Source organism: Pinus tabuliformis, chromosome 4_2 (genome assembly GCF_031772625.1).
Source record: "Pinus tabuliformis cultivar Carrire ecotype Pingquan chromosome 4_2, CPIR1, whole genome shotgun sequence".
NCBI classification, from domain to species: domain Eukaryota; kingdom Viridiplantae; phylum Streptophyta; class Pinopsida; order Pinales; family Pinaceae; genus Pinus; species Pinus tabuliformis.
The window spans coordinates 308,210,973-308,283,061 of NC_142304.1; positions in this window are offsets into that span (position 1 = coordinate 308,210,973).

Genomic DNA, 72,089 nt, shown 5'->3' on the forward strand with positions numbered 1-72,089 from the left:
CAGTAGTGATGTTATATGCTACCTTGTCTAGATCAAATTTCATTTTCGGTAAAGGATGAAGCCCGAGGCCTTCCATGCTTACTGATTCCTTTATCACATGATTAAAATTTTCCAAGAAAAAGAACGGCACTTGATAGGAAAAGATGGCCATAAAAATTTCTTGCTTTCTTTGAGAACTTTGGTCAGGCCTTTTCCCACAGTCTGGTGGGTGATTTCCCTTGCCAACAATTTATGAGAAATATAGAAGGGGAGGACATGTGGGTCTACTGTGCTACCAAAAACCCTAACATAGGTGAACCATTCTTCAACAAAATATTTTCCGACAGTTAGAAGGTTTGTAGTGTCTTCTTGGGAAAACCTGGGGGCTTTCCTATTGAAAATTAATTGATGCAGTGGCAAAATAATAGCATGACATATTTTATAGAAATGGGGTATGTAATGGGATTCCCACATTTGCTTATGACTGAGATGGATAAGGTAGGGGTCCTATAAGGTCCATTCCCAACCCATGATTGGAAATTTAGTGCAAAAATAGATGGCATCCATAACGTAGGCACTGAAATAGAATGGAGGAAGGTTCTATGGAGAGGGGGATCTCTTCTATCGATATTCAGTGATGATGGTGTCTAGGTTATTAGATAGGATGGTGGCCCAATTCATATTGTGGGAATTAACACAGGAATCAATCAGAGGAATCCATTCTATGGAAAACTTAGCATTATTGGGTAACCCATATAGTCTACATAACATAGTAGCTGCATAGTTGTAGGGGTTTGCCAAAGATTCTATAGCATACATATCTGATTTCTCGAATTTGAATTTGTTCTCCAACACTCTATAGCCTTGAATCACCTTAAAGGGCTCTTTTCTCTTCTTTGTGAAGTTGGCCACGTATGTGGTATCATATATATCCTGAGGGTCAGGTATATGGTACATTTGCTTCAGGTCCTCTGCTCTAAATGACCCCACGAGTTCCATTCATGACTTTATGAATTGCATATCTTCAATTGTGAGGTTTTCCACCACCCACTTGATCATATCTATGTATGGCAGGATTTTAGCTCTCGCTCCTATCCTATGAAGGAATGAACAAGAGACATCCTTGAATTGGAGTCCTGAAGGTTTTATTGAATCAGTTACTGCTTTTGTGACAGTAACCTTGGGATGCTCATCCTCGAGCCTGTTGTATATGACCTCCCAAGCTGTTGCTCCCTAGTCAGTGCTGTAGACTGTATCAAAGAATATAGGAGCCATTTCTGTAAACTCAGACTCTGCAATGCTTTGTTTCTTCTGTTTCTGCATCACCTTCCTCAATGATATGTCTTTTGTAGCTTGCCTGAAATAGACGAGATATATCAATACAAACGGTATCGGGAAATTAACACTTAAAGCTTTTCCGAAATGACTTTAGATCGTGGGAAAGGTTTAGATGACATATCCAACGTTAACTGCCCATAACTTGAAAATCATTACCTCTCCTTAGGTCGCTAAACATTTATTACCCTGTCAAACCGTTCATTATTACATTCAAACGCATTTATTTCACATGCTTACTGCTCTATTCGCACATCACAAAATTTAAAATGATGTAATGTAGTGTTGCCTGCTTATAAGGCGAAATGCAATTGTGATATCCCAATATCGCATTTCGTAAATCGTTAATGAAGTTCATAGTGGCAAGGCTTAATTACTTGCAATTTCTGCGAAATGCGATTGCGAGTTCACAAGTTGTTTAATTGGGATATCGCAACGGGAGGTTTGATCGCACATCACAATTTTTTAAAGGTGTTTCATGTTCATCACATGGAAAAAATGTGATTTGCAATTTGCGATGAGGATCCTATCTTTGGGTTGTTTTAAGAGTTTTTTAAGGCAATTTCTTAGAGTTAGGTTTTATTATTCTAAGACCAAAAATTAAAAAAGGGTCCCCATTTATATGTCTAACCTTAGCTATTGCTATATATAAATGGGGGGTTGTTTCATAGTACAACAATTGGCGATTCACTTGGGAGAACCAGTTATCTCTTAGTAGTTTTCTGAATAAACATATTAATAAAGAATACATAGTTAAATTAATTAATTTGATTAATCAAACAAATTAATTTATTATTTAAACAAATTAATGAATCAATTGAACCAATTATTTAAAATAGAATTAATAAACATAATAATTAATTCTATAAATAATAAAATTATTCGTTTAAGTTATCCCCTTGAATAAATTAATTAATTAATTAAAAATAATAATAATAAATAATAATTTAATTAATTAATTAAATAAAAAGATAAGAGTCGACCTATTTTCTTATTTATTTTGTTTAATAACTTATATATATAGCCTAATTATAGCTCTTGGATACATCATTAAGATCTTAAGAATATCTATTGACGCATCCTCCCCTGATGATGGACTCACTTGGTAGTCCGAAACGTTGGGTTCATAAAACTCTACAACAGGTCATTCCTCCTCTTCCTAAAACTATCCTCACCTGTATGGATTCATAGTTTTTTGGTGTTTACTCATTTATCACAGATAGAACCTCTATTGCTAGTAGGCGTTTATAGCCTCGACATGGTTATATTTTAACAAAAAATGATTCATTGTCCCATCTAAAGCAATTTTCGAAATTCAAAATGATATTCACTTGCTTTGAATCTCACTTGGATCTTGTCCTTTTTTACTTTTTAATACAATCTTTTCTTTTAGGTTTCTTAAAAGACAGTGTCTAGGCTTGGTGACCTAATAATGACAATGCCATTCACTGGTTGTAACTAAACTTAACAAGCTGGCTCTTGATGATACCCCTCATCCTTTGATCAATGAGATCATTGGCTATTACCCTGTTTTTATATGTAGTTTTGGTAATATCAGTTTAATTATTTCCCTATGATCATGGTAAACAAGCTCGTAATGAGACTTTTTATCTTCTAAGTTTCGTATATTTTAGAATTACACTCTGAAAAAGGGAAATTTTATCAGATGGGGTGAATCATTGGCTCTTGACTGATAACAAAACATTCATACTTTATAAAGATAAGAGTTTGTTCATAGAATAAATGTTTTTAGAAAGATCAAGTTTTTCAAAAGAAATCTTGTTTACTTTGGTACTCAAATGTCCTAATTATTTCTTTTAACTTTTACTTACTTATAGAAGCGGAAAATCAGAAATATTGTCAAAGATTTTATTTTGAAAATCCAAAAGTAAATACTACTTAACCTTTATTTTCCTAAGAATCTTAAAGGAGATATGATACAAAATTGGAAGAGGCTATCTTTTAAGAAAAGTATTTTTTCAAGATTTTCCCATTAACGGGCAAAGAATCTATCTTACCTGACAAGTCTTGTAAAAGAAATGTTGATTGACCATTTTTTTCAATGATTTGAAAAGGGCCAAGCCATAGTCTTTGGAATTTGGTATGTTTACCTTTTTTCTCATGTGCTTTGTCCCATTTTAAAACCAAATCACCTACTTCAAAAGCTTTTTGACTGGCAGAGGTTGTATCAAAAGAGGCTTTGACTAATTGTTGATGATGAAAGTGGGTTGCTTTGGCCTTTTCTCGTTCTTCTTCAAGCTTAAGATTCTGAAACTGTCTTGCCTGAACCGAAGAGGAAGGGTTTTCATCGACAAATTGCACTAGGGCAAGAGATGGGATTGCTATGTTTGTGGGAAGAACAACTTCTTTTCCATAAACTAAAGCAAAAGGAGAAGAAACAATGGAGGCCTTCTGTGTAATTCTGTTTGCCCAAAGAGAAAATGTCAATGCTTTGTGCCAATTCCTATGATTTTGGTCAATAGTCCTTTTGATAATAATGTTGAGGTTTTTGTTTGTTGATTCTGCTAATCCATTACCTTGTGGATAATAGTTGGCTTAATATTTTAACTTAAAACCTCGCTTTAGAGCAAATTCTACCATTGCATTTCCAGAAAAATAAGATGCATTGTCAAACATTAAAGCTGAGGGTAGGCCAAACCTGGTAATTATGTACTGATCAATGAAATCCATAATTCTTTCTATATTAGCTATCTTTAGTGGGATAGATTCTACCCATTTTGTGAAATAATTAGTAGTTGTAAGGATGTATCTATGCTGTTTGGAAGAGATGGGAACAATCTCACCAATTATGTCTAATCCCCATTATTTGAATGGTTGTTGGATGTTTATTGGCTGCAAAGGGAATGTTGGCTTCCTTTCTCTTCCAGTTGTAGTTTGACAAGTTTTACACTTTCTTTCATATTCATGTGCATCCTTAAATATTGTTGGCTAATAATATCCTACATGCAGGATTTTGTGAGCTGTGGTATTTCCTCCGAAATGTCCTCCAACTAGTCCATCATGTAATTCCTGCATGACCTTCTCAGCTTCAGGTTTTTCCAGGCATCTTAACAATACTGAATCATAATTTTTTCTGAACAATAAATCATTAACTAATTCATACTGATTTGATTTCAACCTTAAAGCACACTTTGTTTTATAATTAAGATGTATAGGAGCATACCCATTCTTCAAATAAAATTTCAAATCAACATATTGTGATTGCTCATCATTGAGGATTACCTGTGATATTTGTACTTTATTACCTTGATCTTCTCCTGCTGACAAGTGGGAAGCTCTAGTTAACATCTTGCAAAAACCTTGGCCCCTAAAAATTTTAGCTAGCTGGATTTCTACATCATATTCTTGAAGCGCGGTAACCCAATTGGCTCTTTTCTCCCCTACTCTTTGGATCAATAATTGCCTTACTGCGGGGTAGGGTACTACTAACTTTGTATGGGTTTTGAGAAGGAAAGGTCTGAAATGTTTCAAGGTCTTAAAAACAACAAATGCTTGTTTCTAAACAGCTGAATAATTTAACTTGGCACCTTAAAAATTGGAATTGAAAAAAGAGATGGGTGCCTCGATATTTTTATCATTCAGCTGTGTTAACACTACTGCTGTTATGAAACCAACTCAAGAAAAGATAGAAAAGATAGATCAACGCCTTAGAATTCAGCCTCTTCGAGGGGGAAACCTTCTTTACATTACATAAATGAACAATTCTTCGATGATTCAAATGACAAAACCTCCTTTCTATATATAGGAGTCTAAGGAGTCACAATATAACCCAGCCGACCTAACAATAATAATATAAAGCCACAAAAATAATAATAAAGGGATTCTATGGGGCACAGTAATAACAATATGGGGGCAATAGGGGCACAACAATATTAATAAGGGGTACAACTACAATAGTAATGGGGTAATCACTAGTATTATAGGGACCCAACATGCCCCTCTCCTTCAAAAAAGTGTTGTCCTCAACGCTTGAGTAGTTCTGGATGCTTAGGTATAAAATTCTCATCCTCCCATGAGGAATCTTCAGCAGATAAGTTCTTCCACTTGATAAGATACTCTGAAATTGATCGATTTCATAGCTGTCGAGTTCTTGTTTCTGTGACTGCTTCTAGTTCCAATATAATTTTTCCTTCCTCGTCAAGTTCTGGCAATATTGTTTGAACTGGGAGCTTATCGCCTATAACCTTCTTTAAACATGAAACATGGAAAACTGGGTGCAATCGAGAAGCTGCAGGAAGCTCCAATTTGTATGCCATAGTACCAATCTTTTGCAACACCTTGTACGGACCATAATACTTTGGTGATAATTTATTATCCTTCTTAGCTTGCTTGAGGGACATTTTCTTATATGGTTGTAGTCGTAGGAATACCCAATCACCTACATCAAAACTTCTTTCGCTGCAATGTTGATCTGCCTGTTGTTTCATTCTATTTTGTGCCAACAGGAGGTTATCCTTTAAGAGTTGGAGGACTTGTTGTTGATGTTTGATGTGATGTTCCACTGCTTGAACCTTATAATTTTCTCTTAATATGATGTGATGGATGGTGGCTGATACCCATAAAGTGCCATAAATGGGGTCATTTTTGTTGCTGTATGGAAGGAAGTGTTATACCACCATTCAGCCAGAGGCAACCATTTGACCCATTGTGTCTATTTATCAGATACAAAGCAACGAAGATATCCTTCCAAACATTTGTTTACTATCTCAGTTTGCCCATCAGATTGAGGATGATAAGATGAGCTATGAGCTAACTGAGTACCAAGACAAGAAAATAATTCTTTCCAAAAATTTCCAGTGAAAATGGTCTCTGTCACTTACAATAATCTTTGGGTTTCCATGTAGCTTTTGAATTGTTTCCATAAATGCAGTAGAAACTGTACTGGCTTTAAATGGATGTGATAATGCACAAAAGTGTGCATACTTGGTAAGTTTGTCAACTACCACCATGATGACACTCTTTCCCTCAGAATTGGGTAAACCTGTGATAAAATCCATTGAAACCTCCTCCCAACGTTGGCTTGGAATGGATAAAGGTTGTAATAGACCCAGTGTCTTAATTGTTTCAACTTTATTTTGTTGGCAAACCAAACATTCCACCACAAACTTTTGAATATCTGATTTAAGGCCATCCCAAAAAAAATCCTTCTTAACCCTGTGGTAAGTTTTTAAAAATCCCGAGTGCCCTCCTAAGGGAGAAGTGTGCAATTCCATAAGAATCTTTTGTTTTAGCTGGGAATTCTTACAGAGGTATAAGCGATCTTTGTACCATAACGAATCATTTTTCCAGCTAAATGTATCAGACGTACTGGAATCTTGTTGTAACTTTCGAATAAGTGCCCACACTTCTTCGTCATTCTTCCATTCCTCCCTTGCTTCATTTATCCAATCTGGTTGGATAATAGAAATGGTGCACAACAATGCTTCCACATCCTCATCCTTTCTTGAGAGTGCATCTGCCACCACATTTTGCTTCCCTTTTTTGTAGATGATTTCAAAGTCATAACCCAACATCTTTGTGACCCACTTTTGTTGCTCTTCAGAGGATAATCTTTGTTCTAAAAAGTATTTAAGGCTATCATGATCTGTTTTCACCTTGAAGTGTCTTCCCATTAGGTAGGGTCGCCATTTCTTAAGTGCATGGAGTATTGCCAACATTTCCTTCTCATAAATAGCTTTGTGTAAAAACTTTCCCTTGATTGGACGACTTTCAAAAGCAATGGGTCTTTCATCTTGCATTAAAACAGCACCAATTCCATTTCCTGAAGCATCACATTCCACAATAAAGGTTTTTGTGAAGTCCGGTGTAGCTAAGACAGGTGCTTGGCACATTGCCTCTTTAAGATGTTCGAAGGCCTTTGTTGCTTCTGGAGTCCATGAAAATGCATCTTTCTTCAATAATGTTGTTAGAGGTGCTGCTATTCTCCCATAATTCTTAACAAACTTGCGATAATACCCTGTCAACCCGAGAAATCCTCGCAGATGCTTTATGGATGTGGGGATTTTCCATTCCTTAATGGCTTTAATTTTGCTAGGGTCTACCTTAACTCCTTCATGAGATACAATATGACCCAGATATTCCACCTCTTGTACTCCAAAGAAACATTTGGATCTTTTTGCATATAATTGTTTCTCCTCCAATAGTTGTAGCACCTTGTCAACATGTTCAACATGATCCTTCCAAGACTTGCTGTAGATTAGTATATCATCAAAAAATACTAACACAAATTTTCTAAGGAATGGTTTGAAAATTGAATTCATCAAACCTTGAAATGTTGAAGGTGCATTGGTAAGGCCAAAAGGCATGACCAAAAATTTATAATGACCCTCATGAGTTCTAAATGTTGTTTTCGGAATGTCTTCAGTCTTCATTCTGATTTGATGATATCCTGAATGAAGATCCAACTTGGTGAAGTAAATTGATCCATGCAATTCATCCAGTAATTCATCAATGACAGGAATGGGAAACTTATCTTTAATAGTGAGCTTGTTGAGCTCCCTATAATCCGGACACATGCACCATGATCCATCCTTCTTGTGCACCAATACTACTGGAGCAGAGAAAGAACTTTGACTTGGTTGAATTATACCAGCCTCTAGCATTTTTGCAACCATACGTTCAATTTCACTCTTTTGGGCATAGGGATATTTGTACGGCCTGATGTTTGGAGGAACACTTCCTGGAATCAGATGAATAGCATGATCATGATCACGAATAGGTGGGAGACCTTTGGGAGTCTCAAATACCTTGGAATGATTGTCCAAGACTTTTTGGAGATCTGGAGAAATAGATGATTCCAATGTGGAAACATCTAGCGAACATAATTGTGCAATTACACCTTTTTGTTCCTTTTTTAGAAGCTTTGTCATACCATTAGAGCTTATTATCTTTCCTGGTTTCCCTGCAATACCCCTTAATTCAACTTCCTTTCCTTCCACAGAAAATTTCATGAAAAGTTCTTGAAAATTAAAAGCTATTGTACCCAAGGATTGTAGCCATTGGACTCCTAATACAACATCAGCACCTCCCATTGGAATGGAAAGCATTGGGCTAGTCAATACATATTCTCCCATGGATAGCTTGATATTATGGCACTTTCCAAAGCAATTTATTGTTCCTCCATTTGCAACCATCACTTGACACTCTGGTGCTGGATATAAGAAGCAATTCAATTCTTTTGCTACCTTACAATGAATAAAATTGTGGGTACTTCCTGAATCAATCAACACTATACCTTTTTCTTCTTGATTTTTCCTTCTATCTTGATGGTTTGAGGAGTGGTAATTCCCGCCAATGCATTACAAGATATGGTCGGATTCATTTTTTCTTCATCTAGGCTTTGTTCCTGGAGTATATCCTCTTCTTTTGACCTTTCTTGCTCCTTTTCTTCTTCCTCTTCACAATCTATGTAGAATAATTTCTTCTCAGCACACTTATGACCTTTAGTGTATTTGTTATCACAACTGTAACAAAGCCCTTTTGCTCTTTTTTCTTCCAATTGTTGTGGTGTCAACCTTATAGGTTGTGGAAGACTAGCGGCAACAACACTTCCGTCTTTATAGTTGTGAGTGGTATGCTTCCTAGTTGCCATAATTTTGCTTTCCATTTTTCTTGCTAACCTGAATGCCTTCTCTAATGAATCGAGTTCCCAAAGGCGAACATCATGTTGGATATTATCCTTTAAAGACCCTATGAACACATCAATCCTATGCTCCTCTGGAATATTTTTTACCCTTATGTTCAATTTTTGGAACTCCTCAATGTGCTCCATTATTGAACCCTTTTGTTTGAGACTTATCAATTGGCTAAAAAAAGTGTTGCTTTTTGTATCCTCATAATGTGCTATCAATTCTTCCGTAAAAATTGCCCAAGTGATAAATTGTTTACGAGAGCAAAGCCATTGATACCATACAAACTGATTTGGTTCCAAATATAAAGTTGCAATACGTACCTTTTGTGTGTTTTGCACATTATTGAGATCGAAAAATTGCTCCATCTGTAATATCCATGTTGCGGGATCCTTGCCATCAAACTTCCTCATATCGATTTTTGGAATATGGTGCATCTTCAATCCAACATTAGAGTCTATGGAATCATGATTAACATTTCCTTTGTTCACATCATGAGTTTCCTTTACTCCCCTTTCACCATTAGTAAGTATTTCTTGTAGAAAATTTGTCAAATCTGCCTTCAAATCTATCTTCAAATTGTCAATCTTGGCTTCCATGCCCTTTATCTTAGATTCCACGCCATTTATCTTAGCTTCTGTTAGCTTTTGTGAGAGTGAAATTTGTTGCACTTGGTCTTGTAATTTTGATATATCATGTAGCATTTCTTCCTCTTCTTCATGAGTCATGCTAGAGCTTTCAGATTTCTTACTAGGTGTTTGCATTTTCTTTCCTCGGGGCATCAGTTACCGATACTAATGCTCTACTATGCCCTTTGAATTCCTTCAAAATAATTTTTCAAACCAAGCTTAAGCAAAAATTTAAAAAATCTACACACCTTTTTTCACTTTGTAGGAGCTCGATATTGCCTCTGATGTATCTCTGTAATTTCGAATCATCCAGTTTTGAAATTGCGACCTGCAATAGCCCTCTGTGTCCTCTTTCCAATTCCACCAGTTTGACCCCAATTGGATTCTCTAATGAAGAGTTATGCCAAATCCCCCACAGTGACCTGATTATAGACTAATTTAGTAGAGCGAACTTGTACGACGTGCCACGTGTCCCTGTTTCGACCTTTGGCTCTAAAAAATATATACAAGAAGCTACATTCTGTCCTCTTTCTGTACCTTCTTACAAGATTTCAATCCGATGCTCAGAGAGAAAGTTATGATGATTTTCCCCAAGTCACCTGTTTGGAATGTAATTCAGGAGTTTGCAAAAAGACCAACTTCCTCAGATCATATCTCCGCAAATATAGCGCGAAAATCTCTGAATTTCGGACCCAAGGTTTAGTGCGATTTCGTCTCAAATGGGTTTTTTTTCACTTCTGAAACGTCACAGAAAAAAAGTTATAGCGAAAATGCCATGATGACCTGTTTGGAGCAGCGAAACCCTAGAATCCAAAGCTTTGATACCAAATGTTATGAAACCAGCTCAAGAAAAGATAGAAAAGATAGATCAACACCTTAGAATTCAGCCTCTTCGAGGGGGCAACCTCCTTTACATTACATAAATGAACAATTCTTCGATGATTCAAATGACAAAACCTCCTTTCTATATATAGGAGTCTAAGGAGTCACAATATAACCTAGCCGACCTAACAATAATAATATAAAGCCACAAAAATAACAATAGAGGGATTCTATGGGGCACAGTAATAACAATATGGGGACAATAGGGGCACAACAATATTAATAAGGGGTACAACTACAATAGTAATGGGGTAATCACTAGTATTATAGGGACCCAACAACTGCATATGATTTATCGGATGAAAAAGTATATAATACAAATGGTTTGACAAAGTCAGGAGTTGTCAAAGAAGGAGCATTAATAATGGATTTTTTAATTAACTCAAATCACTCTCTTCCATCTTTGCCCCATTTGAAAACTGCATTTTTTCTTATCATTGCTTGAAGGGGTAGGACGATCTGTGAAGAATATGGAACAAATCTTTTTACAAAATTAATTTGGCCTAGGAACGATTGCATGATATTTTTGTTATGTGGGAGAGGAATCTTTTCGATCTTTTGGACTCTATTAGGATCAATGTAAATCCCTTTCTTTGACACTATAAACCCAAGAAGTTTGCCTTCTGGTAAAGAAAAATAAGATTTTTTGGGATTTAAGGAAATGCCATATTTCTTGTATCTTTCAAAAATGTGCTTCAGGTCACTTAAATGATTGTCCCTATCCTTAGAATAGATTGTGATGACATCTAAAGTAAATAACAACTGATCTATTAATCATACCTTTAAAAGCAATATCCATAGCACGTTGAAATGTAGCACCTGCATTAATGAGTCTGAAAGGCATCTTTTGATAGGCATATGTTCCCCACTTGGTCCTGAATGTTGTCTTTAATCCGTCATTTGGATGCAAAAGAATTTGATTATATCTTAAAACCCATCTAGAAAATACATTAATTCGGAACGTGCAACTAATTGCAATATCTGCTGTAATATCAAATGGGATTGGAATTTGGTCTTGATTATGTTTAATTTGCAGATCATGCTCATGTTCATCTACGACCTGTTCCTTATATGACCCTTCTGATGTAAGAAAATTAACTATATCTGCATCGTTATTGAATACTCTCCAATTTTTTACATTATCAGGAATAGATGTCCTAAATATTAACTCTATTGAAAAAAAATTTGCACTGAAATCATCTGAGGGTATAAGCATGGATGCCACATTAGCGAGTAAGTCAGCACTTGCGTTTTGCAACCTAGGAATTGAAGAAATATTAAAAGCAATGAAATGGGAAGTAAGTTTATGGGCTAACGATTGATAATGTTTAAGGTGCCCAGAGACACAATGAATTGTATTCCTTACCTGCTTAACGATTATTTCAGAATCTCCATAGACTTGCAAATATTTGACATTAAGACCAATGGCTTTAGACAGTCCTTTGATCAATGATTCATATTCAACGATATTATTAGTGCACTAAAATTCGAGTCGCAAGCTAACATGGTTTTCTCTCCTTGCGGCTTTATCAAAATGCATCCTGCGCCTGTGCCATCTTCAGATTTGGAACTGTCAAAATAGAGAGTCCTGAACAAATAATTATTTGAAATTTTATTTACTACATTTACACATTTGGAAGCATCTGTTTGTGAAAAGTTTTCTATTTGAGACACTATGGTATTATCTGGGAAGGGAGACCTCTGAGCATTAAGGGATCCCAAAAATGACTCGACTGAGTAATTTCCAATGATATTATTGGTGAAGGAAACAGGTTCATTGCTTCCCTCGAGATCCGTGGCTATGCATTTCATGAACTTTTCTTGGTCTACTCTAATTTGATTTGGTTTACCGTTATGTGGCAACCACATGTGGGACCAATCAGTTGCGAAGTAACCATGCAACTTTTCAGACCAGTCCCTACTTAGAATCAAACCATAGAATTTTGGGATATCAGCCACTAGAATATCAATTATTTGTGAAACTTTTGGATTAGAGGAAAGCCTAATTGAAACTGATGCTATTTCTCCAAGTACCTCTACTTTTGTTCCATCTAATTGAACTATGTGTACTGTAGATTTTTGAGGTGTAATATTCAATTTGGTGAACACAACTCTTGGCATAATATTTGAAGAGGCTCTTGAATCAACAAGGAAATTATGAACATTTTTGTTGAAAATTTCATAAGTAAGAAGAAATGGAGGAATGTGAGAAATACATCTCTCCCCGATTAGGACTAAATCTGAAGGATCTACTTTGTTTGAAGATGATGGATTTTTTCCCATATCATAGGCAGCCTAAGTAACCACATTAGATGGTAAAGGAGATACAAGAACTGTTTTTAACTCTCTTAATAGAATTTTCTGTTGTTGTTTGAGTTTAGTGAGTTCGTGTAACAAAATGTTTGCTCTAGTCTTTTTCATATCTTCCACTATGTTATACTCCACTGTATTTGAGATTACCGAGGTTTTGGAAGCATTTGGAGGATCTAGTGGAATAGCGTCAGTTTGGATAGTCTTAGACTTCTTGCTTAGGGTTTTATCCTTTATAGGGGTAGCAGTCTTTGATTTCTAATTTGTTATAGACATATCAAGAGAGTTTTTACTCCTTGTGGTTACTGACATAGCTTGTGATTCTTCTTCATTTGGGAGGATGAAATCCCACATTCCATTTAATTCAACTTCTTCTTCTATTTCGACTTCCTCTTTGGCTAGTGAGTCTTCTTCTGCTTCTTTATCAGATTCGGCATTTGAAATAGTAACTGGGGGTTGTGATGCAGAAGAAGGATTTCTTTTAAATAAGCGAAAAGGTTTCTTGGGGGCAGAGGATTCAAATACCTGTTTCTTGATCTTGACCATTTCATTAGACATGGTCTTTAACACTTTCTGAAGGCCTTCAAGATCGAAAGGGTCCTTTGAAGCTTTATTTTTTGGTTCATCCTTAAATGTTACTTTCTTTTACTTCCTCTCGTCTGTTTGTGATCTCTTTTCTAAAGCTATAATCCTTCTTTCTATAGACAGGGCTTATTTCATGTTTTCTACAAGGGTCGCCTTATTGGCTCTATCTACAAAAAATGGAATATTAGAAGGAAGAGACAATATGTATCATTCTATTTGTACATCTACTGCAGGTTTTGATGTAGTTGGGATTTTATTTAGCAACTTGTTAAATTTGGAGTTGAAGTCTTTGATCCTTTCATCTGAATTAGCTTTTAAGTTAGAAATATCATTGATGAAGGATGCTATGGTCTTGTCATCACCAAATTTTGCAAGGAATACTTCTTGAAAGGTATCCCAATCTCTTATTGAACCTGCCGGAAGGGAAAAATACCAAGATCCAGCAGATCCTTGTAAGGTATACAAGAACAGTCTAATTACAACATCTTCATGTGAAACTCCATTAAGATTCATGGCTAACATAAACTTGTTTATATGTTCTTCAGCAAGAAGACCATCGTTGGGATTGTACTTAGGCAACCATTTTTCTGGGTTTGTTGGGAGCGCATTTTGATTTGCAACCAGAACAACACCAAGATTTGTCCAAGGTTGAGCAGGTTGATTGGCCATAACTTGAGTTGGAGACTGAGAAGATGGGAAGGTCATTCCAGAAGTAGGTATAGATGGAGAAGAACTTACTACTGGGTTAGTACTACTAGTACCAATACTAATTGGAGAAGTGGACAATTGAGAAGTTGTGGATTGAGTAGAAGTGTATGGAGAAGTGAATGTTTGAAAAGGTGATGTGATCTCGCTAGTATCTAAATCAAATCCTGGTGAGGTAACTTTCCTACATCGTGGAGGGATGGGGAACTCAAAAGGGGTTACTCCAAGCCTTTCAATTTGCAATCTAGTTAATACACCAATTTGTTGTAATAAGGAAGTAACACTTTCTTCAGAAACTTCAGGCCCCTCTGGTTTCTTGGCAAAAATGGATATCTATTCCAAGTTTTGTATCAAAGAATGGACTTCGGGAGACTCAGGAGTGCAATCTGGAGAAGGTGGTCGTCTTACTTCTTCAGGAGATGAGGGAGATGTTTCTACAACTTTAGATTTTTGATCAGGAGATTTTTAATGAGATCTAGAAGGTGTAGAAGTTGTGGAGGGGTTTTGACTCTTATGAATGTTTTTCGATTGATCTTTAGGTTTATATGCCATTCATAGTTGGATGTCCCTCCTTCTAGCACCAAAATGTTGCGGCCTCAGATTTCTACTACCGAAACATGGGGGATAACCACTCGGTCCGGACCTTAAGACAACTCCTTTTCCATTTAAAGTGGTGGCTCCAACTGGGGATAATGGGACCAGTTTCCTAGTGTGGGTTTTAAGATGAGAATGGGTGGTTCACAAGTGATTGCAATAGAATAATGATAATCTAAATGACCCATTCTATTATGCAAATATATAACTAACTTATTCTAATATAAACCCAGGTATTTATGTGTGATATGCGATCTATAAAGATATCTACTTGACATGTGATAATAAATATTAATCACGCATAAAAAAGAGATGATAATGTATAAAGATAATTTCTTTGACTAAATAGTTAGTCAAAGAAATTATATAAACTATATCGCATATATGATTATTTATATATGTAAGTAGACAATTTCAGCTAGGCATCATACAATAGTGCAATTAACGCTTAACAGAAAGAATGTATCCCATACATAGTTCATGAAAATAAAGTGTTGTCACTAATTAAACAGAAACCAAATCAATCATACAAGATAAAAGTACCATATGTGTGAAGTTCTGCTCATCTGACTAATGACATGGATTAACTACTTTCTTTAGATCAAATTATCTCCCAAGTATACAATAGTGCATCAACAAAGGAAAGTAGTTTGATATTTAAAAGAAACGATCATGTTTCATAATTTCACCAAAGCATTCACAAACTTACAATAGTGCATTCTTTGCAAAATTTTTTGATAAAATTCTGGACCCTTCTCTAAATGCATGGGAAGGGTATAAATATTATTCTCACTAATGTGAAAAAATAGATTATACAAAAATTTGAGGAGGTTTCAAACAACCTTCCTCCTAACTAGTTAACTAACTCTAAAAATAAACAGTGGCTTGACGAGCAAAGTCTAAGATGATGATTTGATGTCTCCCAGATTGTCCTTCAAATCGCATATGTCCGCCATCGGTTTGACTTGAGGAGATGCCCCAAAATGTGTTCTGACCTGTCCTACGAAGATCTCATCGGTGAGAGATGACAACATCCACTGAGTTGAATGAAGTGAGAAGTTAAGGGTCATGATTTGGCTATGCGACTTGACGAGGTATTGCCAATACGAATCCCAGTCGGTCTTTGCCAATTTTTCGATTGCTTCCATTTGAGTTTTTGCTTTTTCCTGCCAGCTTTTATGCAAATCACCTAAATCGGGCATTTCTTTTGGATTTACTTCTTTTACCAGGTTGGTGGAAAACAGAGTGCGGTTTACCACCTTGATTATGTTCTTCGCCACCCCAGCTGCTCTTACTACTGCTAGCTCAGCTTGCTTGATACTTGTGTCCCAATTCGTGAAAAGGATGACCTTGTGTATCTCCTCAATCTCAGGCAGATTGGCTTTCCTCCCATCTTCTGTTTCTTGCCATTCGATGAACTCTGAGATTCTAGTGTTTAGATCAGTAAACTCAGTTCTCTAGTCAATCACTTTATCTGTTAGCTGGTCGCTAGTGATCAGATAAGGAGCGATGTGTGACATCTTTTGAAAGAATTGTTCCTGTTGTTTCATCAGGAGGGAATTCAATTCCAGCGCCTCTTTAATGAACTCCTCGACAATAGGAGTATCCTTATATCTTTCCAATGCTTGCTGCAATTCTTGGAGTTGCATATTTTTGGCCGATATATTGGCTTCATGGCTTATCTTCAGGACCTCCATGCTCTCTTACAATTGGGAGAGCTGGTTGGCGGCTTGCATGTTCACACTTTCCCTCTCTGTTTTGAGCTGTTGCTCGAGTTGTGGAATCTTCTCCTCCTTTTCTCTCAACAAAATAGAGACTTTGGTGGCTTTTTCCATGGTGGTCGTTGCATATGCTCCCGTAAACTGTGAAAATCTAGTCAAGTTCTCATTTGGGTTGGAAGGAATGTCCCTCCAGACTATGTCCATTGGCTCATTTCCAGGTGGGAGCTCAGGTGTTTCTACCCTTCTCCTTTTCCTCTATCTTCTTACTACAACCTTGTGCAGCGGGTTGTAGAACACATCTAGAGGAGGGATTTCAGTCACTTTCAAGACAATCTCTGTTGTGGGCAGAGCAGGGATAATATCAGTCTGTTGAGACATTGTTGCTTGCTCATCTATTGGCTTGGACTCTGTATTTTCCTGATTATGCAGAGGAGTTTGACACTCCATTGTTTCCTAAGTATATGTGGTATTGGGAGTGTATTGCAGTTTCTTATTAAACTGATCCCACTCCTGTTCCAAACTGTCTCTTTTGACCTCTGAACTGATCTCTTTAGGTGGGGTGCTCATGACTTGTTTCTCGGCTAACTTCCTGTTGGATTCTGTTGTGTTATTGGTGTCTTGCGCCTTCCCTGTATCCAATGTTTTCTCAACATTTACCTAAGATTCAATGAAAGAACTAGGTCCTTCGCTATTAACAGTCACACTGGGTGTGGGCTTGTCCTTGATTTTCAACAAGTGCATCGAGATTATTTCGAGCCTTCTGTTTCTGAATTCCTGAAAGTTTCCAAAATATCTAGGACTCAAATTTTCCCTTGCTCATTCGAACGATTGTTCAAAGGATTCAGCTCACTGCAATAGGTCTTCAAAATCGTTAGCCTCGTGGTTATTTGGCTTGATCTTTAGTGTAGTAATGATGTTATATGCTACCTTGTCTGGATCAAATTGCCTTTTTGGCAAAGTATGAAGCCTGAGGCCTTCCATGCTTACTGATTCCTTTATTGCATGATTAAAATTTTCCAAAGAAAAAGAACCACACTTGATAGGAAAAGATGGCCATAAAAATTTCTTGCTTTCTTTGAGAAATTTGGTCAGGCCATTTCCCATGGTCTAGTGGGTGATTTCCCTTGCCAACAATTTATCAGAAATATATGAGGGGAGGGCATGTGGGTCTCCTGTGCTACCAAAAACCCTAACATAGGTGAACCATTCTTCAACAAAATATTTGCCGACAACCAGAAGGTTTGTAGCGGCTTCTTGGGAAAACCTGGGGGCTTTCCTATTGAAACTTAATTGATGCAGCGGAAAAATAATAGCATGACTTATTTTATAGAAATGGGGTATGTAATGGGATTCCCACATTTGCTTATGACTGAGATGGATAGGGTAGGGGTCTTGTAAGGTCCATTTCCAACCCATGATTGGAAATTTAGTACAAAAACATATGGCATCCATAACATAGTCACTGAAATAGAATGGAGGAAGGTTCTCTAGATAGGAGGATCTCTTATGTTGATATTCAGTGATGATGGTGGCTAAGTTATCAGATAGGATGGTGGCCCAATTCATAATGTGGGAATTAACACAAGCATCAATAAGAGGAATCCATTCTATGGAAAATTTAGCATTATTGGGTAACCCATATAGTCTACATAACATAGCAGCTACATAGTTGTATGGGTTTGCCAAAGAGGCTATAACATACATACTCGATTTCTCGAATTTTAATTTTCTCTCCAACACTCTCCAGCCCTGAATCACCTTGAAGGGGTCTTGGTTCTTCTTTGTGAAGTTGGCCACATATGTGGTATCATATATATCCTGAGGGTTAGGTATATGGTACATTTGCTTCAGGGCCTCTGATCTAAATGACCCCATTAGTTCCATTCACAAATTTCTGAATTGTCTATATTCAATTGTGAGGTTTTCCACCACCGACCTGATCATATCCATGTATGGCAGGATTTTAGCTCTCGCTCCTATCCTATGAAGGAAAAAATAGGTGGCATCCTTGAATTGGAGTCCTGAAGGTTTTATTGAATTAGTTGTTGCTTTTGCGACAGTAACCTTGGGACGCTCATCCTCGAGCCTATTGTATATGACCTACGAAGTTGTTGCTTCCCCATTAGCGTCGTAGACTATATTAGAGAATATAGGAGCCATTTCTGCATTCTCTATTTCTTCTGTTTTTGCATCACCTTCCTTAATGACATGTCTTTTGTAGCTTGCCTAAAATGGATGAGATATATCAGTGCAGACAATATTGGGCAATAAGACTGAAAACTTTTCTGAAGTGACTTTGGATCGTGGAAAGGTTTAGATGAGATATCCAACGTTAACGGCCCATAACTTGGAAAATCATTACCTCTCCTTGGGCCGCTAAACAATTATTACCCTGTCAAACAGTTCATTATTACATTCAAACACATTTATTTCACATGCTTACTGCTCTATTCACACATTTCAATCTTTAAAATGATGTAATGTAGTGTTGCCTGCTTATAAGGCGAAATACGATTGCAATATCGCAATATTGCATTTTGCAAATCGTTAATGAAATTCATAGTGGCAAGGTTTAATTACTTGCGATATCTGTGAAATGCGATTGCAAGCTCACAAGTTGTTTAATTGGGATATCGCAGTGGGAGGCTTGATCGCACATCGCAATTTTTTAAAGGTGTTTCATGTTCATCACAAGGAAAAAACGTGATTTGCGATTTGTGATGAGGATCCTATCTTTGGGTTATTTTAAGAGTTTTTAAAGGCAATTTCTTAGAGTTAGGTTTTATTATTCTAAGACCAAAAATTAAAAAAAAAAAAAAAAAGGGTCCCCATTTATATGTCTAACCTCGGCTATTTCTATATATAAATGGGGGGGTTGTTTCATAGTACAGCACCTTCCTAAAAAATTTCAGCTCAATATGATCTCTAGTTTATGAGAAAATCATTTCTGAAGTTTACAACAATTTCAATTATATCTCTAAATTTGTGCATTGGATGGTGTTGATTTTTGGTGTGCATAAACATTGGAACAGTAGGAACATGTCCACAAAATTTGAGCAAAATCAAACAGATAGTTTGTGAGAAAATGGCCCACGAATTTTGTTGTAACACACCTTGTTGCAACCTGCAAAAAAAAGAGTTGTTGCTTCAATGTTTTCCCAATTTTTATAGAATAAATTAGTTGTGAGATCCATTCTTTTTGGCAAGAGGATGAGTTCAATTGAGAATCAAATATTTTGGTGGCATGAAATTGATTGACAAGTTCCCTTAGACACTTGATTTTCTCCTAAAAATCTTGAATTTTGTTTTGTTGGGCATTTGTTAAATTATTGCGTTGTTAGTCAAATTTGTAGAATGATTAATATTTTTAACTTTAATTAATGTTTTTATGGCTTATATTTCACAAATTTGAATTATGGTTTATTGTTAACTATTTGAATTTGTAAAAGAGAGACCATGAGTTCAAATTGACGAAAAACCAAAATTTGTTAATTGTTCTACAATTTTGACAATCGTTAACTAGGCAACAATTTTGCTACCTTGTGATGGGTTCCACGTGGCAGCATATTATTGGTCAACAATACACAGACATTGCCTCATTGTCCACCATGTCACCTTGAACATTTAGCTCGCCATGCTTGCATGCCATGTCATCTACCCACTTTAGCATCCACATCAGCATCATATTACCACGTGGCACCCATGAGAGAGTTTTATGATATTATAGGTCTATTTGAAGATTTTAGAAGGGTCCTATTCGGCTACTCAACCAAACATTCGAATTTCAATTCCAACTCATGAAGATTTGTGGAATATTTGTAAAATATTTGGATCATTGACTAAGCACATTCAAAGGAGATGAATTATGGATGTTTTGATATGTGTCTCCTATCAAAACTAGGAGAGAATTTTGAGAGGATTTGTATCTAATATTTTTAGGTGATTGGTTGTAACCACAAGAGATAAATGTGGATTTAGGAGAGATTTGAGGATCTATATTTATTGATTAGTTATCTTAAGTTTTTGTATAAATAGGAGTGCATCCTTCATACAAAGGGATTCAAGTTCCATCCAAGATATGCAATTTGTAAAGTGAGGATAGAGAGGAAGAGAGTTGAATTATTGTGATATCTTTGGAGCTTTTCTCCAACTTAATTTTATGGAATACATATTATTGCTTTGATCTCCAAGATTTGATAATCGCTCGGTGTGCTAGCTGAGGAGTGAAGGGCCCCCATCAACCACAGTTTGCACACCTTTTTAATTTTTTGTACATATTGGTAACCTTGTGTAATTATGTTATTTCATTTATTTTCATTTTAAGCAAGTGTGATTTTCAATTTAGAAAGTGCGATTTTGTTTTTAAGCAAGTGTAATTTTCAATTCAGCAAGTGTGATTTTCATTTTAAGTGTGGTTTCATTTCAAGCAAGTGTGGTTTCATTTATGCAAGTTTAGTTTAGTTTCTTTTATGTTATTTTGATTCATGTTGTTTTTTAATATTGATTCAATTTATTTATGTTTGGATTGGATTGATTTAATTTGCTTTGTAATTAGTTTCAAGTTTCTTGCATTAGATTAATCTATTCTAAGAAATAATCACCTAGTACATATAGTACACGTATACCTCATCAGTTCACGAACCCCGAGTTGACAATTTAATGACACAGATTTAACTCACAATTAAATCACCCAACAATATAATTAATAGTTGGGTGATGTGACAGTACATAGTAAGCCTCGATTGCAACAAGGTAAAAAGGGTAAAAGAAATGAATTAGACAAGAATTCCTCTAGTTATGTTTGGAAACCCTAATTCAAAACAAATGAGTGCCTCACATACAAGAATTCTTCTTAACCTTGATTTTGTCTGACATTATGTGGATATGTGCTATAGTCATGAACATGTACTTGACAGGTATATTAGCCAGTCTTTAGTTGCGGGTGGATCTATCAAGGGAATTGGAGTCCCTTGAGAGATGGTGTGGATGTGTTCAGTTGCAAGCAACGTGTTTGGCACAACAAGCTAAGCTAACTAGTATGTTATTATGTTTATTTATGCACTGACAATTATGTGTTTATGGTAATATGATGTAGGGGATTGCATGGAAAGGAAACTGCTATGAAATTCTGAAGAAGGCTCAGGTTGAGCTTTCCTTGGGAACCATGGGGATTGAGTCATGGTGTTTGTTGTCAGTTTTGTGCTTTTGGCCTTTCACGATTTGTTGTGCTTGATTGACAGATTTGTTTATGTCTAGTGTATGGCCATACCACTTTGTTTGCAAAGTTGTGTTGTTATTGGTTTTCATGGTTTTATTCTTGTTTGTTTCTTGTGCTTGCATTTTAAGTTTTGAGTCTCTGGAATTGGTTGAGAAAGAGGACAGTTAACGGAAGGTAAGACTATGACAATCTATTGGATTGATTAGGTCCATTGTGGTAAATGGATGATGATAGGATAGTCATGAGAAAGGTAACCATGAAGGGTAAAGTAAATGGATCTGAGGTGTCATATGCCTTGATTGTGTTGGGAATGATTGCTCCCAAAATTATGCATGATGTGCACAAATAAAGGAAGTTCTCTTAACCTTGCCCTTATGATTATGTTATGATCACGATGATGCTGATGTTTATATATGTATACATGTATATATGTACGTATGTCATGTCTGGTGGCGTCATCATGGATCATGATTGTTCAATGCTAATATTTATATGTATATATGTCACTATATGACAGAGTCATCAGGAATCATTCTTATGGAGGAATGATTGCTTACACAAGAAAATAACATGAAGAGGTTCCTAGTCTTACGAGGAATTGATTGGGAAGAGTAGTCATGACAAATATATGAGGTCAATATCATGTGGATATGAATTGATATTGTATGTTTGTATTATGCCTATATTTATGTTATGATAGGTAATGTTGAGGGATGCATCAGCGAAATGAAATTTGTGTGGTTTGCGACATGTTGGAACAAGCATGGATAAGACATTAGAAGCAAGGATTCTTGTTAGAGACAGTGTGCTTTGGATGTGAGGTACTATTATTGTGCATATGATGCATATGTTGTACATGTTGCATCTGTGATGTTGTGTGCATGAAATGTTGTATGTATATAGTGTGTTTACATGTTGTTATGCAATGATTATGTACAAGGTGGTATATATAGTGTTATGTGCATATCGCGCTCTACGCATGTTGGATATGCGGTGTTGTGTACAGATGATGCTATGTACATGTTGGATATGCAATGCTATATACACGTGGTGTTGCATGCATGTTGTACATTGGGTGCTATGCACATATGGTGTTGTGTGCATGATTGTACAAGTGGTGTTGTGTGCATGTGGTGTTGTGTACATGTTGTACAAATGGCGCTGTGTGCAGGTGGTGCTGTGTACATGTCGTACATGTGGCACTGTGTACATGTGGTGTAGTGTACATGTCGTGTATTTGGTACTGTGTACATGTGGTATTGTGTACACATTGTACAGGTGGTGTAGTGTACATATGGCATTTTGAACACGTTGTGCAAGTGGTTCCGTGTACATGTGATGTTATGCACATGTTGTGCAAGTGATGCTTTGTACAGGTAGTACTATGTACATGTTGTACATATGGTACTGGTGTACATGTGGTATTGTGTGCATATCATATATGTTGTGTTATGTACATGTGCTACTATGCATGTGTATTATGTAGTTGTGGTATCGTGACATGCGTACTCGTTGTGTTGTAATCTGTGTAATACATGTATTTTGTTGTGTTGTACGCCATGTGTAAGTACATGTATTGTGTGGCATTATACATTGAGTATAAGTGTATGAGTTGTGTTGTATATTGGGTGTATGTGTATGCATTTGTGGTGTCACACATTCTTCGATCGAATGGTACATGGTACAAGCGGCTTTTTCAAAGCTACATTGGTCATTTTCTTCCTGAGTCCAATCTAGGGTGAGCCTGCCGAACTCTCGACCACTATTTACCCACCCACCCCAATCCCCGGGGCCCGGTAGGGACTCACTATTCCGATGGTGAGGGAACACATTATGTGTGGATGGATGTCTTGTGATGTACATTGTGTATGTATACGAGTTGTGTTGTGTTGTACATCGGGTGCAGGCATATGTATTGTGTTGTGTTGTACATTGGGTGTAGGTGTATGTGTTGTATGTTAGGTGTAGATGCATGTATTGCGTGGTGTGGTATGTTATGTGTGGTTGTATGTGCGGGATGTACACTATGTGTACAGTTGAGGAGAAGGCACTGGGTGTTTGTTGGGTGCGGCAACCGATCTAGAGTGCGTACACAATAAGGACAAAGGTAGAAGCTAAGGATTGATTAAAGGATAAGCATAAACATTTTATTTTAGTTTATTTATGATTATGGTCTATGATGATTACATGTGATCTATGATTTTGGTTTATGATGGTTACATGTGATTTATGATGTTGATCTATGATGGTTATGTTTTGAGCTAAGTAGATGTGATATGTTTATGCATGATTATTTGGTCAAAGATGTTAGTTTGACTTGTTGTGATAGGAAGTGAACAAAATTGCAAATGTGCCTTATTGACGAGCTAATGAGGTATGATTTGAGGTTATTTCAAGTTATTTGAATCTAATGGAAATTATGTGCTTGGAACAAGAAAGCATGAATGTGCTCAGTTGAGTGGTTGAAATCAACTACAAGAATTAGTAGTGTCAACAAAAGGAATTGAAAAATGAAGCAATATGTTGGTAAAGAACTTCAGGAGCAGGGCCATTATGGGACACTGTTACCCAATAGTGTCCACTGATTTCCATGAGCATGCTATGACCAGTATGATGGTTTTAAGGTAGGGTTATGCCTTGGTTTTTGTATATTCCAATGCGAGGAAGCCTTGTCAAGGGATGGACTACTCAGAATGGGGGTGTCAGTGAAACTTGGAAGGTGAGTGACTGCACGGAAGGGAATGACCAGATTTCCTGAGGGACTCTGTAGCAGAGAAGGGAAGGCTAGGAATGTATTTGTTTTAGTCATTAGCATTGCCAGATGGAATCAAATGCACATTGGGAGTGTGCCCTAGAACAATGAGCCGGTAATTGTTCACTGAGAGGACAAGTGGTGCAAGATTGGAGCATTAGACATTGGATGCAGATTTGACTTTGCAGTGGATTCTGGAATTCCTGGGAAGGAGGTGAATCTTGGTATTACTTTGAGGGTGGAGGTGTGAGCCTCTGGATTCCATTGTTGCGGATGTAGGCATCGTATCCTTTTATTTGCTGGTTGAGAAAATTTGCATATGTGTATATGTTTGTATTATTGTAAATATTGTATCAAGCAGGATTTATAAAGCTCCATAGACAGTGTAGTTATTTGCTAGTTGAAGAAAATGTGTATGTGTATATGTGGTTATTGAAAATATCGTAATGAGCTATGTTATAAAGCTCCAGTAAATGGTATGTTTGTCATGTTTCAGCAACAATCATTGTAAATATTGCAACAAGTTGTGTTATAAAGCTCCATAGGCAGTATGTTTTGTTTTCAACAGTCTTTCTAGTTATAAGTGTTGTTGAACACCGAGGACAGTGTTCCCCCAAGGGGGAGGGTTCTGTAACAACACCAGTTAAAAATCCATGTAAAACTATGTAAGACCACGGTGATGGATATGTATTCCAAGCTGAGTGGTGGGAGAAATATCCTAGTGGGTGTTGATTCGGTTTATTATGGCTAAGGAAATTGGAAAAGGCAATGGCTAAGGCTTTGGAAAGTCAAAATGGCATTTTAGGCACATTTATTTATGAAAATAAAGGAAATTGGGAGAAAAGGAAGGTGAAAGGTCACATGTTGCATGTGAGGAGGAAATTTAAGGAAATTAATGGAAAATGAAGAAAATAGAGGCCTCATTCATAAAAAGGTTTCTAAGAATCAGTTGGAAAGCTCTTAGTCAGTGTAAGCTCTTGGCTCAGACTTGGTCAATTCAGTTTTGCAGCTCTCTCTCTCTTCTCCCTCTCATACTCTTGGATACTTAGAGTTTTCTTGGAGCACTCTTGGAGGGTGTGGCATACTTGGATTCTTGGAGAAAGAAGGCAAAGGAAGATCAGGAAAGCGCAAGGGGACATCGGGATCAGAAGCTACAACAATAGTTGCTTGTAGGTATTGAGTTGCATGTGTGTTTTCCTCATTAGTTTTGGCATGCATGACACATGCATGTGGTTTCTTGGTTATGATATGGCATTGGCATAAAGGATTTCCTAGATTGACACTGGATTTGCCTAGCCTTGCCATTTCCTAGATAACCATGGAGATTGTGGGTTTATTTCCTTGTTTTGTTTTGGTTGGTTATCATGTTTCCTTAGCCTGGGTTGAGTTTTTAGTTCCTAGAAGCCTTGGTTGGACAAAAACTCTGGAGGCCTTGTAATGGCTTGGGTTGAGTTACTAGTCTCGTAGCTTTGGTTAGACAAATGCTATGGAAGCCTTGTAACAACTTGGGTTGAGTTATTAGTCCTGGAAGCCTTTTTTGGACAAACGCTCTGGAAGCCCTTGGTGGGTTGAGTTACTAGTCCTGGAAGCCTTGGTAGGAAAAATGCTCTGGAAGCTTGACAACAATTGTGGGATGAGTTACTAGTCCTGGAGCCTTGGTTGGACAAACGCTCTAGAGCCCAGAAGAAGCCATGGGTTGAGTTACTAGTCCTAGGAGTCGGGTTGGAACAAACGCTCTAGAGCCCTAGAAGGCTGGGATAAAGACCGATCGAATAATGGTTTTGGTGATGTCCGACTGCGAGGTGGAATCATTGTTTGATGGGTTGAGGTGGATGGCTAATGGAATCCCTGTATGGTTTTTGATTGATGTGTTCTATGAGATCCACATTCATGCTTGGAATATGGCACGAGAGTGAATGGATGAAGAGAGATTTGGCTTAGCAATTGTACAGTTGAGTGGAACGTGGAAGTCCCATCCCGGGTTTGGGTTTTTCATCATTAATGAAATGTTATTTCTCTTAGTAATTTTATGAGTATTATGATGGATTATATGTGGTGTATATGGTTGTGATTTCATTGATATTTCTATCCCTATTATGCTGGTTATGCATATGTTTTATGACAACAACTATGTATGGCTCTCATCATGTTTTTACTTGTAATTGAATGATCAATGTGTCTATGACCTAATGGATGGAATGGAATTTGATGTGTTGAGGCATCAATGGTTCTTAGTGATTCTTAGCTAAGTATGAGACCCTTATGCTCAGAACTGTTATTTACACCTGTAGTTTACATATTCATGATATGTTTAACGAAATTCCTATCATGAATAGCAAGGGTCCAGTCAAGGTCTTAAATAAGTATTTGCTTTAATATTATCATTTCCATGTTATTTTACTATTCTGAAGAGATGGTTCGATTTTGGGTAGTGACCTCGGCTCTAGGCCTGAAAAATTAGCTAAAATCCCAGGGTCGCGGGTATAACACTGACATATTTAGTCTCTGGTCGTTGGCAGACAAATCTGTGAGAGCGACTTTGAGTTTCTGGACGTTGTCATGCCTATAGCATGAGAGCGACCGAGGTTTAAGTTTTGCAAAAGTTCAGTGGGACCCAAGGGAAATCTATCTAAAGTATTGGATTGGTTCATGAGGGTCCTGTAGCTGATGTTGAATGTTTGTATGGTGTGTTTCCGTCGATTCCACTTCCTTAATGTGACTTAGGAGGTTGAATCATATCATAATGGCCTCTTGTCGCATTTTTACCCTGGTTGGTCGGTTGCTTGGGTATATGTGGGTGGAGGGTGTTACAATTGCCAGGTGTTTGGATTTTCAATAGGTAAAAGCAGAGTGCAAGCATCGATGTGGTCTATTACAGTCGATTATGATTACATAATGGAAATGGGATGTCATTTCTATGGATTTCATTACAGGTTTTCTGATGACATCTAGACAACATGATTCCATCATGGTTGTGGTTGACAGGTTGACCAAGGTACCTCACTTCATTCCAGTGAAGTTTACTAATTCAACTATTGAGGTAACACAGGTCTTCACCAAGGATATAGTGAGATTGTATGGTATTCCTAAGAAGATTGTATCCGACATAGATGCCAAGTTCACTTCCAGGTTTTGGAAGGAGTTATTTGCAGGTTTGGGTACAAAGTTGGTTTTTAGTACAACATATCATCCACAGACGGATGGATAGACAAAGAGGGTCAACAAGATTCTGGAGGACATGTTGAGGATGTATGTTATGCACCAACAAAGGAGATGGGAGGAGTATCTTCCACCTATTGAGTTTTCTTACAACAATGGGTATAAATAATCATTGAGCATGAGTCCATTTGAGGCAGTTTATGGGAATATTTGTAATACTCCTATAAGCTAGAGTGTTCCAGTGAACAAGGTATTAATCGAACTGAACATGTTGGCAGAGATGGAATAGGAAATGCAATTTATCAAGAAGAATTTGAAGGCAACACATGATAAAAAAAGAGTTATGCAAATCAACATAGGGTGTTTAAGGAGTTTTAGGTAGGGAATCATGTGTACTTGCACATCAAGCCCAAGAAGAGCTCCTTGAGGATTAGATCATGTGCTAATTTGGCACCTCGGTATTGCAGGATTATCGAGATCCTTGAGATGATTGGACTAGTGGCCTATAGAATTGCACTACGTGTGACAATGAAAGTCCATGATGTTTTCAAGAAGGAGAATTCTAACCGAAACCTCAGTGCATATTGCAATGGAAACAACTCATGGTCAGGAACTGAGAAATTAAGCAAGTTAAAGTGTAGTGGAAGAAATTTGGGCCCGATGAAGATAGATGGGAGATGGTTGATCAGATGCGGGTTATGTATCCTTCATTGTTTTCCGGTTGAGGCAAAGAAGTTTTGGCATATGTATATATTTAGTATGGTTGTTATTGTAAATATTGTAATCCGCTGTGTTATAAAGCTCCAATAAGCAGTATGGTTGTCATGTGTCATGTTTGTCATGTTGGTTTTGCTTTTTAGCAAGTTGTTATCGTAAATATTGCATCAAGTTAAGTTATAAAGGTCCATGGGAAGTATGTTTTGGTTTTCAGTGGTCTTGCTAGTCATAGGTGTCATAGAACACTGAGGACAATGTTCCCCTAAGGAGGAGGGGTCTGTAACAACCCCAGGTTAAAAGTTCATGTAATAAAAGTTAATAAAGGCAAAATAAGACCAAGGTCACGAGACACATATTCCAAACTGAATATTGGGAAAAACAACCTAGTGGGTGTTCATTTTGTTTATTATGGTTAAAAGAAATTGGCAAAGGAATTGGACAAAGGAAAAGAGGCATTAATTAGCATTAATTTATGAAAATAAAGGAAAATAGAAGAAAAGGGAGATGAACGGTCACATATTTTCATGAGAAGGAAATTGAAGGAAAAATAGAGGAAAATGAAGAAAATAAAGGCCTTAAAGATAAAAAGGCTTATGAGGATCTGTTCATAGCTTTGTCAGTTCAGTTTTGGAGATCTTTCTCTATTCTCTCATACTATTTCACACTTATAGCATTCTTGGAGCACTCTAGCATTGGAGAAAGGAAAGAAAAGGAAGGACAAGAAGGCAAAGGAAAGTAAGGGACAAGCAAGGAAAAGTTGGATCAAGCAGCTTCAACAAAAATACTTGCAGGTAATAGATTTCATGTGTAATTTCCTAAATGGTTTATGAATTCATGGTACATGCATTTGTGTATTTGGTTGTCTTACTGTCATTGGCATGTGTTTTTCCAGGTGTGACAATGGTTTCAACCTTTCCTTTCCATTTATAGATAGACATGGTGTGATGGGGTTCTTTTATTTGGTTGAGATTTGGATTATCAGATGGTTTTGGAACTAGGTGAGGTTGTCTCAGGAAAATTCCCATAGGGCCTAGGAATCCCTTAACCTATTTTGGTGGGATTGTGGTAAAACCTGAGGGTGGAGACATGCATCCAAGCTTGTTTTGGGCCTAGTATGTTAGGTCACTATACTACTAGTGCAACCCCTTATTGTTATTAGTACAACCCCCTTATTATATTGTTGTGCCCATGTAGTCCCCATATTGTTATTATTGTGCCCCATAGAAGCCCACTATTGTTATTATTGTGCCCTTACATTATTATTGTTATGTCGGCTCTAATTATATTATGACCCCTTAAACTCCTATATATAGAAACGAGGTCTTGTCATTTATATCATCCAAGAATTATTCATTTGTGTAATGTAAAGGAGGTTGCCCCCTCGAAGAGGCTTATTTTTAAGGCATTGATCTATCTTTTCTATCTTTTTGTGAGCCAGTTTCATAACATTTGGTATCAGAGCTTTGGATTCTAGGCTTTTGCTGCTCCAAACAGGTCATCGTGGTATTTTCGCTATAACTTTTTTTCTACGACATTTCAGAAGCTAAACAAAAAGCCCATTTGAGAAGAAATCTTGCTGAACCACGCGTCCGAATTTCAGATCTTGTCTCGCTATATGTTCGGATATATGATCTGAGGAAGTTAGGGTTTTGTAGACTCCCGAATTACATCCTAAACAGGTGACCTTGGGAAAATCATCATAACTTTCTCTCTAATCAACAAATTGAAATTTCGTAAGAAGTTACAGAAAGAGGACGGACTGTAGTTTTCTGTGCATAGTTTTCAGAACCGAAGGTCGAAACAATGACACATGGCACATCGTACAAGGTCGCTCTACTGAAACATTATATAATCATGTCATCTTAGGAGACTGGGCATAACTCTTTCTTGGAGAATCAAATTCTGATCAAACTTGCGGGGTCAGAAAGAGGACTCAGAGGGCTACTGCAGGAGATAAGTTCAGAAATTTGAGATCTGAAAGTACAGAGTTATAGTCATTTCAAGATCAAGATCCTGAAATCAAGAAAAGGTGATATGAGGAAGTTTGATGAAAAGGATCCAATAAATTGGATACTACAAATGGAGCAATATTTTGATCTACATGGTGTACCACTATTACAAAAGGTATGCATTGCATCTTCATATTTAGAATCGGATCAATTTTTATGGTATAAAGGGCTTTTTTCTCATAAACAACTTGTTATGTGGTCAATTTTCATGGAGGAAATGATAGCACATTATGAGGATACAAAATGCAACACCTTCTTTAGAGAAACACCACAAAAATTGGAAGAAAAAAAGAGAAAAAGGGCTTTGTTACAAAGTGGAAAGCAAAATTATGGCAACAAGGAAGTCTACCCCTCACAACTATAAATATGGAAGTGTTGTTTCTCCTAGCCTTCCACAACCTACAAGGGTTACACCACAACAATTGGAAGAAAAAAGAGAAAAAGGGCTTTGTTACAATTGTGATAACAAATACATTAAAGGTCATAAGTGTGCTGAGAAGAAATTATTTTACATTTATTATGGATAGGAGGAAGAAAAGGATCAAGAAATGTCAAAAGAAGAGTATATACACCAGGAACCAACCCCAGAGAAAGAAGAAATGAATTTGACCATATCTTGTAAAGCATTGGAAAGAATTACCACTCCTAAAAATCTCAAGATAGAAGGACATATCAAGAAGAAAAAGGTTCAAGAAGTGAAAGATCACATCAAGAAAGAAGAAATGAATCCGACCATATCTTGTAATGCATTGGACGGAACTACCACTCCTCAAACTATCACTATAGAAGGACATATCAAGAAGAAAAATGTTCAAGAATTGAAAGATCACATCGAGTCTCAAGAAATCAATCCGACCATACATTTTAATGCATTGGAAGAAATTACCACTCTTCAAACTATCAAGATAGAAGGACATATCAAGAAGAAAAAGGTAAGAGTGTTGATTGATTCGGGTAGTGCCCATAATTTTATTGGTTGTAAGATAGCCAAGGAATTTCATTGCTTCCTATATCCAGCACCAGAGTGTCAAGTGATGGTTGCAAGTGGAGGAACCATAAATTTCTCTGGAAAGTGCCATAATATCAAGCTATCCATGGGAGAATATGTATTGAATAGCCCAATGCTTTCCATTCCAATGGGTGGCACTGATGTTTTACTAGGAGTCCAATGGCTACAATCTTTGGGTACGATAGCTTTTAATTTTCAAGAACTTTTCTTGAAATTTTTTTGGGAAGGAAAGGAAGTTGAATTGAGGGGTATCGAAGGAAAACCTGGAAAGAGAATCAACTCTAACTACATGAGAAAGCTTCTAAATAAATAACAACGGGGTGTAATTGCACAATTATGTTCACTAGAGGATCCCACATCAAAATCATGTATTTCTCCATATCTCCAAAATGTTTTGGACAATCATTCCAAGGTATTTGAGACTCCCAAATGCCTCCCACCTATTCGTGATCATGATCATGCTATTCATTTGATTCCATGAAGTGTTCCTCCAAGCATCAGGCCTTACATATATCCATATGCCCAAAGGAGTGGGAACTCATTCAAAAGTTGCAGAAGATACCAATTCAAACAATATTTCAAGAACTTGAAGAGGAAGGAAAAATCATATTGGAGCCTAAAGCAGTCACATAAACAAGAACCCGACAGCTACGAAATCGATCAATTTCAGAGTATCTCATCAAGTGGAAGAACTTCCCCCCTGAAGATTCCACATGGGAGGACAAGAATTTTATACATAAGCATCAAGAACTACTCAAGCGTTGAGGGCAACAATTTTTGAAGGAGAGGGGCATGTTAGGTCCCTATAGTACTAGTGTAACCCCTTATTGTTATTAGTACAACCCCCTTATTATATTGTTGTGCCCATGTAGTCCCCATATTGTTATTATTGTGCCCCATAGAAGCCCACTATTGTTATTATTGTGCCCTTACATTATTATTGTTATGTCGTCTCTGATTATATTATGACCCCTTAGACTCCTATATATAGAAAGGAGGTCATGTCATTTGTATAATCTAATAATTGTTCATTTGTGTAATGTAAAGGAGGTTGCCCCCTCGAAGAGGCTTATTTCTAAGGCGTTGATTGTTGGGTTGTGTTATATTCTTTCCACGACTAGCCCACATAGTTAACCGGGGGTTAGAGTGGGGGAGGTCACAGGGGGTTTGAGGTGCAACCTGAGGGGGGTTAGAGGGGGGTTAAAGGGGGGGGGGCATGGCGGAGCCCCCCTTCGTTGCACCGATTGTGTAGCGGGGGGGGGGGGGTCACAGGGGGTTAGTACGGGGAGCTATAAGGATAGACTATGACAACCAACGTGCAATTTTCTTGGCAAAGAACCCCGCATATCATTCAAAGACAAAGAACATTGATGTTCAGTATCACTTTGTGAGGGATATGATACAAGACAAAAAGGTGTTGCTAGTAAAGGTGGACACTTTGAAGAATACTGCAGATGCATTGACAAAATCTGTGAGCTCTGAGAAGTTCTCTTGATGTAGAGAGACAATGGGTGCTTCAGGGCTGGAAAAACAACTAAGCTCTCTTGTGGCACCCTGTGGAAAGAAAACAAAAAGTGGGAGAATGTTGGGTTGTGTTATATTCTTTCCACGACTAGCCCACATAGTTAATTGGGGGGTTAGAGGGGGAGCGGAGCCCCCCTTCATTGCATCGATTGTGTTGGGGGGGGGGGGGGGTCATAGGGGGTTTGAGGTGTACCCGTAACCCCACTTTATGGGGTCCAGGGCAACGCTCCAGAAAATTTTGGTTTTGGACCCTATGTTAGGTTGGGCGGACCCGCCTATGGTTTTGTGCATGATTTTCGCACATGTTTTTTGGACGCGATGATTTTTGGTCCATGGTATTGGACACGATGGTTTTTGGTCCATGGTATTGGATGCTTTGGCATGTATAAATATGTATTATAACATTGAAAGGAACATAATGAAAAATCAAGCTGGAAGTCCCAATTTTGGGATCCAGGGGAAAATCTCTGTGTATATGTGTTTTATGTGTTATGTTCTCGCATTGTTTATTTTCTGTGTTTTAGAATTTGTATGCAGGTAATTTATGTACAGGGTTAAAACCTACATTGATCTATCTTTTCTATCTTTTTGTGAGTTGGTTTCCTAACATAGTAATCCCTTGAATGGTTATAGCGGGATTGCAATAAATCTTGAGGGTGGAGGTGGTTTAATCTACAAGAAGCCCTAGTTTTTTATGCATCAGTTTGCTAATGTGATCTCTTGGCTAGTTTTGGTGAGGTCGCAGGAGCATGAGGGTGGAGGTGGTTTAATCTCTGGGAATCCCTGGTTGTTTATGTCTTGAGTTTGACATTCATGCTTGGAATATGGCATGGGGGCTATTGGCTAACAAAACGATTTGGTTCAAATCAATCTATGGTAGGGTAGTATGTGGAAGTCCCTAACTTTTTTGGCTTTTGCATATTTGAATAAGAGCTATTTTCTTCTTTTATTTCATGAGTACTTGCACTTGTTATTATGTGGATTTGATGATTGTTCTATCATGGTTATTATTCTGGTTATATGTTGGTTATAAGCATAGTTTCATAACAGGTTCTAGTTATGGATCTTGACATGTTTTGATTAGTTGATGAATGGTTATTGAATGCATGAGCTAACAAATGTTATTTCATCTATTATGAGAGGGCATTAGAACTTCTTGATGATTCTCAGGTAAGTATCTGATCCCTATGTTCAGATATGCATTCGTGAGTTGTAAATTACATGTTCTCAATATGTTTGACGAAATAATTGTCATGGTTAGGCATAGTTAGGTCAATTTTTGTATGAATGGCTTTGTCTTGATTTTAGTTATCAATTTGGAAAGTATCATTAAGTTCTGGGCAGTGATATGGAGGTTGACCTGGAATTTAGGATCAGAATCTAGGACCACACCTTCTAAACTGAGGATTTTTTGTTATAATTGCTACCTGGTAGGCTTATGCATGTGATTGGAGGCCTTGAACCACATATATGCCTTTTCATGCATGCGGTTGGGAGGCCAGGTCACTCGAAAAACATTCCATCTTAAGGTTTGGGTACTAGGAGTGGTATTTGGCTCCTGGGTGTCTTCTATCTCCTGAGGAAGGTCAATAAGGTTTCAGTTTGTCGATTCCACTTCCTTAATTGTACTTAGGAGGTTGAGTCATGTAACAGTAGCCCTCAACTCATGTTTACCCCGACTGGATGGTTAAACTGGGTAATGCAGGGTCTTGTTATGCTCTTCCTCAGGCCCTCGAGTTATCAATCCAAACTCTTCCTCGGGTCCTATCGCAATGGCTGAGGCTCTTTCTCTTGTAACTCAAAGGTGGTCGAAGGCGGGTGAGGGCTCTGTCATGATGATAGATCATGCTCTTCCTCTTGCAACTTTGAGGTGGGTGGAGGCGGGAGAGGGGTGATGGTGGAGGCTTAGCTTCATTTTGCAACTCAAAGGTGGGTGGAGGTGGGTGAGGGCTCTATTGCGATGGAAGAGGTTTTCCTCTTGCAGCTCAGAGGTGGGTAGAGGTAGTCTCAGGCTAGGGCAAGGACTCGCGCGACAAGTTAACTAGGTTTGGGTTTTGTTTCAATTATTATGTTATATATATGGCTATTATATATGTGTTGTGTTCCATTGTTTTTTATTTTGTTTTATTTTTCTATTTGTTATTTTATTTTATTTTTAATTTTAATTAATTAATTAATTATTATTATTATTATTAAACTTAATATAATATTAACTTTGTCATATTGTAATATATATTAATATATCATGATATATTAAAACTTTAGATATGTATGGAGGGAATAAGAAAGAAATAAAGGTGGAGAGATAGAGGAAGTGTTAAGGGAGAGATGGAGATAGAGTGAAGGAGAGGGGAGAGAAGGAATAAAGAGAGAGAGAGGAGAGGGGTGAGAGAGGGAGAGAAGGGTAAGAGAGAGAGGGAGGGAGACATAAAGATAGATGGGGGGAGAGGGGGAGAGAGAGGATAGATGGAGGGAGATAATGATAGGGTTGGAGGAGAGAGAGAGAGAGATGGGAGGAGAGAGAGGGAGGTAGGAGAGGAAGGAAGAGAGAGAGGAGTAGAGAGGGAGGAAAGAAGAAAGACATAGAGAGAGAAAAATGGAGAAAGAGAGAGAGGGAGTGACAAGGGAGAGATGGAGAGAGAGTATATATGTTTGGGGTCATATAGAGAGACAAAGAAGGACATGTGGAGAGAAGGCGGGGAGAGAAGGAGAGAGGGAGAGATATAATGATGGACTTGGAGGAAGAAGAGATGGAGAGAGAGAGAGAGAGGTAGGTGTGGTAGAAAGGGAGATAGAACAAGGAAGAGAGAGAATGAGAGAGGGAATGGGGGAAAGAGATGGATTTGGAGGGGGGAGAGAGGGTTGCGGTAAAAAGAAAGACATAGAGAGAGAAAAGTGGAAACATAGTTTAATTAGTTTCTAGCAAGAAACAAATGTCAATTTATTATATCTATGTATGTCTATAAAGTGAGTATTAAGATACAAATACAATAATCCAAAACATATTTATGCATTTGTTCATCATATTTGGATAAGGAAATTTTAGTATGAAGTTTTAAGTTAGGGTGGAACTCCCAAGTTGTCAATGTAGAGCTTAATCAATTCGTTGAACAATAACTAAATGACAGTAAAGAGGCTACATTCTTCCTCATTTGGAAAGTCTGTTGGAAATAATACTGAGAGGGGGGGTGAATCAGTATTATTAAGTCAATTATTCCCTTTTTCAATCCAGATCATATATGCTACTTCAGTTATTTAAAACTGCGTATATACGCAACTACGTATAAGGAAACCCACGTATACCATGCAAGCTTATAATTTACTTTATCTTACAGATGTTGATTATTAATCTGAGTATCTAAATCAAATAAACAGTAACCAGAAACAGTGAAACAGAGCAGAAGACAATCACACACAAGAACACGAGATATAAGGTGGAAACCCAATGTGGGTGAAAACCACCTGCTGCAATTTGTCTCTATCTTCCTTTTAATTAGAAACTTCTTTTTACAATGCTCTGGACTGGTGCAGTCCTTTGCCAATAAGCAGGATGCAACCTACAGAGAGCTACAACCCTCTCTCATTCTCCAGCTTCTCCTGGAAGGGAGCTACAACCTCCTTAGCTCTTGCACTAGCCAAGATACTAGTACGTAGGTGCTGGCCTACAAAAGGCTACAACCTTCTCTTTCTTCCAGGGACCATGTTTCATAAATTTTCAGACTGGATCCATGAACATCAATCAATCATCAAGAATCAGACAATCTCCTTTTCACCAATTAGAACTGAATCAAGTAGACACTTCTCTGACAACTGTACCCAGAGCACAGTAACAGTAACCACACACCCAATTCTGAACCCAGAACACTGCAGCAATAAACAAAAGTAGCTAGAACATAACTCAAAAGATGTACGCTACTTCAATAACCAAAAACCTGCGTGCATACGCTTCTGTGTTTGGATCAACCTACGTATACGTTGTTTTTACTCACAGAACCAGCGTGTATACGCTCCTTCGCTTCACTGAACCTCCATACAGATCTATAAAGGATAATTTCAAATATTCAGACCTTAATTAACCTAGATTACCAGATTTATAGATCAAGCATGCACCACATATAACAGATCAAAGTCATAGAAAGATACTACTATTCAAGCTTAAAGAATTTGACCCATCAATAGAACTTTTGCTTCTCCTTGCGCTCAGGTTTCTCTTCATTCAGATCCAGATCTGCACCATCACCCAATCACAAGTATTCCAGATCTAGTACTTTTCAGATATTCAATGATTCAGATAGTGATTTGCCAAATGATCTCCTTCCTCTTTTATAGACTTTGGCCTTTCACAATACCACGGTCTAAAACCATACCAAAACAATACCATGGACCCAATACTTGGGATCAACACTTCTGACGAGATACCATGCCCCAAAACCATAGGTTCAATTACCAAGGACTAAATACCATGGACCAAAAGTAAGTTCTCCAACATATACGCGCTTTTCTTTGCGTGAAAGTGCATGTATACGCATACGCGCTTTTGTAACGTATAACCCGCGTGTATACACGTCTTCGTCTAGGTGAACCTGCGTATATATATTTTTCTTCATTCTGAAAGCCTGAACTGAGATCTGTCACCAAAGTGAGTTGCCATCAAGGACAACACCTATGTCATAGTGCTATAATGCCAACAATCTCCCCCTTTGGACTTGATGGCAACCCCAAGATCCTCAAAGTCATTCTCCCCCTTTGTCATCAAGGGTAAAGGGTTGTGCTCCCCTTGAGTACATGCTGAAATCTCTGCTCTGCTGTGCTAACCATGCTCCCCCTGACTGTAGGCAAGGTCTACAAAAAGATGTTCTTCAAGAAGAACCATGACTTATACATCATAAAATACCTTCCTATCACCAAAAGACTTTATACATTCATCCATCACCCAACCAAGTGGGGATACATCAGAAATTTACATATGACTACCAAGTACATTACATCATTCATCCCAGGCATAGAGGGGAAACAAAAATAGGTCGTTACATGACCTTGACACCATACATGACATAGAGACGAAATACTTAGAGAAAGACTTATGGAAGTCACCAAATCTGATATCAGCAGCATCTGTCAATCACTATTCAGATCAGCAACCATGTTTTCCTTCTGTTCTCCCTCTGCATTTGTACCACCTGAGATCAACAGCTGTGAACCTGAACCAATAGCTTCTAATGTAATGCCAACAATGCATTATCAGAAGCTTATCTGCTCCCCCTGAACCTGTGCCAGATGGTTTCTGACAGACCCATATCAAAATTTCTTCAACCAGAGTTTGTTCAATGATTTCTTTCAAACTGCCATATACGCGACTGTCTCTGCATAAACCGGCGTATGTACGCGGATACTCCTTAGGCAACTCGTGTACACACATTTTCTCTGAAACAGACAAGTTTCAACAGCAAGATGATGCATCAACTACTCCCAGCTTCTGTCTGAGGTATTCAAAAGTTTCCCTAGGCAGTGGTTTGGTGAGAATATCAACAACTTGTTCCTTAGAGGGAACATATTCCAATTTGACCTTTTGTTCCAACACTTGTTCCCGGAGAAAATGATACTTGATCGGTATGTGCTTAGTCTTTGAATGCATGACAGGATTCTTTGAGATACTAATAGTACTTGTATTATCACATAAGATGGAGATAGGAGGAGTACAAGTGATTTGAAAATCCTGCAAAGTTTGCATCATCCAAAGGAGTTGTGTGCAACAAGATGCGGCAGCCACATATTTTGCTTCAGCTGTAGATAAGGCAATCGAACTCTGTTTCTTGCTGAACCAAGATACTAATCTGGAACCCATAAAGAATGCACCACCACTTGTGCTTTTTCTGTCATCCACGCTTCCAGCCCAATCTACATCTGTATAAGCATGAAGAGTGAGATCTGTATCTCTTGGATACTACAGGCCATAGTTTTGAGTCCCTTGAAGATACTTGAAAATTCTCTTTACTACCTAAAGATGGGTTTCCTTAGGATTTGCCTGAAATCTTCCAACCATTCCCATTGCATGCATGATGTCTGGTCAGGTACCTGTTAAATAGAGAAGACTTCCAATCATGGATCTATAAGTTGGTTGATGTACTGCTGTTGATTCATCGTTTGCACTGAGGCTGCATCCTGTAACCATAGGGGTACATACTGGTTTCGAATCTTCCATACCATACTTCTTCAAAATCTTCTTGAGGTACTTGGTTTGAGATAAAAAGATATCGCCTTCATGTTGTTGGATTTGTAATCCAAGAAAATATGTCAGTTCTCCAAGTAAGGACATTTTGAATTCTCTTTGCATCAATAAGGCAAAGTTTTGACTCATAGGTTCTTCATTGCTGCCAAAGATGATATCATCAACATATACAACAAGTATTAGCAATTTGTTATTTTCAATTTTTATATAAAGATTGCTATCTGCTGATCCTTTTGAGAAACGTCGTTGATGAAGATATTTATCCAGACAATAATACCAAGCCCTTGGAGCTTGTTTAAGACCATAGAGGGCCTTCTTAAGTCTGCATACAAGTTTTGGATCATTTCCAAGGATGAATCCATCTAGTTGCTCAATATACACTTCTTCTTCTAAGTCTCCATTCAGAAAAGCTGATTTCACGTCCATTTGAAATACTTTGAACTTCTGAAAGCTTGAGAGAGCAAGGAACATTCAGATGGCCTCAAGTCTAGGAACAGGAGCAAAAGTTTCTTCAAAGTCTATTCCTTCTTGTTGAGCATACCCTTTACAAAAAAGTCTGGCCTTGTTTCTAATAACTTCCCCATTTTCATTCAACTTGTTTTTAAAGATCCATTTTGTCCCTATGACATTCTTATCTTTTGGTCTAGGAACCAACTCCCAAGTGTTATTCTTTTCGATCTGTTCAAGTTCTTCATCCATTGCCTTGACCCAGCATTCATCTTTGCATGCCTCTTTTACATTTTGTGGTTCAGTGGAGGAGAGCAATGCCAAATAGCTTGAGGCTTCTGCAATTGTTCTTATTGTTTGTATACCTGCCTCTTTCTACCCCAAAATTTGAGATTCTGGATGATTCTTCTGAACGTACCTGGATGGAATCTTATCTTCTATCCTTATCTGTTCTTCTGGTGCCTCTTGAGCTTCTTCTTCATCATAAGTCCGATTTGATGTTGAAGGATAGTCCTCATCATCTTTGAAATCTTCAGATATTACCTGCCTAGGAGTGTTTTCTTCTTCGTCAATTACTACATCAATACTTTCAACAATTTTTCCAAGCCTTTTATTGTAACACTTGTAAGCTTTGCTGTGAGGAGAGTAACCAAGGAGAATGCCTTCATTTGCTCTAGGTTCAAACTTGCCAAGATTTTCATCAGTATTTTTGATATAGCATTTGCTTCCAAAAATTCTGAAATATTTTACCGAAGGAGTCTCACCATACCAGAGCTCATGAGGAGATTGGGTGTTGTTCACCTGGACATTTGTCTGGTTGAGAATAACAACTGCAGCAAATGCGGCTTCACCCCAAAAGGTTGCGGGAGTTCCAGACTCATCAAGCATAGCACGAGCCATTTGTTGAACCGTTCTGTTCATCCTTTCCACTACTCCATTTTGCTGAGGAGTCCTAGCTGTAGAAAATTCCCTTCTTATTCCATGTTCTTCACAAAAATCGAAAAATTCATTCGAGGTAAATTCTCCTCCTCGATCAGACCTGAGACATTTGATTCTGTGATCTAATTCGTTCTCCACCAAGGCTTTGAATGATTTGAATTTTTCAAAGGCTTCGTCTTTGTGCTTCATAAGTCCTATCCAACACATCCTGGAAAAATCATCAATGAATAATATAAAGTATTCTTCTCCTCGGGGTGACCTTTTCCTAGATGGACCACATACATCAGTATGGACAAGTTCAAGCAGCCTGCTGGCTGATCCTTCCTTCTCAGGGAAGTTAGTTCTGGTTTGCTTACCAAACTGACATGATTTGCATATTGTATTGTCTGGAATTTTGATGTCTGGAAGACCACGAACTGCCTGGTATTTGCATGCTTTCCTTATTTGTGAGAAGCTAAGATGCCCCAATCTTCTATGCCATAGCCAGTGTTCATCATTCTTGCTTAGATAGCATTGATGTTGTCCTTCTTTGAATATGTATAAATTATTTGGAGTTCTTACGCCTTTGATCACTATTTTTCCTGTATCAAGGTCACGAACACTACATCCATTTGATCGAAATATTACCTCAGTTCCTTGATCACACATCTGACTGACACTTAATAGATTATGCTTTAAGCCATCAACATACATGACATTTCCAGCTTTGACCCTTTCTTTCAACTGAACAGAACCTTTACCTTTTATGAATGCAGGGGTGTCATTTCCAAATGATACCTTCTTCTCCTTCTCTAAGGCACAATATGACTAAAGTTTTTCTTTATCACTCGTCATATGTTTTGAACATCCACTGTCGATGTACCATTGATTTTCTTGCCCTTCCGCATATAAAGCTATACCACATCTCTCTGGTTGTGGTTCCTTCATTCTCCATGTTTTGGCACTTGAGGCTTGCTCCTTCTGAGTTGTCTGCTGAAACCTGCTCCTGCATTCAGAATCTTCATGACCGAAATTGTTACAAATAGAACATTCTATCTCATTTTCAAGAGCAGAAAAGTTATTGTAGGTTCTTTTCATGATCCCAGTCATACTCCTCTGTTTTTGAGCTTCTCTAGTCATGATTGTCTTATAGGCAACACATTGAGCTACTTTGTGACCAAAGTTATGACAAGAGAAACATTGGCCATTGAAAAAACTCCTATGATTATCAAATCTACCAGCCAAATGATTGTAGTTTCTATTGACATCCATTCTTGAGGCAAATTGAGAAGGTTTTACCTGTGGCTGGTTGTAGCTTTTGTTTGTCCTTAAATTAGATTGGCCCCGATTTACCTGGTAGTCTTTGTTCATTCTTGAGGTAGATTGTCCCTGATTTACCTGGTGATTTCCATTGGGTCTTTGTTCACTTCTCCTTGTTGCATCAAGATAACTTTTGGAGGTAGATGGTTTCTGTGCTTGAGTTGTTTCTTCATTATATCCCAGACCTGTCTTGATTAGTGGAGAACATTGCACTTTGATAATCTCATCTAAAGTGTCAGATCCTTTAACAAATCTAAGATTAAGAGCTTTTGTTTTCTCCATCTCTTTTCTAAGTCCCACTATTTCACATTCTAACTTTTCATGATGTTTTTCCTTTTCAGCAAGTTGGAATTGAAGAGTATCTATGATCACATTCTTCTCTTCTAAACAAATTTTGAGTCTAGAAATCTCTTCATAAAGACCTTCTTCATCTATAGCATCCACAAAATCATCATCTTCAAAAGCCATTAAAATTTTATAATTACAACCTTGTTCATCTTCATCACTATTTGAAAGTCCATCACTATCTTCATGAGTGTAATAGCTTTTCTTATTTACATTCTGTTTCTTGTTCCATCTAACAGGTTCCTTACCCTTGTCAAGCTTATCTTTATGAGGACATTTGGCAGCATAGTGACCGACTCTTCCACAAGCAAAGCATTTGAAAGGTAACTTACCTCTGAATCTTCCAGCACCTCGTTGAAGGTTCTTGACAAAATTTGATTCTTCCTCTTCTTCTGACTCATAGTAATCTCCTTTGCCTGAAGCCTTGAAAGCAGCTTCTCTCCTGTCTGATGGTCCTCCTTTCCTCATTTCGTAAGCAGTCAGAATTCCGTGCAGCTGTGACATGGTAAGGTTCTGTAGATTCTCCTTTTCTTCTATTGCAGAAACTTTAGATTCAAACTTAGAGGACAAAGATCTTAGAACCTTTTCAACTATAACAGCCTCTTTTATTTCTTCACCCAAGTTTTTCATACAATTAACAATCTCATCTACATGAAGGAAATAGTTAGCCACACTTTCATCATTGTGCATTCTGAGATTTCATACTGAATTCTGAGGGTTTGAAGTTTTGCTCATTTTAACTGTTCATCTCCTTCATAGCTCATAAAAATCTTGTCCCATATTTCTTTTGTGGATTTATACTGCATAACCTTGACGAATTCTGATTGAGATAGACATCCTAATAGAGTATTGACAGCCTTTGCATTTGTTTCATATTGCTTCTTACCAACCGAATCTGTAGGAGTTGTGGATGGAAAAGTATACCCTGTATCTATGATATCCCATACTTCTGTACCAAGAGATTGAAGATAGGCTGTAACTCTTACCTTCCAATAGACGAAGTTGGTCCCATCAAAAATTGGTGGCCTGATAGATGCTTCTCTCTCGTAGTTGCTCATGATGATGGATCTTCTTTCAAGCGATCAAGCTTCTTCAGAAGGACCTGCTCTGATACCAATTGTTGGAAATAATATTGAGAGGGGGGGTGAATCAGTATTATTAAGTCAATTATTCCCTTTTTCAATCCAAATCATATACGCTACTTCAGTTAGTTAAAACCGTGTATATACGCAACTACGTATAAGGAAACCCGCGTATACCATGCAAACTTATAATTTACTTTATCTTACAGATGTTGATTATTAATCTGAGTATCTAAATCAAATAAACAGTAACCAGAAACAGTGAAACAGAGTAGAAGACAATCACACACAAGAACACAAGATATAAGGTGGAAACCCAATGTGGGTGAAAACCACCTGCTGCAATTCGTCTCTATCTTCCTTTTAATTAGAAACTTTTTTTTACAATGATTTTGTACAGGTGCAGTCCTTTACCAATACGCAGACTGCAACCTACAGAGAGCTACAACCCTCTCTCATTCTCCAGCTTCTCCTGGAAGAGAGCTACAACCCCCTTAGCTCTTGCACTAGCCAAGATACTAGTACGTAGGTGCTTGCCTACAGAAGGCTACAACCTTCTCTTTCTTCCAGGGACCACGTTTCATAAATTTTCAGACTAGATCCATGAACATCAATCAATCATCAAGAATCAGACAATCTCCTTTTCACCAATTAGAACTGAATCAAGTAGACACTTCTCTGACAGCTATACCCAGAGCACAGTAACAGTAACCACACACCCAATTCTGAACCCAGAACACTGCAGCAATAAACAGAAGCAGCTAGAACACAACTCAAAAGATGTATGCTACTTCAATAACCAAAAACCTGCATGCATACGCTTCTGTGTTTGGACCAACCTGCGTATACATTGTTTTTACTCACAGAACCAGTGTGTATACGCGCCTTCGCTTCACTGAACCTGTGTACAAATCTATAAAGGATAATTTCAAATATTCAGACCTTAATTAACCCAGATTACCAGATTTATAGATCAAGCATGCACCACATATAACATATCAAAGTCATAGAAAGATACTACTATTCAAGCCTAAAGAATTTGACCCATCAAGAGAACTTTTGCTTCTCCTTGCGCTCAGGTTTCTCTTCATTCAGATCCAGATCTACACCATCACCCAATCACAAGTATTCCAGATCTAGTACTTTTCAGATATTCAATGATTTAGATAGTGATTTGCCAAATGATCTCCTTCCTCTTTTATAGACTTTGGCCTTTCACAATACCACGGTCCAAAACCATACCAAAACAATACCATGGACCCAATACTTGGGATCAACACTTCTGACGAGATACCATGGCCCAAAACCATAGGTTCAATTACCAAGGACTAAATACCATGGACCAAAAGTAAGTTCTCCAACATATACGCGCTTTTCTTTGCGTGAAAGTGCGTGTATACGCATACGCGCTTTTGTAACGTATAACCTGCGCGTATACGCGTCTTCGTCTAGGTGAACCTGCGTATATATATTTTTTTTCATTCTGAAAGCCTGAACTGAGATCTGTCACCAAAGTGAGTTTCCATCAAGGACAACACCTATGTCATAGTGCTATAATGCCAACAAAGTCATCATTGCACAAAAGCATGAAGAAATAGAAAATCAAGATACTTTCATAGACATATAAAAATTAAATCTTAGGTGGGGAAATCAATAGGGTAAATGTTGGAAATTAAATCCTAGGTGGAGAAATGGCTAGGGTAAATGTTAAATATCATTTAAAACCTAAAGATAGAATTGTTTATATCATAGGGTGAAGTGTATAGGAGGTATATAAGGTGATGTGACAGAAGAGAGTTGGGAGTGAGAGTTCCAAATCATAGAGTGCATATGTGTTTGGGTGGGCATTAATACTATGGAACTCAATCTATAAAAATGTATGATGAATATAAGTTTGCTAGGTTTACCCAATGACTATGAGAACCAAGAGAGGATAAAAGTGATAAGGGTGGAGGATAGACCTTAAGGAACTTATTGAGTTAATTTTTTTTCCAAGTGGGAATGAAACCAAAAGAAGTAGAATCAAAGAATAAGATATATCAGGTTGAAGAGAAGCTTCAAAAATACTTAACACCATGATGAATGAAATGAAACATTTTAGGACAAATTATTTAAAATATAACAAGAAAATAATAATAAATCAGAAAATATTGTTCATTTTATCCACTTAGTGAAAAATCGTTTCAGAAAATAATAATAATTCAAACATATTACTAAATTATATGCTTTTCCAAACCCTCCCATATTCGTATATGAGTCTTCAAACCCTCCCATACTTTCAATGTATGTATCTACTATAACCATGTAAAATTTCAATGCATACAAGCACAAACTCAAAAAAATTCAACGTTGGCCCCTTTCACAGGTCACTATATGTGGGGTCAATTAATTAAAGCATAATTTCAACTAATTGGTAAATGTTAAGTGGTGGATTGGTACTTAGGGGTAGGTCCACAACAAGTAACAATAAGCTTGGCATAAATGATAATTGGTTCCTAGCTAGCCATCATCTTTACATTCATGGCATGACTGATAAACTTAAAGATTGGAAGTAGGAGCATAAGAGACATATAATAAATTATGTGCGAATCATTGGGGCATCATTCCTTTTCATATAAGTGATGTTGATGATGATGACTATGATGATGATCATTATGATGATGAAAATGATGATGATTTTTATGAAAATGATGATGATTTTTATGACGATGATGATGATGATGACGACGAGGATGATGATGATGATGATGTTAAAGATGACGTGGATGAAAAAGATGAGGATGATGATGATGATGATGTTGATGAAGATGAAAAAGATGATGGTGATGATGGCGATGTTGATGATGACAAATATGATGATGAAGGGTAAGAATTTTTCTCAAATGGAAGGGTAAGGAGTTTTCTCAACCTCTGGACTGTGAAGTACATTATAATCACGCAACTGGTAAATAATAAAAGATAATTTCATCTCCTTGACATTTATATATGTTATAATTTTGTCCATTAATTGTCAAATTCTTTCTGTGAGTCATATTTGACTCTCAAACTCCTCCCATATCATCAATGCATGCATCTACCATAACCATGTCAAATTTTAGTGCATATGAGCATAAAATGAAAAAATTTCAATGTTGGCCCCATTCTTAAGTCATGGGAAGTCATGGGACGACATTACTTCTTTTGTGTGGGTGCCCCTTGCCAAATCGGGATGACCCACAAAATCATCGCACAAGTGCCCCTACCAGGTGGGTTCCCTAGCATTCCTAGCACGTGACGCCCCCATGGGCGCCTGGGCACCCCGCCTTCAAGTAGGTGTGAACGTTCACCCTGCTTTGAAAATCAGTGAACACAAATAATTATCTCATCAATGAAAACAAAATATTATCATTTGTTAGTACCATGCTACATAATCAATCAATTATAAATCAAATTTTAAAACCCAAACAATTTAGTCAATTTTCTAAAAATCATTATGAGATCCCTTGGTGGGAACTTTGTTCATAAGTAGTCATGGTCCAAACTTACTTATTTTCTGTGGGTGCCCCCTGCCAAGTTGGGATGACCCACCAACTCGTTGCACGGGCGCCCCTATCGGAAGGGCGCCCTAGTATACCCAACTTGTAACACCCCATGGGCGCCCGAGCACCCTGCCTTCATGTGGGTGCATCCAGTGTGCGAGAATTCGCCCTGCTATGCAAATCAGTGAAAAAAAATCATTATCTCATCAATGACAATAAAATATTATCATTTGTTAGAGCATCAAATATAAACTAGCTTTGAACACAAAAAAATTAATTTAGTTAATTTTCTAAAAATCATTATGATACCCCCTTATGGGAACTCTATTCATGGGAAGTCATGGGCCAACCTTACTTATTTTCTATGGCCGCCCCTTGCCAAGTCAGGTCGACCCACTAAATCATCGCATAGGTGCCCTAGCATGCCCAACATGCGATGCCCCATGGGCGCCCGGTTGCCCCGCCTTCATGCGAGTGCACCTAGGGTATGTGTGTTTGCCTTGCTGTGCAAATTAATGAACATAAATCATTAGATCATGAACGAAAACAAAATATTATCAATTGTTAGTAACATGCTACATAATCAATTAATTATAAACCAACTTTTAACACCCAAACATTAATTTAGTTAATTTTCTAAAAATCATTATGAGACCCCCTTGTGGGAACTCTATTCATGGGTAGCCATGGGACAACTTTACTTCTTTTATTCAGATGCCCATTACCAAGTCTGGCCTGTTAGTACTCCATAAATTTCCGTAGGCTAAGGAGAGAAATTGCAGAGGTAACCACAAACCTCTTTTATGCTAGGGGGGTCGGACCTTAGCCTAAAAGAGGTTTGTGGTTACCTCTGGGATTTCTCTCCTTAGCCTAGGGAAATTTACAGAGAGAGGGCTCTCTGGGGTTGGAAGGGCTAGTTTCCAATTCCGCAAGTGGTTTTTGGTTACCTCTGTGGCCTTTCCTTAGCCTAAAGGGATTTATGGAGTGATAACAAGGCTGATCCACCAACGCGTCGCATGGGCGCACCTGCCAGTTGGGCACCCTGGCGTGCCCAGTATGTGACACCCCATGGGCACCCCACCTTTGTGCAAGTGCACCCTGGGTACGGGCATTTGCCCTGCTGTGCAAATAAGTGAACACAAATCATTATCCCATAAATGACAATAAAATATTATCATTTGTTAGTACCATAATGCATAATCAATCAATTATAAACTGGCTTTTAACACCTAAACATGAATTTAGTCAATTTTCTAAAAATGATTATGAGACTCCCTTATGGGAACTCTACTCATGGGTAGCCATGGGCCAACCTTACTTATTTTATACGGGTGCCCCTTTCCAAGTAAGGCCGACCCACCAACTCGTTTCATGGGTGCCCCTATTGGGTAGGCACCCTAGCATGCCAAACACGTAACGCCCCATGGGCTCCTAGGTGCTCGACCTTCATGTGAGCACACCTAGGGTACATGCATTTGCTCTGTTGTGAAAATTAGTGAACAAAAATCATTAAATCATCAATGACAACAAAATATTATCATTTGTTAGTACCATGCTACATAATCAATCAATTATAAATCGACTTTTAATACCCAAACATTAATTTAGTCAATTTTTTAAAATAATTATGAGACCCCTTGGTGGTAACTCTGTTCATGGCTAGTCATGGACCGAACTTACATATTTTCTACGGGTTCCCCTTTTCAAGTCAGGTTGACCCACCAACTCATTGCATGGGTGCCCTTGCCCGGCGGGCGCCCTGGCATGCCCAACATGCGATACCCCATGGGCTCACAAGCGCCATGCCTTCGTGCAAGTGCACCTAGGGTGCGAGTGTTCGCCCTACTGTGAAAATTGGTGAACACAAATCATTAACTCATAAATGATAAAAAAATGTTAACATTTGTTTGTAGCATGTTGCATAATCAATCAATTATAAACCAACTTTTAACAGCCAAACATTAATTTAGCTAGTTTTCTCAAAATCATTATGAGAGCCCCTTGTGGTAACTCTATTCATGGGTAGTCATGGGCTGACCTTACTTCATTTATGCGAGGGCCCCTTTCCAAGTAGGGTTGACCCACCAACTCATCGCATGGGTTCCCCTACCGGGAGGGGGACCTGGCATGCCCAACACACAACACCCAATGGGTGCCCAGGCACCCCACCTTTGTGCATGCGTGCCCAAGGTACGGAAATTTTCCCTGTTGTGCAAATTAGTGAACAAAAATAATTAGCTCATCAATGAAAAAAATATATTATCATTTGTTAGTACCATGATGCATAATTAATTAATTATAAATCGACTTTTAACACTTAAACATTAATTTAGTCATTTTTTTAAAAATCATTATGAGACCCCTTGGTGGGAACTTTGTTCATGGGAAGTCATGGGCCAAACTTACTTATTTTATGTGGACACCCCTTGCCAAGTCAAGCCGACCCACCAACTCATCACATGAGCGCCCTTATCGGGCAGGCGCCCTGGTGTGACCAACACGTGATGCCCCATGGACGCATGGGTGCCCCACCTTTGTGTGAGCTCACCTAGGGTATGTGTGTTTTCCTTGCTATGCAAATTAGTGAAAAAAAAATATTAGCTCATAAATGACAACAAAACATTATCATTTGTTAGTACCATGCTGCATAATCAATCAATTATAAACTGACTTTTAACACCTAAACATTAATTTAGTTAATTTTCTAAAATTCATTATGAGACCCCTTGGTGGGAAATTTGTTCATGGGCAGTCATGGGTTGAACTTACTTCTTTTTTGCGGGCACCCCTTGCCAAGTTAGGTTGACCAACCAACTCATTGCACGAGTGCCCCTACTAGGTGGGCGCCCTAGTGTGCCCAACATGTGATGGCCCATGGGCACTCGAGTGCCCCATCTTCTTGTGAGCACACCCAAGGTACAAGTATTTACCATGCTATGCAAATAAATGAACACAAATAATTATCTCATCAATGAATACAAAATATTTTCATTTGTTAGTTCCATGCCATGTAATCAGTCAATTATAAACCAACTTTTAACACCCAAACATTAATTTAGTTAATTTTCTAAAAATCACTATGAGACCCCCTGGTGGGAACTCTGTATATGGGAAGTCATGGGATGACCTTACTTCTATTATGCGGGTACCCCTTTCCAAGTCAGTTTGACCCACCAACCCGTTGCCCAGACTCCCTGGCATGCCCAACATGTGACGCCCCATGGGCGCCTCGATGCCACACCTTCGGGCAAGCATGGGAATTTTCCCTACTATGAAAATCTGTGAACAAAAATCATTAGCTCATCAATGACAATAAAATATTATCATTTTTTAGTACCATGCTGCATAACCAATCACTTATAAACCAATTTTTAACACCTAGACATTAATTTACTTAATTTTCTAAAAATATTTATGAGACCCCCTTGTGGGAACTTTTCTCATGGGCAGTCATGGGCTGACCTTACTCCTTTTTGTGGGCACCCCTTACCAAGTCGGTTTGACCCACTAACTCGTCACACAGGCGCCCTTACTGGGCGGGGGCCCTAGCTTGCCCAACACGCGATGCCCCATGGGAGCCCAGGAGCCCCACCTTCGTGTGTGTGCACCCAGGGTATGGGCATTCTACCTATTGTGTAAATTAGTGAACACAAATCATTAGGTCATCAATGACAAAAAAATATTATCATTTGTTAGTAACATGATGCATAATCAATCAATTATAAACCGACTTTTAACACCTAAAAATGAATTTGGTCAATTTTCTAAAAATCATCATGACACCCCCTTGTGGGAACTCTGTTCATGGGAAGTCATGGGTCAATGTTACTTCTTTTGTGCTTTCCTAGTCGGGACAACCCACCAACTTGTCGCATGGGCACCCCGATCGGGCAGGCACCCTGGCGTGCCCAACACGCGATGCCCCCATGGGTGCCTGGGTGCCCCACCTTCGTGCGAGTGTGGGAATTTGCTTTGTTGTGCAAATAAGTGAACACAAATCATTAGCTCACTGATGACAACAAAATATTATCATTTGTTTATACCATGCTGCATAATTAATCAATTATACACCGATTTTTAAAATCTAAACATAAATTTAGTCAATTTTAAAAATCTTTATGAGATACCCTTGTGGTAACTCTATTCCTTGGTAGTCATGGGCCAAACTTACTTATTTTATGCGAGCACCCCTAGCCAAGTCGGTTCAACCTACCAACTCGTCGCACGGGACCCCTACCGAGCAGACGTCCTAGCGTGCCCAACATGCAATGCCCCTAGGGGCGCCCAGGTGCTCTACCTTCATGTGGTTCACCCAGGGTGCGGGAATTCACCATGTTGTGCAAATCAGTCCAAAAAAAGCATTATCTCATCAATGACAATAAAATATTATCATTTTTTAGTACGTCCATACTGCATAATCAATCAATTATAAGCCGAGTTTTAACACCTAAACATTAATTTAGTTAATTTTCTAAAAGTCATTATGAGACACCCTGGTGGGAACTCAATTCATTGGCAATCATGGAATAAACTTACTTCACACGTCTTCTCGACCATCATGTCAACTAGTTCACCCATCGCCCAACTTGCCCTGTGCATCTACTTAATGAACCAAATTCAAAATTGGAAATGATGGTATAAATGTAAATGAGCTTCTCTTCGTTTCAAGAATAATATATTCTCTACTTAATAAGGCCAACCACGTGAAGGTGGAAGCTCATATGGCCCCTCCCCCCCTCACATCACTCTCAATTCCCCGATACCCAATCTATCTACTATAATATATTTGAAAGAAACACAGTAACATTCAAACATAAAAACTAGGAAAATAAAATTTTAAGGTGAACGAAAGAGAAAAAACCAACTGAAAACATATAAATGCATACCTCGTACTTTTCAACATTTTGATATCATTAATATTCTTCCTCATCCAACTCATCATCTCTATCGCCTAGTTTAGAATTCATATACAAAGGATTCACCATATTAACATCATCGTCATCATTTATATCATCATCTGGAACATGCTCTTCTACATTTGGTTCAACTTCTTCAAGATTTTCATCTGACACAATGTCAACATCATATAGTTCATCTAGATTAACATTGTCTCTATTAGCATATATTCCTTGAACTTCTTCAACGTCTTCGTCTAACATTGCATGAACCCCCTGCTCCTCTACACTATCTTCTTCTTCAATTTCATCTTCTTCTACTACATTATATTTTACGGGCCTTCCTCTGGGATCATATCTAACAACATATGACCAACCTAATTTACCTGGAATGTATACATAAAACCCCTATTCACATTAGCTTGGAATAACATATCACTCTGATCCTGGCTCAAGATTCCTTGTATACCCCATGGTAAATCCGATAGTATGCTCAATAGCAGTTCTATTAGGGTCACATTCATGGATTTGTAGCCTAAACCATTTGACATTGAACACAACTATTTTGAAGGATTCAGAGTCACACTCAAGTATATCATGTAGATACTCATAGTATCGATTGTCAGAGAGTTCTAGATGTTTGTCACCTCTAGAGGAAACATTGATAACTTGAAACATTGCAATCATACTATTAGAAGTTTTCATCTTTTCATCCAACCCTTTGATGTGAAATTTGCGGCCATTGCACCACATTTTCTTGTGGTGTTTCAACTGCAATATGTCAAACACATAAAAAAATGCATTGTTAGTTGATAATCATGCATATTTATACTTGCAAAATTTGAAAATTAAGAAAAAAACACGCCATATGCATCAATATAATTGTAAAAAGACTAAGTAGCATGGATGAATATGCTTGCTTGGTAATCTTTTAAACCATATGCTAAATCAGTTTCCCTCTGTGTACGATTGGTATGTCCACTATGTTGAGCTTCTTTTACCAATGTAGACACACCATACCATGATAACCTACCATTATTAGCTTTTTTTCATCGTTCAATCCATACCTTCATCCAGTCTTGATTATTCACAATGTATAAATGTATTGCATCCCACTCTCGATTGATTGTATTAAAAAAAAACAATTCGTATATATATAATTAATTACCATGTTATATCTTCATAATAATGGATTATGCAGGAAGACTAAAAATTAAATAAGTATGATACACATAAAAACAAAAAAGACATCAAATGTGCTTTAAATATCCACTATCTACTTACATTCTCACTTTGCTCATTCTACCTTTCCCCAATAGGTTCTCCCCTTCAAAATCATCCACGGAGTTGACATCCAAAATGTGATCCAATACATTAATACTTTTTCCTATTTCACCACTATATTGACAAATATAAACCATGGTTTGATATACCATATATCCCTCTACCATAGAACCCTCAGGACATGCTCTTTGTCTGACCAAATCCTTTAGTGATTTCAAGTGCCTCTCAAATATCCACATTGATCTTGTGTGTATAGGTCCACACTTTTCAATCTCCTCGACTTGGTGCATGAGATAGTGTTCTTGTGCATTGAAAAATTCTGGAGGTAGACACTTTTTCATTTCACACATTAGACAAGGAATTTATTTCCTCCAATACTTTATATATTCTTTATTGATTTCTTTAGATGACAACCATCTACAAATGAAGCAAGAAAATCACAGGTTTTAACAAAAAAAGTATATAGTACATGATGACGAGAAAAACACATGTAGTAAAAAATATGCGACACAATAACTTATTGAACAAATTACACTTTGTACATAAATATCAACTTACCTCATGTATTTTCCAAGATCATATATAACTTGTTTGACATTTTTGTCAAAGTTTTTCGGGAGAGATAAAGGTAGAACATACTATAACAAAAATAATGATTGATCATTATTTTTTCCCAAATTAGTAGAAAAAAACACTAACTAACAAGACGTTTCACCAATGTATAAAATATATAACACCAAAATAATTATCTTAATGAATGTATGCCAATCATGAGTTTTTACCCCACCTAATTCACCTTTATTCGTTAGGAAAGTCTTTATGTTTGAAGAAAATCTAGTTGGAAATTTAATTTTTTCAATAACCTCTTTCACATGCTTGCTTTGCTACCCTATCAATAACCATGGAAGGGTGCTTATATTTTGGCCATCTCCATCACTATTTGAATGAATCACACTCTGCAATGCATGGTCGGCCTCCTTAATGCCATTACAAATCTTGACATTCTTTTATTATCTCTCCTTCCATCTAATATTTGTCATAAGGTCTTTGTTACATTCTGTATCAAACAAATGAACAATTTCTAGGTGCTCATAGTAAAGGAGTCTATTGAATTGCTTGGAATAACTTTTCATTCCTCATAGAAGTGCCCTATTATTAATTCCTTGATGACCTACAATGTGAATCATATTTAAATATATTATAACAACAATATAACTTGACAATTAGTACAATGAAGAAAATTCCATAAAAATATAAAATAATCCAAACATATAATGTATATTGATACATAGACAATTCGATCCATACCTCGAGAGACTTTATTATAGTCATGGGGGCTGCACTCAATGAACCTTTGTCCTATCACGTGCGTTCACAGCATATTAAACAATACCATTAATTTGACTACATATATGAAAATACCCCTAAAAATCACATTATTTAACCCCCTACCAATATGAACCCAATACACCTTCCCAATTTAAAAAACCCCTACTTCCACTAGATATTGTAGATATCCATTTTTCTATTAAGATTTTTTATACCCTTTATATTTTTTCATTAACTTTGAACTCCATTTTTTACACCTTCCAATATAAAAACCTTTTACATCCTATATATCCCCCAATATCTTATGCCATTTTTTCCTCAATATATATCCCCCAATATGAACCCACGTGGTATGGTATTGCCCCCCCAGTGGAGCCCCCGTGATTATAGTGCACACTTCCATGCATGAGGTGTCATTCTTCGTGGGTTTCTATTCTCTTCTTTCTGATTGAAAATATGTTTTTTCGATACTTTGCTACCTATGGTTCTTAGAAAGGAAGCACCTATACTCATAAAACACCTCCTTTCCTAAGCTTCTTGAACGAAGAGATTTCATCTTAGGAACACAAAATGGACAAGCAAATTTACCCTTTGTTTGAAGACCTGCAAGAAATGGAATAATTTTTATATCAATTATTTTAAGTATTTACAATGAAGCTCGAATTATTTAAAAAACATACATGAAATGAATTTCATAAAATTAAACACTACTAAAGTGCAAGGTAACGTTATAACATACCACATAAATGTGTTAGCCTTGGAGCATCGCGAATTTTCCATACAAGCATTGTGTGTAATTCAAAATCCCTTTGTGCAACTATTGGTCTAGAGATATCACACATAGTGACACCATTTCATAACTCCACTAACTCATCGATAAGAGGCTTGATATATAAATTCATATATTTGACCTGGTACTTACCTAATTGATTGAACATACAATACATAATTACTACATATATGAGTAAATAAAAAAATTATAAGACATAATTATAAGGCATAATTGAACATATATGAGTAAATAAAAAAATATAGGACATAATTATGAAACAAACAAGACAAATGAGATGTTATTGTGCTAAAAAAAATCATTCTAAACAAATTAATACATGGAGCAATCATTGTCAACATTATATGCTCCCTATTTATGGACATCCACGGAGGAATGTTATTGTTGATAACAAAAACGGGCCACACCGAGTAAGTAGATCTGGGCTCTCCAAATGGATTGACATCGTCAACTGCTAATGAAAGCCTAAGATTACAAGGTTCTCTTTTAAACTCTGACCACTTTTCCTCTATATTCCTAAATGCAGATCCATCTGCAGGAATTCAAAGAACACCATCTTCACTTCTATTCCTTGCATGGTAATCCATACTTTTTGCTACGTTTTTGCACCTAAACAATTGTCATAGATGTGGAATTATGGGAATATAACGAAAAACCTTGTAAGGCACCTTTTTTGTTACTTTATCGGTTTGATATCTACTCTCATCACATTTTGAGCATTTGTCTTTCAACACATGTTCTTTATAATAGAGAATATCATCATTAGGGCATGCATGAATAACTTGATACTCTATTCCAATATATTTCATATTGTCATGTAAATCTCGGTATGTACGAGGTAAAACATTTGGTGGTGGTAACAAAAAATCACTTAATAATATACAAAAAAAAAAAAAAAAAAAAAAAAAAAAACCAGTACTCATTAATGTACTAAAAAATATTAATTGTACATATTGCATCCAAATGTTACAAATTAATGAAATGGTGCAACTCAACGTACTAACATTAAAAAGAATGAAAAAATTAATTGCTTTATCATGTATATAGTATTAAATATCACAAAATATATTACATACCTTAGGAGTTGTGTCACACATGTGCTTGATAAACCATTCACCACCTTTAAGTTGACCAACAACAATACAACAAAGAGGATATATATTTGAGTCTTCATAAAGATGTTTAGTTGCCCTCTCAAGTACAAGTAAATCAAAAGCATCGTCATCATACTAGTTTTCATCATCATCCATTTCAACATTATTAAATGTCTCCTGGATCGATTTATTTGTCCCCTCTTCTTCAACTATGTTATCAACATCATTATCTTCTTCCATAGGATCATTAGTTTGATCCTCAATATTAATTGCTCCATGTTCTTGAATAGGCGCTTGTACTACAACCACCTCTTCCTCATCGAGCAATTCCCTAGGGGGCTCATACTATACAATTAAAATCAATAAAGTAATATTAGTATATATATCGAATATTGAAACGTCAATATACAAACAATTTACAAATATAATATATAAGGAAAACAAAGACAACAAAGACAAAGATAAAGACAACTTAGGTGAGACCAAGAAACAAAGACAACAAATCAATGATGATGCTTGTGAAATTTATCAAGATATTTAAGAATATCTTGAACAAATCTAAGAAAGATGTTACTTTTCTTGACATGTAGGAAGTGAGACACTTTCTGAGATATATAGACATGACCATAATAAAAACATATTGATCTTATTTTGCATTCATTATTATAATGTCATATTCTTTCTTAATGTCAAATTTTGCATAATATACTTTAAAAACTTATTAATAATGCTCCATAAAAACCCATGATTAACCTCTAAACCCTCTAGGTTCAAATTAAGCCCTTAAACATACATTAACCCCATTCCGCTAAGCACTTAAACCCCTAACCCCTAAGCCCTTAACCCATAACCCCTAAACATTTAAACAATAACCCCTTATCCTTAAGCCCATAAAGTAATTAACCCCTAACTCAACCTAACCCTTTAATCTACCCTAACGAAAATAATCAAATAATATTTCTATTCCACATCAAGATGACAACATAGGTCAAACACCTCCCAAAAGAATATTATAAAATACATTTACAATAGAAGAGAATATAATTTACAATATAAAGACATACAATCTAAAATACAACATACATATAAGCATTTACGAAAATAATCTACAATATAGAGACATACAATAAATAACTTACAAATGGATGATATTGATGTTCGCCTTCAGCGTGTTCGTAGTCTCTACAATTATTTTTAGCTGATTTTATTAGAATTCTCTTTGGCCTCGAGCCCTTGCAATTTCTACAAGGGCGATAACATTTTCGATCCTCATAAGCCTTTGATGCTGATCCCACGCATCCTTGGTCTCCTTGAGGAATGTTATGTAACATTTTTTGTCAACAAAATTTCAATGATGATTATGTTAAAAAAATTAACCTCAAAATAAGCCTACAACCTTCCAAAACAATCACAACTAATATATATAACAACTATGTCAAAGTTATATGATGTTAGGGTCTCTCTATATATTTATTATAATTATAACAATATATTTAATAACTTTATATATAAAATTTATATTATAATCATATAATATAATAATAATATTAATATATTATAGATATTGATATTAATATATATTAATAATATTATATATAATTATAATATTAATGTTATATTTATTTTAATTAGTTAAACTCAACATAAAACGGTCCCATATTAGATGTTGTCAGTGGAAAAAACCATTAATGGTGGAATTGAACATTATGCAATGGTTATTTTGTGTTCGTTGGAGTTTTGAGAACATATTTTTATATTGGATATAGCGTCAGAGATCCGACAGTAAAAGAACTCCCATCAGATATTCAATAACATGAGGGATTATAAGAAAAACATCAGATAATAGACGAGTAGGACATTCCATCAAATATTCGACCTTTAAATAATTCTCGTTGGATATTTGACGGGGGTTATGATTTTAGAAAAAAAAAACAAAAAATACATTTAACTTCTAACACTTTTTCTGATTTTATCCGTTCCATCGGATTCCACCGTCAGAATTTCCACCCAAATGTAGTAGTGGATGATTTTGAAAAGTGGTGATGCAACATCACTATTTGTACATTTTATGTTAAAATTAAAACTTTTTTCAACCATGAGATTAAAAACCCAATATGATGATTATGAAATAGATGAAAACCCATGTTGAAATGCAAAAATGGCGATGCAACATCATCTTTTTTTTAAGGGTTAAAATTCAAATATTTTTCAGTCATGATTTTAAATACCAAATATCATGATCATGAAATGCATGAAAAATCACATTGAAATGCAAAAGGGGTAACACAACATCACAAACATGTTTAGAGTTAAAATTCAAACTTTTTTCAACCATTTTATTAAAGCTCAAATATCATGATTACGAAAAATGCTAAAAATCAACACTTAAAGTTTGTCTATTTTTTTTTTTATGCTTGGTTTTTAAGGTTTTCAAATTTGTCTAACTTTTATTATATTTTCTTTTATTAAAATTACTAATGAATTGATATTAAGGCCTTGAACATTGGTATCATAGATAAAAAAAGAAGAAATAACATAAAATAGACTATAAATTTAAAAATGGCATTACATAATTTATGTTTAATTAATGAAAAAAAAAGTCTATATATACGGAAATCAATTAAAATTTTAATGTATATATATATATATATATATATATATATATATATAGATATATAGATATAGATATCAATTAAAAAAATGGTGAAATCAATTAATATTTTATATGTATATGGGGAAATCAATTAAAAAAACAAAAATCACAATCTTTTTCCAAAAAAGCCTTTTGTTGTTGTTTTTTTTTAAATTAAGTAAAAAAAAAATCGTTAAAAAGACAATAAATTATATCTTTTTAAAAACATTTTAAAAGACAAAAAAAACACCAAAATAAACTTTAAAAATAAAAATAATAACACTAAAAAAAAACTAATAAAACACAAAAAAATACCAAAAAATTATGATTAGGAAGATGTGATGTTGATGTATTCGAGCCATCCTCCTATTGCCATCCCCTATTCAAGTTTAGGTCACATAAGTTTTGAACACGATGAGCCGATGTTGGTTGACCCTTTTGAAATTGATTGTTGCGACAAGTAACATGGTTGTCAAAATATTGTACTTCAACCATCTTCCTCATACCACTTGCAACATGTCTGTAGGGACATCAATGAGAGTTGTATGCTTTAGATAGCTATTGGGTGAAAATTCCTTAAATTGATCACTAATTACTCCATATTCAGGTCACAAGAGTGTAGGAAAACTTTGGCTTCTCCCCTTTCATCCTTTGTTCCTTATCATGGTAGTAAAAAATCAAAATGCATGTAGAAATTCTGCAAATTATCTATAAATCTCGCTCTGAGACCATATAGAAAATGGGACTATAGATTAACCCGATAATGCAATATACCAAAGCAAAATACTATAACCTACTTCTACTATCAATTTGCGGAAGATTAAAGATTGAGCAAGATCGAGCTGAACATATATAACCAGAAGAAGAAGAATCAATGAACCAAACACATGAAAATACTTTGGGGAAAGCCTCAGCTAAAACCCCCACTATTTGTATTATCATACAAGGTGGGAATACATCAGAATTATACAAAGCCTTAGCTCTCACAGCTAGACAACTCTCAGTCCAATCCTCTTGGATGCTCACGGGCAATCAAAGCTTCTCACAAGCCTTCCTCTCTACCCTCCAAGCTCCTATTTCTTTGCGTTGTTTCTCCTAGGTGACCCTCCTATTACCAAGTGGAAAACTCTTAACCGAGTGGAACACTGATCTCTCACATTGATCTCACACCCTATCAGAACTGTGCAATCCTCCAAGGAACCTTACCTTGACTGCATGCATGAGTTTCCTTTATAGGAAAACACATGCAACTGATAATACACTATCCTTGACATTCAGCTCAACTGGGTCTTTCTTAGAATAGACATGCATGAGTTTCTGATGAGGGAATCTTCAGTTATCTGGAGTACACTGGTTGAGTGCATGCATACATCAACTGACTGATCACTCACAATTAGTTCCTCAAACAGTTTGGAACTAACTTAACTGGACTTAACTCAGTAAACTGAGTTAACTAATTACAACTCAAATATAACTCAATCTTATCTCCTTAATTTAAGGGATAACTTTTGCATGACTTCAGAAAGAATTCTAACTTGAATTTCTGAAACTAATTAATCCATAATGAATTAATTGATTATTTCCAAGTAGTTGGTGATACTAAATCCGATTTTAATTCACAATTTTAATTCAAGGACAAATTAAAATTGGAATTTCTAGATTCTATTTTTATCATTTCTTGTTGCTATTTTCAACACTCCCTCTCAACAAGAAAGGAATTCAACTCGATCCCGATCGTGAACCTTTGGAATGTTATGCATGCAACACTTCTCTCTACTTTTGTTGCTCCAGCAACTTCATAAACAAGAAAAACATCCAACTTGAATTAGTATGATGCATCTGTCATCAAAGTCTCTGACTGCTATTGCCTCTGTCAACTGAAAACTTTGCGCTTCTGCTGACTCTGCCTTTCTGCACTATTGTCAATCCTTCTCTGTGCTCTTCAGTATCTGACTGCTCTAGCCTCTGTCACTTTGATCTCTGACTGCATCAATTCCACTGATTCCTCCCACTACTATGTACTTTGGGCTCCCGTAGCAAGGTACAATCCATGAGATAAAACCTCTCAATGGACCCTTCCCAATTTCAGCCTTCTTGGGACTATCACTTCACATCGCCCCACCTTACACCTGGAGGTATGGCTGTATGTGATCCTTCTGCCCCACTTGGATTGAAATTTCCCCCTAATGGAGGTATTTGCATGAGTGGATCTCTTCACTTGGTCTCCTCTCTGCTTCTCCAATTGTGGCTCCTCCACAATTGTCTGAGACTTATTCTAGGGCTGCATGTTGAGAGGTAATTTACTCTCCCTCTCAACCACTTTTGGGCAATTAATTGTCTCTTAAATCCCTATTATTTAATTTTCAACCCGGGGGTTTCGTAAAACTTAGAAGCAAACCAAAACATATGGAACATTAGATGCAACTATAATCATCTTTAGAAGATAAGTTATGGAAACTTCAGGGAATGCAATTATAAACTAAAGTGCATATTACAAATATAAAATTTAACTACGTAATTTCTAATTCATTATGTAATAAGTAGGAGAAGTGGCTCCTAACTTAGGAGAACCAGATTTGTCCTTCTTCTAGAATACTACTTCATGAACAGAAATCAAAAACCACTAATGGACAATAGCTTAAGATGCATAAACAAATAATAGAAGAGGCTCCTAACTAAGGAGGTCCTTGCTATTCTTCATTACAAATTCATTCACCATTAATGCCATTGTTGGAAAACTGAAAATTCAGAAAATCACTTGAAACTAGAAAAAGAGAATGAATTTCAATTATTACTCATATCAAATGGAAGAGAGCCTAACTTAGACCCTTGTTTGTCCTTTCATATGATGATAAGATTTAAACTAAAATTCATTCATTAATAATGAAAAATCTTCAAACATCTAAGTAATAAAATGAAAATAAAATCTATAATGAAATAATATGTTTCTTTGATCTTTTAGAGTGAGCTCAATTCTCCTAAGAACAAAGTGACAAACTATTCCATAAATTCATATATTACATTAAGACAATTTATATCTAAAATTGTAGAAAGAAAACTTTATTTTATTCCATCATAAGTTAGGATACATGCTCCAAGAGTCCTCCCTTGAAATGGAGGAGGTACTTCTATTTATACAAAAACATAAGCAGCTAACTCATTAATGGAGATCCACTAATCCCTCCTAGTTCCACAAATCATTCATATGGTTACAACCAATATGAGACACATATTCCTTTATCCATGATTTTTCTCCATGAGATATGCTTGACCCCTATCCCAAATCTCCTTCAAATCTTCAAGAGAATTCGAATTTGAGTCTTGGAGGCCACATAAGAGTGTCTTGGAACCTTCCAAATCACCTACACATGTCACCAAACTCATTCCACCTTTAGGTATAAGCAAATACATGTTATTTTTCTAACTTTTAATCATAAATTCACTTTAAATACATAAAATAAATAACTTTGGAAAATGAAAATATGAGCCCATATGGTAATGGAAATATGATGATAATGTGATGAAATAAGGTGACAAAATGAGGATAAAGGTGAAAATGGAGTGAAATTGTATTCTAATTTGGCGGCCCAACATACCCCCCAACTTAAGTTATTGGATTTCCTCATGCAATCTATTGCATTGATTTACTTTAATCATGATTTGATCTTTTGAATTGTCTTCCTTTTATATGAACTTTGGTTGATGTTAATTCTTCTTTCATCTTTGCATAATCATTTGACAACTTTGTTCCTTTTGCAAAGTGTCATTTTGAAAAATATTTGATTGCAACATATTACTTTCATTGGTTCTTGTGTGGCAACCAACTTTTATTAGTATTGGTTCTTGTGTAACAATACTTTTGTTATTTTTGTGTTGCATCAAAAGAATTTGAAAACATTTAATCAACCCTTCATTCTATGATCACCATTTGCAAAACATGTAACGTTTTGAATCATAATGCAATAGTAGTTGTCTGGAAAAGTATGTTGGTTAGGATGGCATGTGTATAAAGGACATATATGACATATGAAAAGTGATATATCATGAAATGTGAATATGAGGTATGAACATGAATTCCCCCTCCAACTAGAGATATGACAATGTGAAAAAGGAAGTGAGGAAATTTCCAAAGTTACAATTTTAAGCATTTTAAGGAATTGCATGACTAAAAATTAGAAAACCACATACCTTCACTTACCCTCAATGTACATGAGTTGTGGATGCTGAAGAGTGTGGTTGTTGATGTTGTTGGATCATGGAGTATGTAAACAAAGGAATTTGGATCTTCTTTTGTGTTCTCTTTGCTGATGAAAAGGTTTGAATCTTTGTTGCTGCTATAGCAAATTGATCTGATGCAAATTGTTAAATGATATAGTCTTCAATCATTACAACACTCGATGGTACAATTCTAATCATGCGAATAAATGTGTCGATGTCAAGCATGAAGAGAAGTCATTGGATTACCGACCATTGATGCATGTCGTTAACCAATGCGAGGCAACTCACCTGTTGGAAATAATACTGAGGGGGGGGTGAATCAATATTAGTCAACTCAATAGCTTTTTCATTTCATACTCAGATTTATATATGCTACTTCAATGAAGGTAACTCGCGTGTACACGCAACTATCTTTAAAGCAACTAGTGTATATGCAACAAACTTATGATTCATTTAATTCATCATATGTTGATCTTTAATCAGTGCATCAATACTTCATTAACCATACAAATAGTAACCATGTGCAGAAATAATAGAATAAACCATCACACATAAGCAACACACATGAACACCAAGATTTAAGGTGGAAACCCAATGCGAGACAAAAACCACCTGTTGTTGTCTTCTTTCAATATAAGAAAAACCTAATTACAATATTGTACTGGTGCAGACTCATACAAGTACATAGGCACCCACCTGCAGAAGGCTACAACATTCTCTCGTTCTCCATCTTCTACTAGAAGGGAGCTACAAATCCCTAGCTCTTGTACTAGCCGATCCATTTACTAGTACGTAGGCATCGACCTACATAAGTCTCCAACCTTCACTCATGTTCCAGCTACTACTGGAAGGAAGCTCCAAACCCCTAGCTCTTGTACTAGCTGATCCATTTACTAGTACGTAGGCACTGACCTACAGAAGGCTATGACCTTCTCTCTTCCTTTAGGGACAACGTTTGATGAATTTTCAGACTGGATACTCCTGGAACACAACACCACAATCTGAAGGCCACGTTTCATCCAATTTTCATGCTGGACCCATTAGTAACATTAAAGCTCAAAATCAATCACCATTGCAATACAACCATCAAATACATCTGCATCAACCAGTCACTGAAACCCAATGAATCTCTAATATAACTGAAACCTAATGAATCTCTAATATAACTGAAACAATCAATCACTGAAACCTCTGAACCTCTGACACAACTGAATCAAACAAACATTGAACATTTGACGCAACTGAATCAACCATTCATTCAAACTTAATCAAATTCAACCAATCAAATGGAACAGACATATCACCATAACTAGTACATAGATTTGAACCCATAACACTGCATCAACAACCAGAACCAGCTGTAACCTCAGAAACCATTCATCAGACTGTATACGCTACTTCGCTGAACCCAAACTGCGTGTATACGCTACTTCCGTTAATCAAACCTACGTATACCTCCAAAGCTACTGCAAACATAAACTTCTGAATCAAGTCTGTACCAACTAGAAATATACTGAACATCTACCGTCAACTTACAGAGCTTTACACAGGCAGCAACAGAGATTACCTCTTCTCACTTATACAATCAATCTATCAAATATCACACTCCTTATTCAATCAAGTTTACATTCAGATCTAAGAAGACTTCATTGATAGACAACAGTAAAATAGCAGCACTGATTTGATAAATCAGTCATCCTTGAACATCAAGCTTTTCTTTTGCATACGCTACTTGGATGTGTCGAACCAACGTGTATATGCGCTTTTACCAAAGAGAACCAGTGTACAGATATGCAAATGCTCACTTAAAACATCACAATTATTCCAAACTTCAATCATACCCAGATCATAATATTTACAGAATAAAACATGCGTCAGTATTCAGATCTAGACTATCCATGATCAAAACCACATAATGATAATTCATTTTAGGTCTTATGATCCCGATCCATCATCCATCATCAACCACATAAGTGCATCCTTAGTTCATATCAAACAAAGCATCAAAAACCCATAACCTGCATATTTGATCTAACACTTCATAATATATTCAATACTTGCACTTAGCTCTTTGATCTTCTCCTCCTTATATACTTAGATCCTTTGTCAATACCTCGGGCCAAAACCACTTACGACCAATAACTTGGACCAAATACCTAGGGTCAATACCTCGAACCAAATACCTTAGACCAATACCTTGGACCAAATACCTCAGACCAAAACCTTGGTTTTCCAACATGTACGCACTTTTCCTCTTGTGGGAGTGTGTGTATACGTATACGCTCTTTTTGTTCTGTGGACCAACGTGTATATGTTGTTTTGACTAAGTGGACCTGTGTTACTTCTTAAACCGCTTTACATCGACCTTTTCCTTTACCTTCTTTATTCTGATCAATAGACCTTAGTTCCATCTTCCTGTTCTTCTATACCAGTGCCCTATTACCTCTGAATAGACTTGTTACACTGTAATTTTCCATATTAGTTCTGAAATGATTCCTTTGAACTGCCCTACATTTTGTCACATCTTTAAACACAACTGCCATGCACTCTATCACAGCCGATATCTCTCCTGTAGAGTCATCTAGTTACGTAGATTCATCTCGTTACCATATACAAGTGAGTTGTTCTACTACAAGTGGGTTGCCATCAAGTACAAAACATACATCATAATGCCAACAATCTCCCCCTTTGGACTTAATGGAAACCAGGTTGGTGTTGGTTACTGAAAGTTGTAGAAACTGTTAGAGATAACAACCAACACCAAAATACTCTCCCCCTTTGACATCAAGGGCAAAGGGCAGACCAAGATATTCTGCCCCTTTGATATCAAGGGAAAAGGGGCTGACCAAAGTGAAGGCTTTCATATCTGAAAAACTGAATATAAACATTGATCATGCTCCCCCTAGGAACATGCTGAATTCGCTAATTAAACTCCCCCTTTGTACCTGTTGTGATGCACTAAACTATCCATGTTCCCCCTGAGCACATGCAAAGTCTGCAAAAATATTTTCCAAAAGAATGACATGACTCTATAACTCACCTATGTGAGTTTGACCTTCCTATCACCAATGACTCATACATACATCAATCTCCCAACCAAGTGGGGATATACCAAATTTGACTCATCGACCCAACCAAGTGGTGATATACCAATTGTTTATACATGACTGAAGTATATCCATTATTACATCATCCTTCCCATGCATAGTGGGGGTACAAATTACATCATATGACCAAAAAGGACTCATTAAAAGACTATGATAAACAAAGACATATTATTACATCATGGGCCTTTACATGACCTTTATATGAAATGATATACATGACATTTGTAACAGAGACCAAAGATCTAAACAAGACCATGATAGTCATCAACAACTATCATACACCATATATGATTTGCACCATAAGCATCTGTCAGTAGCATCCATACCAACATCATGTATATGTCCATCATCAGTTCTCAAGATATGACAATGTAAATATCATCAACCTGTGACAAAGTATGTCGTATATAGATATCAACTCATCCTCTTGATCTCATCAAGATCAACTTGCTCTATTTCGTTAGAAGAAAGAGCCTTATCATAACCTTCCATGTCCAAAAAGTAACACAAAATCATTCACATCATATGTATGTGAAAACACCATAGTCATCATTTATGATCATAACATCATCATCAAGAACTTCATGATCTTTCCACAAGAACTCTCAATATATTAACCATGTATCATCACTAGGGAACATCCCACATCTGATAAGCATCAACCATGATAATCAACATATGTGAGTATCAAACCTATCATCATAAAGTAAGAAGTCATCATCATTATGTGACTAAGTAAGCCATGTCTCCGAATATCCATGTCTTCAAATAGCTATGCCTGCAATAACACCATTTTCTTGGCCAACCAACAATATTTATCAATATGCAACTTAAGTAATCATCCATGTATCCAGCATATTGTATATTCATCAAAGAGATAGCAATATGTATCTGGAAAACCATGAGCTCATAGTCATTTGTCAATCTTTCTTGATACCATCAACAACAACAATCCTCAACCATGTGAGAGCCAAGAACTATAGGAATCCTACATCATAACTGCACCATATGAACTTTATGCATCTTTGAAGGCGTGATGACAACAACATAAAAGAAATGAGTGGCTCATCATCAAATAATGAAGTTGTGTACTCAAGATTTGTACTTCTCCTTGTCCTTATGAAGATCACCATGTAAGCAACATATATGTATTGTATGCATCATCAAAAATTCATCCACAATCATCCATAAATCTGATCTGAATAACAACTATGTAACCCCAAGCAATACAAGTATCATCTAAGACTTTATCATAGGCAACTCATAACTGCAACATAGCATGATGGATCATTTAAACACTTCAACAACATAAGTACCAAAGACTTCTGAACATAATGCCAACAATGCATTATTAGAAGCATAGCATATTCTCCCCTGAACTTGTGCCACCAGTTCACTCTCAGATATGATCATTTCATATATCAGTAAGAAATATCAAGGCATCATCATGAATCAGATATACATCAAGTCATCATCAACTTATGAGGATCAAAAGCACTTCTAAATAACATCCACATATTGTAATCATCAATCATCAAAACAGAAAAGATAATTGATAATTGTCTAAATCATATCAAATCATTTTTCTAAGTCTATCCCACTGCTTCTTCATCAAACCAACATATACACAATTGTGCAGCTTCTAACTCGTGTATATACACGACTTGTCTTCATTATAATTGCGTATGAGAATTAGGACGCTGAAATTTCATACTTTCAGTTCCTTCTGAGTTTGTTCTGTTTGTATACTGAGCTATGTCACATATTTCTATCTATGATTCCTTCTTCTTCCATACCTTGGAGTGTGATGATGTTTGTTCCTTTTAGTATGTTGGCCGAAATTTTCTCCCGCATTCTTTTGCTATATGCCCAAAATTGTTACAAGCATAACATCTTATATGTTTCATATTCCTTCTAAAGCAATCAATGGCTTTGTGACCAAACATATTACAAGAAAAACAATATCCCTTAAAGTACCTCAAGCTAATGATATTTCTGTGTGATAGTTATTAGCTTGAACCATTCTACTTCTGCATCTTGCGGCAACATGTCCAAAATTATGACATACAAAACATTCAACATTATTCATCAGAGGAAAGAACTAATTATCACTTAGGAGTAAATGATTTTCTTTGAAGTCTTTCTTTCCTTGGTTGTTGATGGAGTTGACCTCTTATCTCCTTATTGAGCATTTCAGATTTAGAGTTCCATTCCTCTTCTTGTGAACTAGATTCACCTTCAACATTTTCATGAAAACCAAGACCAAATTTGATGGCAGGAGACCTTTGACTACTAATAATATCATCTAAAATCTTAGTACTATCTTGAAATCGTAAAAGTTTTTTCTTTTCTTCTAATTTACCTTTTAGGATATTTATCTCAACCTGATATTGTTCTTCCTTTTCAAGATACTGCTTCTTCATGATTTCTTCAGCTTTTCTTCCTTCTTCCACTTGTTGCCTTAATTCGAGAACTTCATTTTCTTGTTCTTCAAATGCTTGGAGTAGTTCTTCATTCTGCTTATTTGAATTTTTGAGATCTTCTTTTAGAGAAACAACCATAGCTTCAAGACCTTCACAGTAGTTGGTTCTTTCTATAAGTTCCTTGGTTGTTGTGTCATTTTCATTCACTTCATTTCTCAATGATGTCACTTCATCCTGCAGCCTTTGACTTTGATCTTCCTTTTCTTTGTACTGCTTTTTTATTTTGTTTCCTTCCTCCAATTGGGCTTTTAACCTGATAACTTCTTCTTTGTAGGCATATTCCCTTTTATCAATTAGATATTTTTGATCTCTAATTGTGTATGTGAGCCTTTTAAATTCTAACTCTATTTTATTTCTTTCTCTTTCACCCATAAGAGCAAATTCAGTTGTTTCATTGTCACTTTCATTATCTTCAAATGAACAGAGAAATGTATCACCATAGGACAACATATTCATACCTAATAATTCTTTTGCTTGTTCATCTTCATTCTAAGGTGATTCTGAATCTAAATAGTTGCTTCCACATAATCCCCAATCGTCTCTCCCACTGTCACAGTTCCTTTGAGATGCCTTCTTTTTTTGAGGTGCTTTCTTCCTTAGCTTCTTTCCCATTGTTTCTACGGATCTCCTTCAAGCGATCAAGCTTCTACCAAAGGACCTGCTCTAATACCAATTGTTGGAAATAATACTGAGCGGGGGGGTGAATCAGTATTAGTCAACTCAATAACTTTTTCATTTCATACTCAGATTTATATACGCTACTTCAATGAAAGTACCTCGCGTGTACACACAATTGTCTTTAAAGCAACAAACGTATATGCAACAAACTTATGATTCATTTAATTCATCATATGTTGATCTTTAATCAGTGCATCAGTACTTCATTAACCATACAAACAATAACCATCTGCAGTAATAACAGAATAAACCATCACACATGAGCAACACACATGAACACCAAGATTTCAGGTGGAAAACCAATGCGGGACAAAAACCACCTGTTGTTGTCTTCTTTTAATATAAGAAAAACTTGTTTACAATCTTGTACTGGTGCAGACTCATACCAGTACGCAAGCACCCACCTACAGAAGGCTACAACCTTCTCTCATTCTCCAACTTCTACTGGAAGGGAGCTACAACCCCCTAGCTCTTGTACTAGCCGATCTGTTTACTAGTACGTAGGCGCCGACCTACAGAAGTCTCCAACCTTCTCTCGTTTACCAACTACTACTGGAAGGGAGCTCCAACCCGCTGGCTCTTGTACTAGCCGATCCATTTACTAGTACATAGGCACCGGCCTACAGAAGGCTACGACCTTCTCTCTTCCTCCAGGGACCATGTTTCATGAATTTTCAGACTGGATACTCCTGGAACACAACACCACAATCTGAAGGCCACATTTCATCCAATTTTCATACTGGACCCATTAGTAACATTGAAGCTCAAAATCAATCACCATTATAATGCAACCATCAAATACATCTGCATCAACCAATCACTGAAACCCAATGAATCTCTGATATAACTGAAACCCAATCATCAATCTCTGATATAACTGAAACAATCAATCGTTGAAACCTCTGAACCTCTAACACAACTGAATCAAACAATCACTGAACCTTTGACGCAACTAAATCAACCATTCATTCAAAATTAATCAAATTCAACCAATCAACTGGAACAGATAGATCACTGTAACCAGTACACAAATCTGAACCCAGAACACTGCATCAACAACCAGAACCAGTTGTAACCTCAGAAACCATGCATCAGACTGTATACGCTACTTGGTTGAACCCAAACTGCATGTATACGCTACTTCCGTTAATCAAACCTGTGTATACCTCCAAAGCTACTGCAAACATAAACTTTTGAATCAAGTCTGTACCAACCAGCAATATATTGAACATCTACTGTCAACTTACAGAGCTTTACACAAGAAGCAATAGAGATCACTTATTCTCACTTATACAATCAATCTATCAAATATCAAACTCCTTATTCATTCAGTTTTACATTCAAATCTAAGAAGACTTCATTGACAGACAACAGTAAAACAGCAGCACTGATCTGATAGATCAGTCATCCTTGAACATCAAGATTTTCTTTTGCATACGCTACTTGGATGTGTCGAACCAGCGTGTATACGCTCTTTTACCAAAGCAAACCAGCGTACAGATCTGCAAATGCTTACTTAAAACATCACAACTATTCCAGACTTCAGTCATACCCAGATCATAATATTTACAGAATAAAACATGCATCAGTATTCAGATCTAGACTATCCATGATCAAACCACATAATGATAATTCATTTTAGGTCTTATGATCCCGATCCATCATCCATCATCAACCACATAGGTGCATCCTTAGTTCAGATCAAGAAAAGCATCAGAAACCCATAACCTGCATATTTGATCTAACACTTCATAAGATATTCAATACTTGCACTTAGCCCTTTTATCTTCTCCTCCTTATATACTTAGATCCTTTGTCAATACCTCAGACCAAAACCACTTACGACCAATAACTTGGACCAAATACCTAGGGTCAATACCTCAGACCAAATACCTTGGACCAAATACCTCAGACCAAAACCTTGGTTTTCCAACATGTACGCGCTTTTCCTCCTGTGGGAGTGCGTGTATACGTATACGCTCTTTTTGTTCTATGGAACAGCGTGTATATGTTGTTTTGACTAAGTGGACCTACGTATACTTCTTAAACTGCTTTACATCACCCTTTTCCTTTACCTTCTTTATTCTGATCAGTAGAACTTAGTTCCATATTCCTGTTCTTCTATACCAGTGCCCTGTTACCTCTGAATAGACCTGTTACACTATAATTTTCCATATTACTTCTGAAATGATTCCTTTGAACTGCCCTGAATTTTTTCACATTTTTAAACACAACTGCCATGCATTCTGTCACATCTGATATCTCTCCTGTAGAGTCATCTAGTTACATAGGTTCATTTCGTTACCATATACAAGAGAGTTGTTCTACTACAAGTGGGTTTCCATAAAGTACAACACATACATCATAATGCCAACATCACCAGTAATGTCAATGAGTGCCAAGGTACCTAAGTACATCTTGCGAAGGGCGAATAGATGAGCTGATGTTGAGCCAGTTGCAAGATCCAGCGATCAAGGGACATTGGTGTATTACCATGATTGTTGGAGAGAGAGCCTGTCATTAAGGCATACAAGCCTCAAGGTACTACTAAGGACTCTAGCCTTGAACCTAGATAATGTGCTGATGTCGATAGGCCAAGACTTGTTAGAAGGGAGGCCTTAAGGAATCCTCCATCATCTAACTCGAGCATGAAACAATAATTTTGAAGAATTATGGATGAGAAATTTTGCAGTGGATCAAGGTTTATTTGGAAAAATGAAAAGGAAATAGAATGAATCAGCTTTGTAGAGGAGCTAAATGTTTTTATTGATGGGTTACAGGTTAGTGAAAGTGAGGTAGGAAAATGACTGTGAAGGAAAATTTATTGACTGAAAAAGTGAGAATGCGATGAAGGTTTTATTTACTAAAAAGGAGGAATACAATTATGAATGTAAAGGAAAATGAGGCGAATGTTTGATTGACTGAAGAAGCATGGATGCAATG